The following is a 72,089-nucleotide window of genomic DNA, read 5'->3' as shown; positions in this document are numbered from 1 at the left end:
TCACTGCTGCTTCTCTGGCTGGAGAGAGCGAGGGAGTGGAGAGGAAAGATAAATTATCAATTCCACAGCTATTGTGTATTAGCATGGTGGGAGGCAGCATAGCGCTTTGGCTAGGTCATCACCGTTTCTCTAGGGTGAGATCTTATGTTTGGACTGCTTGCATGGTCGCTTATATGGACAATTTCAGTGTAACCGTCTGTGCCAATGTTTGAACGTGGTATAAACTTGCAAGTGAAGTGTATCGTCATATCATATTGGAGATACATCATAAAAAGTAATGAGATTAAGAACGGGTTTCTTACACAAACATAGATAATATAGAAAAGCTCTTACTGCAAGAACTGTCCACCCAAGTCATGAGTTTAACAATAATCCAGAAGCTTTTCCTTGAGTGAGAGAAGCTCTTAAAGCAGAGAGGACATTTCAGCTGAAAGCTGTGCCAAACCTATAAAACTGTAAACATCTGGATTCAATGGATTCATATAGATTCATATCATCATGCTAGATAACTGTGGGGCAACAAATCAATCATAGGTTTGGTCATTTTGACGCGAATTATTCCAATCAATCAAGATAATTTTGTTTAAATAAATAATCAAAATGCGCATGAAAAATTGAGCATTTTAATTATTTTCAAAACAAAATCCAAAGGAAGTTGCAATATTTATGGTATGCTTTGTAATATACTGTATAAGCAATAGATTGTCGGTTTTCTAATTATACACTATTTGAGTAACTGCAACATTTAATTTCATTGCAATTAACAAAGACAAATAAATGAAGTACTTGTCTAGAGTATATTGGGTGTTGCTCATTTGAATATAAAGACAACAGATTGAAAGACAGCTCATCTTTCATTAGGAGTAGAGATTTTTCAACATCTTTATGGGTTGTTTTGGTTGATGAATAATGCTAATTATCTGTCAAGGGCTCTAGTATGCTGGTTAAATATTGTCTCCATTACATCAATAAGACTGCATTCATATAGCACATCAGGGAAAAGGTATTCTTACTGCTCACAAAAAGATTAATTAAGCTTCAATCTCTAATTAGAATACACATTAAAGCCTGTCTCTCTTATGGGTGCTATTGGCTTTCGTTCTGCAGAACTGCTGCTGTCTTTTTTACCGGTACATTAATCATCTCCTGAAGCTATGACTGCTGGCCAATTCAGCAGATATTTACAGTATTTGTGAACTAAAAAAAGGGGTGGGAAAACAAGCCAATTCTGGAAAAATAAAAATATGGATGATGGTGCTGAGCCATGTGATTTGGAATTGACACATCATTGCTTATGGTTGAAAATTAGCTATAAATGTTAATTTAAAGAACCACAGAGAATGATGCATGTGAATATCAGCTCATATTATCACACACAACATTACAATGCTAAGTGATCTGTTTCCAAATTATACTCCAGAATAAATAGAGGGAAGTCTCCTCATAACAGGAAGTGGCCACGTCACACAGCAGAGGCTGAGCACAGAAGAGAATGTCCTTCTAGGGGCGGAGTCAGCGTAACCATGGATATAGCCTCCGGAACATGGCATATCACTCTCTATCAAACTCATAAATAATTGATCATAGACCTGGAGTAGTATGAAGACTGGTCTATACTGGTATATTATAGGCTATATACGATGAGGGCAATCTGTGTGATATCTCTGACGTTCCTGTCCACTTGTAGCTTTCTGACCTCCCACTGTGGAAGGAAATCTGTTACCAGGTTTAGGAAGATAGGTTTATCTGTGAGCACACTACACATTCACTCAGTACTAACTATTCTTAAGGGATGCTCTTAGTCTACGAGCTCAGAAAGGACCATTAGCTCATGTTACTGTATAAGGGATTCATAATAGGCTTTCTTTTTTATGTGAATCATACTACTCAGTGTTAAGATGGTAGACCTACATTTGCACAGAAGACCTCTAGAATTCAACGCCAGGTAGTGCAGTCATACTGCAGGCTATCTTCCTCCACTTCTCCTCGTTTCCGGAGCTCAGGAGATGAAGTAACACATAGGTACTTGTCAGCCCGTACACACTGTTCCTCCTCGGGTACCCCTGTAAACAACATCTACCGCAGGCCCCGTAACAAGAGAGCTCACTTTCCACCTCGCAGCACCACACGTTGTTCCTGTTAGAGATGCATTCTCTCGCCACGCAGGTTTGCCTTCTAATCGGGGGTGTCAAAAAAATGAGGTGGGGGAAAACGCGTCTCACTGGGCACGCCTGCACACCGCGCGTTCCTGGCTTTAACTCTTTGAGCAGCCAAGTGTCGCGGAGAAGAGCTAGCTGTCAATCAAGAGGCACCAGCCTGTGGAGAGGGAAGGCTCACGTGGTAGGCTGGCGAGAGGAGAAGACAATGTGCTCGCGCATCATTTACACACTCGAGAGGGAGAGAGAGTCGTACGTCTGCAGCTGGAACAGATTGTTAAATGTGTGTTTTGAAGGGTGGGAATTATTCGCCGTACGAATATATATCTGTTATTTACTCTGCCATTGCAGTTAGCAGCAGGGCTGCAGACTTGGTTCTTGAACCAGTTCGTAGGGTCATGACATCCAGCCATGGTGTAACACAGTGGATGACTGCAGTTATTATGGCTCTATATTGTCAAACCTCCATATTATCAGGCTTCCAGGATTACAGGACAAAGTCAGGTTTATCCTAATATAAATTGCATCATCATTGCAGACTCTGTATTGACAGTCATTTTTGTCTCAGACAAGGCTCAATCTGTGTCAAAGCAAAGTAGGGTGCATAGGGCGCAGGGCATAGAGAAATGGAGGTTTAGTGGAAGCAATTAGCTAGCTTGGAAGTAAAAAGAAAAAAAAGAAGCAAATACCAACAACATTTATGAATGTTAAAGTACAAATAGACACCACAAACACGATTTCAACCCTCAGTCCTATTAAACAAAAGCCAGATCCATTTTATGCATTTTGTTACCATTATATTCAAATATGTATACAAATTTGTCGCTAGCCATTTTGAATAAATCATTGAATATCAGGCCTTAGTCTTTAGGCACCCTCTTTGGTGTCATTCAATTAGCCTAGTTCCTTTCAGGTTCACTAAAGTGACATCTGAAGAGGGTTGTATGACTGGTGTTCAGAGTCGGTTCATATTTGACACAAAACATCAATGCCTTATGAATAATCAACCGTAGTGTGAGCAACCCTACGTTCTATATGATCAGTCAGAAAATGTACCTTTAGCTACAGATCAAACACAGAGATCTGCTCACATCCAAACTTATCTCCAGCAGATGATTGACGGGTCGAGCTTTATTTCCCTAGAGACCTGCCTCCCAGCCCCTATCATCCTCCAATTGGCTGATCTCCCATCTTGCTCTCATTAGCTGCCTTATCTCCATGCCCCTGCTTATGAGGTTTATCTTTTTAATTATGTCAGCGCTAGCCTGTTGAAGGAGCTCCGTGGCTAGGTCTCGGGTGTTGGAGACCCCTCTGTCTGGCCACACTCTCCCGGTCCCCTGCCGACTCTGCTCCCCTCACATACAAAGCAGCACCTTTGTGTTAGAGGTCTATTGACAGCAGATAACCCTTCCCTGCATAAGCTCCATTACACAGATGCTCCATCTCCGGTCGCACCTCCATAATTGTCTCTTTCCACAAGTGTTCCCTATGCAAGGTTCTACTGCTTGTGGATCAGTGTCAATCTGTTGTCTTGAGATACCTCAGATGTATGTCCGCAAGTTATGACCAGCGTGGCACCCGGTTGGCGCAGAGGGATCTAGAACGGGCGCCCTGGTCCTGTAGTCACAGCATCAAGGGGGATTAGACTGCTGACTCGGACAGCGTGATGTCTGTCCATCCAGGGACCTCCCACACACACCGCACATACGTCGCCATAACAAACACGCATACCAACAAATTCTAGGAAACGGTACCTATTTTGGCCCCTGTGATAATTTCCTCCTTTTGTCATTGATTTGTGGGAACTGTAGTAGGTGTTCAGGCGCGGAGTGAAAGTTGTGGCTCAATGTTTAAATCCTACACTCAGTGGCTCAAATGTTTTATTGCCATTTGAGTCTTCTCCTTGAAATACTCACACCACTCAGGACTGGATGACATCACCCTTGAATCGCTGGTCCCAGGACAGCCAGGGTCAAGTGCCATAGCAACTACGGAACACTTAAACCCTCACCGCCCCCGGCCAAGAGCTGCCAATCTCTACCGCGTCCACCGGCACCACTGGGGTTAGAAAACACGGTGACAGCAGGGGATCCCAGCTAAACACAAATCATTACTACAGCCATACTGTCGAATTCAGTCTCTCACTGCTGAGTCCTGATAAGCAATATAAATCAAATCAAATCAAACTTTATTTATATAGCACATTTCATACACAGAGGCAACACAATGCACTTTACAGAGAACAAGGGAGGGTGGGCATACGTCCCACCCCTACATATTCCAGAGGGAAGAAAAAAAACAGTTTCACCCAGGGGCCAGAAAAGTGAGCTGTAAAAAATAAATGTAATATATAAAACCCTTACATTTACATGACAGTGAATTTGGGTGAGACACCCTGGCGTGGATATTTATATCTTTTAAAAGGTATAATCAATCTATTAAAATCCTCAGCATGTACCAACCCACGTTTCTTTTCCGTCTTTTTAGCTTTACCCTATATGTTGTTGACAATACAGTGTGCAGGCTGGCAAAATATCAGGGCTGAATGTGGAATAATAATTGATTTCACTTTGGAGGCAGAGGATCCTCGTGAGGTTTGAACCTGAACAGCGGAGTCGCAGCCGCCAAGTGTGTAATCACTGGGTCTCTGTGACGCCACAGACAATAACCTCTCTTAATAAGGCTAATCTCTATCATCAGGATAGGGGAGAGGGCTGAGGTAGGGAGGTGAGGGATAGGCGACTCTTTTATGGGAGCTAAATTGGTTTTTCTGGAAGTTTATTGGGGATTAAGCACAGTGTTAAATCCTTTAAGGGCTCCTGAATACCTTGATATTCATGAATGCTGGACACATATCAGCACTTATATGGGACATGCACACGCCTGCACACATGATGTGTCACACATAGATTGTGTTGAGCAAAGAAATGAATCGACAGAAAATGTGCCCAGGGTAAAGCCCTGGCTGAAATGTTCAGGACAATAAAAAAGGGATACGAATGTTACCAATTGTTTGGAGAGCTAATATCAATCCATCTCAATGTCAAACCCTCCCCTCCATAGTGGGAGTGTATGTTATTAGAGGGTAATAATTTCTTACACTGATAATATACCAATAGCCACTGTAGCTAACATATGATATACAGTACTGTATATCATTATACTTTTTTCTAGTCCATTCTAACCGTACATTAAGTATTAATCGTTTATTAGTCTTTCAAATGGTCTGGCAAATTTTTTTTGCTAAAAGGTGAATAAAGGTGAATGACAGTGACCTCAAATACACATTTCGTACACAATAGCTCACCCACTACAGCGGACACTGACTGCTGTGGCTTAGCTTCCAATGACCTACAGCCCATGTAAGGCTGCTTTAGCCCTGCTGTATACGCTATGATATGTCGGACCACACACACAGTTTCGCACACACAGCTAAGTGGATTACACACTGATGATTTGTGTTTGACCGAAAGTATTTAGTCATGGAGTGCACAGCAATTCAAACCCAGGATTAGGACTCTAGCATGTCATCTGTTTGGTCAGCAAGCATGGCTAATGGCGTGGGTGATTTAGCATGTCATATATGTCTGTCAGCATATAAACTAACAGGATGGGATCGAGACTGTGGACTGTGTGAGGAAACGGGCTGAGTCCGAGGGCGGTTAGGCTTAGGTTTGTCTCCAGTTCACATTGACACCAGATGTTGCAATAAGCCATGTCAAGGCCTGAAAGGAAGACTTCTATACAGACTAATATACAGTACAAAGGTCCTTATAGTATTTCTAGATCAATAGTAATTCAGAGGAGCTGACATGACAAGGGCTGATATGAAATATGGATGCATGATTGATGTATGAGGCGTACACATATCTCAAGGAAATACTAACCAATGCAAAGTCAACAATAAAAAAGGAGGCTACACAAATGTGTTCATAAAATACTTATATCTGTCTGCTGTAGAAAATCAGCAAGGGAATCATATTTAACAATGGTTTCCCCAGTCTGGATACCCATTCATTATGTGGTTGTTGAGTGTATGCAAATCAAAAGTCCTCTGTTCATGTCAATGTTTTAGTTTAAAGTAAAGAAAAAAAAAAAACTTTCAACCGCTACACCACATGCTCCCCACACTCCCTACAATGGCAAGCTTTATTTTTGTTTGAAATTTAGTTTTATACTTTCCCGAGGGACACGTTGAATCACCATGGTGACCGTGACAGTGCTTTGAATCTTCAGACTTTCTCTGAGAAAATTCAGTTTGACCCCCATGACCGAATCAGAGGAGAGTTTGTGTCAGGGCAGGAAATCACTGTATGATGACAATGCCATATGTGATTAGAGACAAACCGACTTTCTCTCTGAGCAAAATACAATCTTTGTCTCTAGACAGTTGCACTGCTGACTGACTGTTTTCAGGGCTGGTGTAATGGGCCCCTAGATAAACAGCTTCACTGTTCTTCAGATGCTTTTGGAAATGATGGATTTATTTTTACCTGGTTGAGCTTTGTCAGGCAATTTGGTTTACCGATTTTTGGGGTTTATAAGTTATTCCTCGTGTTGGTTTAGAACCAGTATATGACATACAGTATAACATTTATAATTAATTATTTTGTGCCAGACGTGTGCCAGAGTTTTCCTTGACGGTTAGCATTGGTCATGACTCTTCTCTGTGTCCTTGCCTGTAAGTTGCCCCGTTGTTCAGGTTTCTGTGGAGGTTCAGGGCCTCTCGCATAGTACATCCACCACAATACACAGCTACTCATGTGTGACTCCTCTATTTCTCCTAACACAATGTCCTCTTTGATGTACGATGCTCACAGCTCGCGCCCGTCTCTAAACCTTACACTCCGTTATAATCTGAGAACACTTCCCCCTCCCCCCGAGGGGAACCAACGCTCAACACAATATATTTGAACTTCTTTTTTAAAAGTGTAAATATCACGTTTATGTTGTGTTATATGATGGCATGTTTATTACATTCAAATCAATTTAACTGGTTGGAATTAATAGATGCATCTACTAAACACTATACATCTACCAAGGTACAACATACAGTAAACAGACATTATGGAGTTAGACAAACTTTGAATGGCTTCTGATTAGTCTCAGCTAAAGGGTTACTCTCGGTACTCTCGGTCACTCTCGGTATTAGCTCATATGCTATCCATTTGCTATGAGAACATGCTGCCAGATGCAGAAAAACCTTTGATTGACACACATGCTTCCTGCTGACGGTGTGAAGAGAACTAAACAATACGCTGCAAGAAGGAAGTCAGCCATTAGTCTGGTGAGTCTTTAACATCTCCTTGATCCCTCTTGGGATGCAGCATGCATATGTGTGTGTGTGTGTGCGCATGTGTGTGTGTGTGTGTGTGTGGGAGGGGGGGCTTCTACCCTTCAAAGAGGATCAGTTAATTGATGAAGAAAAGAAGGGATTAAATCAATTTGTTAATTTTATAATTCAATTCAAATAAATTAAATGTTTATTTTATTTTTGTTGAGTGGATCATCATTATCTGCATTGACTAAATTGAGACTAATACTTTCAGAGACAAGGGAAAGAAAAAAAATCTTTGTTCATTAGAACATAAAATATAATTGTAGAATTAGAACATAAAATATTATTTTGTTGTAACCCTTAAGTCAAAAGCAAACATTTAGTGTAGAACAGTCCCATTTCCCACAGACTTAAGAGGTTGGTTGAGGCGACCTGTAGTGTTGTGCCCCCTTCTGGAAATCTAGACACCCACAACTTGAAGGCCAATGATAAAACCACGAAAAACACATAAAACATACTCATTTACTATTTCTGTTTATATTGGCAAACACATACTTATTTTCATATATTTGTCCTTAATCAGTTGCCTTTGCCAGGGTTGTAATGAAAAGGCAATCAGGATCTTTTGGCACTAAATGTCCCACAACCTGACACTGAACCAGTTTCCATTATACTGTAACCCTACCCTGGTCCAAGGTTTACAGTACAAGCCTCCTACTGCTTTCCCTGGTCTTCTTTTTTCTTTCTTTCTTTTCTTCCCTTATTAAAGAGCTGCTGACATGGCAGAGTAGTTCTATTCCTTAGCTGTAAATATGATCCTGGGATGTGCTAAACTACAGAACTATATTATTAGCTCTGCTGGGGCTCTCTCACAGGGCTGGAGGAGAGAGCCCAGACACTGGTGGAATAGGTGTCTGATTGTGATTGATGGCTTCCCATTAGCCACTGTGTTATCGCTCCGCTTGGGGGGAACGGGCACTGAGTTGTAACACAACACATTACCTGAGCCTCCAGTCTCTCCGCGCCAGCGACGTAAAAATAAAATATAGACCCTCTCTCCAAGATCCTCATTCCCTGCTCAAGGCACTTTGAACGCTGACACGTCAACCATGATTTGCTCAGCATCCCCACTCAATAAACACATCTTTGTATTCATATTAACAAGTAGTTAAGACACCAGCGGTAGCTCTTTCATCTACATAGTTCAGGATAAAACCCTGACTGTGAATGTACCTGATGTAAAACCAACCAGGTCAGATATTCTTTCTTTTTTCCTTTTTGGTGCCTCCTGTCAGAATGATTGATTGGACCTAGTGCACTGAGTGTCCTGCATTACCCAACAAATGATCTGGTCCGCCATGGCAGACCTTGGCCAGAGAGAAATCAATATTTCACCATTAAAATCTATCAGAGGAGAGTTAGGGCAGTGGCTGTCAAAGGCGACACTATCACGCCGCCACAACATTAAACCTGACACTTGCAGTACATGAGTAATCAATATATAGCGGCTCACAGATCATTTGTGGTCGACTTTGTAGCCATGATGGATGCTTCAGGAGATACTGATTCATGTTGTGACACCGTTTAACAGGATTCTGCTCCAGTTCAGATGGTCATCCCTCAGAGGAAAACGGGGTATAGGGTGGTGTAGCACCCATTTCATTGTATGCAGCCCCCACCACCCCTCCCGTTATTATGGAGACTTTATGGGTTCTCTGCCCTGCCGTGTGTGAAAAGGCCTCAGCAAGCAAGGTCAAACTCGCTTCCACAGTTTCCACATGAGAAAATGTGGCGACCATACAGTGGATAACCCTGAAACCTTTCTCTAAGAGTGTTTGCCATACATGTACATGCTACACTAAGAAGTAGGATTGTCAAACGCAAGTCACATACTTCATTATATCATCAGGCTTTTCACACCATTTTGCCAACCTGAACCATACTATGCTGGCATATTTTCTTAGCACACTGTGACAAGATAAGGTGGATAACTGAGGTGTAGATCGTCCACCATTTCCTCTTCAAATGATGCACCTGGGCCAGCTGGTCTTACGTGGTCAAACGCTTCACGTCTAACAAGGTGACTCCAATCAGTGGGTATTTCTCTGGCAACCCGTCAGGTTCCTCTGTTCTAGACACCTTACAAACCTTACAGCTACTTAGCACGGCCTAAAATGAATGAGACCCTCTTCACAGATAGGGCTAGGCCTCAATCCAATGATGATGAAACCAGAGACAATATCAGACTTGAGTTCCACATTAGACAAAGGAAATTCCACGCAGTCCATCTCCACACCTGGAACTAACATGCGGGCGGCTGTATAGCTCAGGAGGTAGAGTGGGTCGTCCAATGATCGTAGGGTCGGTGTTTCGAATCCCAGCTCCTCCTGACTACCTGTCGAAGTGTCCTTGGGCAAGACACTGAACCCCAAATTTCTCCCAATGAGCAGGCCAGCACCTTGCATGGCAGCTGCCGCCATTGGTGTGTGAATGTGTGTGTGAATGGGTGAATGAGAGGCCTTCATTGTAAAGCGCTTTGGATGAAAGCGCTATATAAGTGCAGTCCATTTACCATAACATGTGTCAGCGGTTGCTGAAGTGTCAGACAAACACAAAATACCCAGCGAAATAAAGGACTCCGCCTCCCCAGTGTCTCTCAGTATCCTCACAGGGTGCTTAACAGCACCGCTCTGCAGAGACATGGCGACACCATCAGAAACACAATGGTTCATACAAACGTGATCTGTAATCTTGTTTAGGAGTTCCTAACCAGAGGCTTACGGCTCCCATAGACATTTTTTATCTCCTTTTTCCACACTAAAAGACAATATGGCCTTTCTGAGTTACTAGTTCTGATACCCTTTGGAGCAATCCGTAATTGGCCATTTAGTCAATTATAGGCCCGTCTCCCCCCAAAACATAGCAGACATGTTGTGTTTGGCAAGTCCAGTCTGAAAGATAGCATGGTTTGACTATTGTTTGCAAGCTTTGTGTGTTTGTATCAGGGCAGCCTCACTAATCTTGGGCAAAGCTGCAGCTCCTTGCAGCTGATGAGCAGGCAAGATAATTCTATAGGCAGCTGGAATGCTGGGGGCGGCTATTCGGAGCAGTATTTCTATTGGCTGGTGTATTTTATGTTAAAATTAGAGACAACGTAAATTAATTAAAAATCCAGCGTGGTCATGGTCTGACCGGGACCCCTGCAGATACCTGTGCCAAATATGAATGCTGTAAGGCCGCCTGTGTCCGAGGAAAGTCTGGACAGAGGGACAGACAGGCCGAGGTTAGCTCATTACCTCCGCTCCAGCGACAGCGCAAGGGGAAAGGTAATGTTTTCAGTGGTGTCCGTCCATATATCCGTGTGTCCGTACGTCTATTAGCAGGATTACGCAAAAACTACCGGTTTTCATGAAACTCAGTGGAAGGGCGTAGCATGAGTCAAACTAGAACCCATTAAACTTTGGAGCGGATCTGAATCCCCGGGCGGGTTGACAAGCCGTTTCTTGGCTTATTTGTTTGTTTGTTAGCAGGATTAGGCAAAAACTACTAGACTGATTTTCATGAAACTCGTTGGAAGGGTGTAGCATGGGTCACCTAACAACCCATTCAATTCTGGAGTGGATCCGAATCACAGGGCAGGTCCATGAGCCGCCCAAACACGGCCAGACCGGCCATTCACCACCATTCATTTTTTTTAACTAGGGTTACACAAAAACTACCAGACTGCTTTTCATGAAACTTGGTAGAGGGGTGTAGCATCGGTCAATTTAGAACCCATTCAATTTTGGCGTACACAGAGCAACAAAATGCATTCAGGGGCGGAGGTCTGTGCTCTCTGAGCACCATTTCTAGTTTCTACTGCCCACAGTTGCACATCCACAGAACTCACACTGCCAGCCGTGGCATCCTCTTCTTCCTGTTTGGGTTCAGGTCTCTCAGGGAAGGATTTCCCTCTCCGAAGCAGCGTGGAGCAACTCTGCAATTTGTAGATGTCACACTGATGTAATAGAATCCAAAAATAGTTTGGTAATCCAAAGTACGACTCGTCCTTGTTGCAAATCTCGATTCAACTTCAGATTTCAAGTAAAACTAGCTGTGTTACCACAGCCACTCTACTGGTTTTCTTGACAGAGCCATGTCTATAGTTTGCCATTACTGAGTCACATGTTACCCCTATGTGATGTCATGAGAAGGAACAACATTAGTTATCATACAGTAGCTATGCTCTACACTTGACTACAGATTATTGACCATTTGACAGTATGTATTGCAAACATAAATGTGTGGATTTCACAGGACTTCCTCCAGTTAAACCAGGACAGAACTGAAATATTACTCATTGGTGAAAAAGGTGAAAGAGAAAGACTATCGGTGCACTTACAAACAGTCACTGAAATGCGAAATGGCAGGCAAGAAACTTAGGTGTTGTGCTGGACTCTGATCTTAGCTTTGATGTCCATATAAAGAATGTGACAAGGACCTCATTTTATCACCTAAAAAACATTGCCAAGGTGAAACCTTTCCTCTCCCAGTCTGATACTGAAAGATTAATGCATGCTTTTATTACTAGAAGGCTGGACTACTGTAATGCTCTCCTGTCTGGCCTACCAAAAAATTGGATTAGTCAACTCCAACTGATTCAAAATGCTGCAGCACGTGTTCTTACAAAGACCAGGAGGGCTCACATCACACGAGTTTTAAAATCACTGCACTGGTTACCTGTCCGTTTAAGAATAGATATTATGATTATTTTATTAGTCTATGAGTCATTACATAATCAAGCACATAAATACCTATCAGGTATACTTTTAAAATATACACCTAGTAGGTCCCTCAGGTCCTCTGGTACTGAGATTTTAATGGCCCCTAGAGCCAGGACTAAGAGGCATGGGGAGGCAGCTTTTAGTTCATATGCCCAAAGCCTTTGGAACACCCTGCCAGAGGACCTGAGAATATCTGAGACCGTGGTAATTTATAAGCAAGACCTTAAAACATAACTTTTTAACATTGCTTTTACCACATAGTTTTCCTTATTTTAATATCTTAGTTCTTAATTTGCATTCTATTTTTATAGTTTTTATTCTATTTTACACAATCTTAATTTTTTATGCTTTTACTTTTATAGTTTATTTTAAATCTGTTCTCACTGTGTTTGTATGATTAATGTTTTTATCCTCCTCCTTTTATATAAAGCACTATGTGCTACATTGGTTTGTATGAATGGTGCTATATAAATAAAATGACATTGACATGGACACACAGCAAACAAACCTAAGGAATGTGCGCAGAGTAGTCTGGCTGTGTTTATTAAGTCAAGTACCATTTAAAAGTAATTGTTGCACCTAATCTGCTTAGAAACAGTTGATGTTGATCAATGTTTGATTTCAAAGTAAATCTAGATAAATATCAGATAAAGCTGGCAATGCTGTCAAACTCTACTAGTGCAAACATGCTACAGAGCCCGGTGGATGGAAAGTTATCTTGAGGTATTTCCGCATTTATCTGAGGGTTCTTGACCTTGCATCCCGACCCTCATTCTCTGTGAGGAGATAATTGCTTGTCAGGAATAAATAGAGAGATTAATGAATTCATTAGTAGTGGGGAGTTTAGCTCTTTGGAACAACACTTAATGCTATGACACATCACGCCTATTGTTTTAGTAGCTAGTTAGCCTCGAACAATAACATTCACAGACTAAATTGCCTCATACAGTAATGTAAACCAAAGACTAAATGTGTCCTTATCCTGGAATTTAGCAACCCTGTGAACAAAGGAGCTTTAAATCCAGATTATTCATCTTAATTACTTTTGTCTATAGAAGCTTGCATCTGAGTGCCTGTTGAAGACAGGGCACATTAATCCACATTAGTGCAGAACACAGTACCAGTTGATTGGGCAATCCTTGGGATGCAGCTAAATTGGTGTACAGTAGGCATTCTCGGTTACTCGTGCCAATGTACCCTTACCAAGTCATCAGCTATGCTTGATAAAAGCTTTCATAGCAAAAAATACCTACATTGGAGAATCACATTTTAAAAAAGAATGCAATTTATGTGGGAGGCAATTAAATATAGGAAGGAGATAATTTCATCAAAAGGCATGTTCTTTATTTAACCAAATAAATTGCACATGTTCAAGTTCCAGAGGTTAGTGAGGCCATTGAATAGTCCCAGTAGAACCAGCACACTAGTTAAACCCTCCATGTCCTGAGTGAATCAGGAAATACACCTAGTTCTAGAAAGTAACAACTACAATGCTGACATCATTTCATTATATTATGCAAATTACTTCCGTTTTCTCTGATGATTTTTATGGTCATAGAAAATGTCCCTCTGCACAAGACTTCAGCCCAGCTAAATTCAGTCAATAATCTTTACAAAAACACTGTTTGAAAAGTTTACATTTCTAAATACATTTGAAAGTCTTGTCAAATCCATCAACAAATGTGATTTATATTTAATTTAAAGGAAGAAAAAATAAACATTCCCTCATTTTGCTGAATTTCATCCCTCTTTGTAAAATATGAATTACATCCTTTGTGTTTTGTCTATATCTGAACCTGACCATATCCAATGCATACCACAGAAAGTGTGGTTACACATTTCTAGAACAATTAATCAAATCTAACTGCATATGGAAATGCACAAGAGAAAAGTTCAGAACAGGGGTGATTCAACATGCATTTAACACTTTATTTGAATAATATTATGCTTAAGTATCCATGGCCTTAATAGATCTAGATATCACTATTAAAAATATTTTATGATGTACCTGTAGCTGTTTCCCAACCAAAAACCCACTGATAAATTAGTCAGTTTGTCTAGACTAAAATGAAACCATGGATACCTGTCTGTATCTGGATGTTAGCCGATATGTTGATGTGGTGGGTCGGTCGGGACCCATAATGGCAATATGCAGTGGGCAGGTAAGGCTGCAGCAATACCCGCTGGACCCACAGTAGCACACTTACTGCCTCAAGTTAACACAGGGATGGCACCACAACGTTCAACACTTAACACTGCACCCCTTCTCATCACAGCCAGGAATATACATGTATACATGCCCCTAAAATGAAAAACCACAAGATGTGTACAAGATGATAAAAAGCTATGAATATATAACTTCCTTGTGGGCTATATTGTATTACAATGTGTTGGAGAGAATTAATTAAGTAAAGAAGATAGTTACGATTGATCTCCTGTAAATGTGTTTGGCACAATGGAGCCAAAGGATCCAAACCAGTGGTGCTGAGGTGATCTGAACATATAACCTTGTTCCTTTCAAGTTGCAATCACAGATTGCGACATAGAGACTGCACTATAGAACTCATAAGTGCAGATCATGTTATTCACCACAATTGCATGTTTATAATGTACTGCAGTCGGTGTCTCCATATGCTCTGACCAATCAAAACACTGTCTTGCCCACTGAAAGGCATAATGCAGCGAATCAGAAACACATTATTCCTCGGCTGTGCACGACTGCTCCGACTCGGCCAGGGTTGACCAATCCCCTTCAAAACTGCATACAGATGTCCTTTTGTATCTTCCTTTTGGCTGCTTCAAAAATGTCATTTTGAGCAAAGGTTTGATGTAGCCAGCTGATACGTCAGTCCTGATGAGTCTTTTCTTGAACAACTTTGCATTCATACTGCGAAAAAAATAACCCAAGAGGGGAACAAATGTCAGACATCTTGGAGCAAAGTGTTGGAGGACAGTAATTCTACCCAAAGACAAAATGGCTTGGTAAAATTGGAATAATTTTACATTTTTATCATCTTTAAAACAGTGAAACTTTCTCACAATTTTTGGCTTACAGTAATATAGTGTTGACCCCAAGTTAAGCCAACCTGGTCATAAAAGATGTCGCACAAAATATACATAAAGTGTTTCTTACCAATGATATCAAAAAAGATGTAGCACAAAATATGGACGTACAATGTTTCTTACCAATGATATCATAAAAGATGTAGCACAAAATATGCATGAAGAGTGTTTCTCACCAATGCTAGCTGCCGTCCTATGTTTCCCATGGTTATCACACCAGCAAAGAAAATGCAGGGCAACCAGGAGCGAATGTAGAGGAAGTCGGGAGATGTATACCTGACAGAGAAGAGGAGGTTTGGTCTTGTAGCAATAGGTTATTCAAACCAAAGTGCAATTGTCTTTTTTACAAAGATACTCAAACAATTATCAATAAATATTTAACTAACTATTCACTAACCCTAACACGTTGTTACATATTAACATAACTGCAATTGATATTTACTATCAGCAAACTAGTTGTCTGTTGACTATCAATTGTTGTCCGTAGACTATCGATTGGGCCCATTGATAATAAAGTGTGCCCACTTTTGTCTTATCACCAAAGATGTTACGATGATATTGTGAAACCATAAAAGAGATTACGGTAATCCCACTCTGCAGGGAACTCTACTTCAGAAAGTGATTACCACCGGCCCTTTTGGCTCTGGCTTCAAGTGACAATTCAGCTTCTAGAGCAACCGCACTCGGGGCGATAAAGCAAGCTGCCTGTATTTAACTAATTTCAAATTCGCTATCGTATTATACCAAAACTGTACAGATATTACGAACAGGTCCTGATATGGTCACAAGCTCTTGTTAGGTATTTTGGGGACCATTTAAGAATGCTTGTTTGGCTCTGCCATGAAGTTACCTTCAAGATATTAAACCACAAGAGAACATTCCACATGTCCGGGTTTGATACCACTACAAAGTCACATTTAGGTATTTTGTGGACTATTACAGAACGTCAGAAACAGGTCATGGTTTGTTAATAGCAGGAAGTTATCTGCAGGACTTTGAGATATTACAGGAGGATGTTACGGTTCTGATTTGCCACCATCAGAATGTACACTCCCCCCCACTCCACTACAGCCATTGGGCATCCGGCATTGTCATCAGGGAATTGGATGAAATGGACACAAGACATTTGGACAAGTCTACATGACCTTGGGTGAGGAACTTTTTGGGGGCATCTCAACCCCTGTGTGGGCCTTAAGAAAAACCTTCTTAACCTCAACCTTCCTTTTTTCCAACACAAAAATACACAGATGTCTCACAGATGTCTTCTCTCACAGGTCAGTGAAAGGAAGCCTAAAAGAAAAGCTACAGTACCTGAAGAGTGATGAATCAATGACAACATGCCCTCATCAAATCTGCATCACTGTGTGTTAGGAATCATGCTGTTGGGAGTCAGATCAGTGTATGGGCAAGTTGGAGTTAGATCTGTGTACCAAGTTGGGAGTCAAAGCTGTGTGTTTTATGTGGCGTATGTGTGTGGCATGTGTGTGGCATATGTGTGGCATGTGTGTGGCGTGTGTGTGGCGTGTGTGTGGCGTGTGTGTGTGTGGTGCATATGAGCATGTGGGTGGCCTGCATGTGGTGTGTGTGTGTTTACTCACTGAAACACGCCATTATAGACCAGGAGCTGGGTGGCCAGGGTGGCCAGCAGGGCAATGCCCACGCCGAGGCCGAAGCCACTGCGGGAGCGGTCGAACGTCCACCACAGACCGATGGACAGGGCTGCCAAGGTCAGGGACAGCTGCACGTTGTTGGCAAAGTCCACTTTCTTAGGGAGGCGGGGTTAAGGAACTTACATTGAGAAATCTAGTGTACAAATTCATGTAAAGATGCCAGTTTTAGACGTTCTCATCATAAATCTTTCCATAAGACTTGCTGATTGGATCTCAGCACATGTGCGTGCTTTGAAGCAGTTGTGGCCACGCCTCTATGGGAGGAAGCACCCTCAGAGCCAAGCTTATTTTTTATTGCTCTGGCGTCTGCCCAACACCAAATTATAAATAATTTAAAGGGAAAATGCATGTTTAGCCCTGTTTTAAGGTTACTTATGATCATATACAATGGTTCAGATCAAAACGTTGACAAAAATAGCACTTTTGAGAAAGTCTGATAATTGCTCTACCACCGTTTTGGTGATACAATGGATGTGGGTGGGCATCTTGAAAAATCTTTCAAAAACATGTTAAACTCTCGATTTCAAAGACAAGAAACTCACCAAGGTATTAGTTGGCGTTCTGACATATAATTCGCCATAAAGTAAGACTTTAGTTCATCTGGAAAGGCTTTTTTAAATATTTAGCATAGAACTATTTAGTCGCAGCACATACGTGTGGTAAACTTCCGCAAACTAGGTAGCCTATAAACAATAACAATAGGTACCGTAAGTAGTTCTGCTTCCTTTTCTGCATCCCCTCTGCGGATTGATCTACACATCTACAACGGTCGTGTCAATACAAGTCAATGGATTTCATAAAATGATCAATAAAACCCTACAGGATTCATACTTTGCGGCGAATTTGATGTCAGAACACCAACGGACACCAATTACCCCCTCGGTGAGCTTCTTGTCTTTGAAATCGAGAGTTTAACATGTTTTTGAAAGATTTTTCAAGGTGCCCACCCACATCCATTGTATGACCAAAACGGTGGTAGAGCAATTATCAGACTTTCTCAAAAGTGCTAGTTTTGTCAACGTTTTGATCTGAACCATTGTATATGATTATAAGTAACCTTAAAACAGGGCTAAATATGCATTTTCCCTTTACTACTCCTTTAAATATTATAATTGATTGATTTATTGTACAGGGGTCCCACTCATTTCTAGAGATCATTTTCCAGGACTTTTCCAGGACATCCTTCATGCACTTGCAAAAAATGTGCGCGAAGATTTGCGTGAGTATCATCGCAAAGGCAGAATAGTCACTGCCTTTTTTGTGAGACTAAATTTACATTTGCTATTCAAAATACTCTCGTCCATAAACTATTTCAATGTTGCTGAATATATCCTAATATATGTTGGTCACATCTTTTCCAGGTTTTCCAGAACATGTGGGAACCCTGATTATAACAATATTTAAATGATTAAAAAAACATATGAAAATCGTATATACTGCGGCCGGAGCTAAGCTAACAAGCAGCCTAAACCGTGATTTGTTTTGTACACAATTGGTCTGTGTGTGAGTGTGCTGTCCCCTCTTCCCTGGGCAGAAATTAGGTTTGAAGATGGACTACATAGAAAGGAAACATGAAATAACAGTCAAACAAAAGGTTTTGCCTTCATTGAAAACAAAGTAGGCTATCAGTTAATGGTTTCTAATTTAGCATATATACTCTTTCATTTTGAGCTTGAATTATTGTTTAGCAATACAAATGTATTCATTGCACACCCTCAAACGAGCCGACTGTTGGCATGAAGGATACAGCGCTGGCGTGGTTGATACCCACAAACACTGCCACACAGCGCATCACACTAGACCACTCCCGCTTGAACTTGTGGGGCTCACCCAGACGACTGTCTATGCAGGGGTACAGCAACCCAATCATCGCTGAGGGACAAAGAGGGAGAGAGAGAGAGAGAGAGAGAGAGAGAGGCCAGCAAAAGGGAGAGAAACAATCAGCTGTATAGCTGCAACAGCATGGTCCAACATACCAGCATGTATGCATTGTTGTGGAGAGAAAGCCTTTCACATACAGTAGCATTGTTACTACTCTGATGACATACTGTAAAGAGCGTTCCTGTTGAGATTGGTTCCCCTTTGGCAGTACTAAATGTCCCCACACAAATTATACTACATTTTATTAAAAAAACAGGAACCAACTTCTCATTAAAAAAAACTATAGACTATATTAAGTTCAAACTAGTTTTCTACAAATGTAATTGCAGATATGCTACCTAATATGGCACCACAATAGGTATATTAAAAAGCACTTTGTTTCAACAAGTGGAAATGGCAAACACCAGGAGGAAGAGCACTACAGTCTCAGGGGAGTATGTGCCTGGAGCTGTTGCACTTCTCTATTAAGCCACTTGGGACCAACTGCTGCTGTGTTGCATTACATTCACATCCACTGCTGGAGACCCAGGGGAGACCAATTCAATGACTGTAGTAACAATAGTGTGCAGGTGTGTGTCTCCATATAAGAAGAATATTTGAGTTTTTTTTTTTTTTTTTTTAATGGGGGCATGTCAGCATGGCAGTTTTGAAATACTTATTGGAAGGCTGTAGTGTGCATTATTTATTTTTTATTTAACCTTTATTGATTTAACCTTTATTTAACCAGGTAAGTCAATTGAGGACAAATTCACATTTACAATGAGGACCTGGCCAAGAGGCAGAGGCAATAAGAATCAGTACAAAAAATAAACACATATACATGCATGCGTGCATACTTGGTGTGTCTTACCTGAGGCAGTTCCACAGCAAGGAGGCACCCACCACGCTGAAGAAAAGATACTACTGATGACATCGGGGGGGAAGAGAGTGACATTCCTCTGGACCTGCAGCAGGTTGAGCACCAAGGCCAGGAACACGCCTACAGAGAACAGCATGGCCCCACGGAGAACCAGGTTGGTGGTTCTATTGGTGATGACCCCAATGTACGGTCCTCGAGAGGGGGTCACTGGGTTAGACCCCGACCGCAGTTGATCGCTGACCACTGTAGTGGCGTCGGCCATGGCTGCCAGGGTCAAGGCCTCCGTAGTAGGCAGGGGGTAATGTGAAAATGGGATCTGCTCTTATCTATTCTCCGGTGATCTCACTGCCCACTGACATCCCAAAAACATCCCTGTAAAGCAAAAGCAATCAGTTCAGGTGTGATTGAGCTCACATAATTCGGACTAGTGACTAAAAAACTATTTATTTATGTTATTTGGTGAGAATTATTTCATAAAAGTTGAGTATTCGTGGGACGTCACGTACAATTCTTGGCACTGAAGGTCTCTATGAAGTGAAACTGCTGACAACAGTGGCTAGCTAGAAACTTCATATACTATTCACTGCTAGTGTTACCCAAGTTCATTCAAACAAGCCACATCATCATGACTAGCTATTTCGCTACATTCCTCTGCACGCATGTTTATAACAATTTTCCCATGGGGATCAATAAAGTATCCATCTATCTATCCATCATCTAGATGTGTAATGAAAAAACACAAAGTCTAATGTTACCTAAGCTGACGGTTAATTATTATATAACTGATCTATCCATCTACACCGCTCGTCTATCTAATTCCTTCTGACACACAACGTTGCAAATAAATATCTACCATAGTTAACTAGCTAGAAAAATAAATCAATTGTAGCTAAGGAAATACCTAGCTAGCAATTAAAAGCTAAGCAGTTCGTGTTAGCGTAGCTAGCTAGCACGAACACACAGGAGTATGTTAGCCCAGATAGCTAGTTGGCGATGGTAGTGCTAGCTAGATATTATGAATATTTGACTAACGTTAGCTGTTATTTAGCTATGGTAATGTTAGCTGTAGCTAGCTAACGTTTTACAGATATTGCCAATGTCGCTAAAGTTAACAAAGTAATGTGGCTAGTTAGCTAGTGCTAGCTCATGTTAACTACACGACAGCTAGGCTAGCTTTATCAATAGCTATCCAAAAACAATGTGCCGGAAATTACCAAGAAATATTACCTTCAAGGTTGCGAAAGCCTCATACTAAGAGCTAGCTAGCTACATTTCACGCTGTGTGTCGAGTTGTAAAATGGTGACCAGTTAGTTAGCTAATAGAAGGCTACTAGTAGTAGCTAATATACATGTATCTATTATAGCTAGCTAAGCTACATTGATGTACACAAACTTACTCGATAGCTACCTAGCTGGCTTTGCCATCCCCGGTCTGTTTCCTAAATCATGACGTAACCTCTGTACGCAACCCAAGGAGGACGTAACCGGGAGAGTTCAGCCCCGAAAAAATGTTGCAAAACGTTTATTGAAACGGAAACCGTGCTGCGTTGAACGCCCACTGTGGTGCACAAGTGTTGCACCTATGGCAGCTAGGAGAGCCTGGTAAGCCTGGTCTGACTGGTTCCATTAATACATCCATGGCCTGGTCACGCGAGGCTAATGGCAGCTGAAAAGATATAGCGGGCAGTCTGGTAATTCAGGTTTCGCTAAGCCACGCCCCCGAAACGCAGACTGGCCAGTCACAGCGCAGCACAGGACAGGTTCCAACAGGGGCCCGACACTCGTGGCTGCGCTCCTTTGACTTCAATGTAAAAGTTTCAAATTTTCTTAATTTTTTTGTGGACTTTTAGCTCGCTATGGTTAAAGAAGTAGTAAAGGGAAAATGCATGTTTATCCCATTTTTAAGGTTACTTATGATCATATACAATGGTTCAGATCAAAATGTTGACAAAACTAGCACTTTTGAGAAAGTCTGATAATTGCTCTACCACTGTTTTGGTCATACAATGGATGTGGGTGGGCACCTTGAAAAATTATTCAAAAAACATGGTAAACTCTCAATTTCAAAGACAAGAAACTCACAGAGGTGTTAGTTGGCGTTCTGACATATAATTCGCCATAAAGTAAGATTCTAGTTAATCTGGAAAGGCTTTTTTAAATATTTAGCATAGAACTATTTAGTCGCAGCACATACGTGTGTAAACGTCCGCAAACTAGGTAGCCTAGCAACATAAACAATAACAATAGCTACCGTAAGTAGTTCCGCTTCCTGAATCCCCTCTGCGGACTGATCTACACAACTACAACGGTCGCTTCAATACAAGTCAATGGATTTCATAAAATGATCAATAAAACCCTACAGGATTCATACTTTGCGGCGAATTTGATGTCAGAACACCAACGGACACCAATTACCCCCTCGGTGAGCTTCTTTTCTTTGAAATCGAGAGTAATTTTTTTTTTTTAATGATTTTTCAAGGTGCCCGCCCACATCCATTGTATGACCTAAACAGTGGTAGAGCAATTATCAGACTTTCTCAAAAGTGCTAGTTTTGTCAACGTTTTGATCTGAACCATTGTATATGATCATAAGTAACCTTAAAAATGGGCTAAACATGCATTTTCCCTTTACTACTCCTTTAAACATTGTGCCTGGGGCACTTGTAATAGTGACACTCATTGCCCGGAGAGGTTGGAAGGAGGTATACATTTTTTTCCCTTTCCAAAACAAAAAACCAACCCTGAAAAGTGTAGGCTGTGGATAAAGCTATGTGAACATCCTCAAATCCAGTTGAGATCAACAGGCACAGCCTTTTGTTCTCTAAGGTAATTAATTAATTTTAACTGTAAAATAATGTTATGCTGTTTTTAGCAGATGTTAGCTTGTTAACCTAAATTAGCTTAAGGTACGCTACTACATAGGGTAAAATAGAGTGTGCACACAGGCAGAGAGGACAGTACAATAATTATTGTTATTAACGTTTCAATTTTACTCGATCTTCGTCATAATTTTTATTTTTAATGCTACTACATAGGCTAGTTCATTACCGTGATTTTGTTGCTGAGTCAGTTTGACATCCTGAATATATCCTTCAAATGCATAGGCTATGGTAGAGCCTTCTGTCCCCTCTGAAAGCTTGTCGGACTTAGGAACAGTAACTAAGGGGGGCGGGCCTTAGTGAAGGGTGAATTGGGTAACACCTCTGACACACCCACCAAACGAGAGAAAACCTACCTCAAGCCTGTTGCACACCGTTTTGAGGAAACATATCTATAATCTGGAAACATATCGCTCAATCCAGAAACCGAATCAAAACGGCGCACAACGTTTTCAGATTGAACTCACCCTGGGCTACTATTTCTGTACATCTGAGGAATGGGGAAAATTGAAGTTACTGTAGCTACAGTACCATTCGTTTTTAATCTGATTGAGTTAAGTTATTTGATTTCAGCACTTTGAGATTGTTTCACAATGAAAAGTGCTTTATAAATCAAATAAAATATTTTTTCTTAAAAAAAAACTTATGGGGAATTAAATTACTGCAGTAAACTATTCAATAAATAATGAAACAAGAAATAATTTGTATAACCTTAATTTAGCCCGATGATGCCTTAGTGTCATTGACCACCTCTATGACCTTGACAAAAATGGGAGACCAGATATGTTTGCAAGCAGGAACTAATATTTATTTACAAAAAGGAATATAATGATAAAGAATTTGGTAACACTTTACAATAAGGGTACATTAATAAGCATTAGTTAATGCATTATTAAGCATTAAGTAACAGTTAACTAATGTCTCTATTAAAAATAAAATCTTGGTCACACTTTACAATAAGGGTCACAAAAAACATTAGTTTTAACTGTTAACAACCCTATGTAATGGGCTTTATGTTTTGCTGACGACCTGGGAGGCTGACAGCTGAAAGATCACATGAGAGAGAAAGGAATTGCCTTGCCAGGGGGGCAGCTCAACAGAGGTAGTATTGATTCTTTTATCTGCAGTGCTAACATAACATGTAATATACACATAATGCTTATTTAGGGTTAGGTTAGGTTACTAATGTTAATTAATACCTTAGTTAAGGTTAGGGTTAGGTGAGTTAACCTTAATTAACATAAATAACATTATTAATGGTTAATGCATTGCAGTAGTCAGTAGTGTAAACATGTATGGATGTGTGAATAACCATAACCAAAAATAACGTCTGCGCCTGCCAATAGAGGCGAGAGAGTCCGTGATGCAGAATGGGAAGCTTTATAGGCCAGGAACCATGCCGGGCCCAGCCAGGTGTGGCTCATGAAGCCGATGACGACCCGGAACCTGCAACACACAGAACACAAGGACACAGGCCACCTAGTGGAGTGGAGGGGCCATCACACTAGATTACTTATCTTTTTGTGGGAGACCTAACATGGAGTCTGACCTATGAGAGGTTCTACAGTATCCATAAACTGACAAGAACAGGGCCCTAAATATTGAAACCCTAGTGTAAATCGGACTGAAGGGGATAATCAATGACTCATCACCTACTTATCATTTAACAACCCTATGTAATGGGCTTCATGTTTTGCTGACCGACCTGGGAGGCTGACATGACTGAAAGATGACATGAGAGAGAAAGGAATTGCCTTGCCAGGGGGGCAGCTCAACAGAGGTAGTATTTATTATTTTATCTGCAGTGCTAACATAACATGTAATATACACATAATGGACCTATACGTAACAACCTCTTTGTGCACCCGTATCCTATTGAAGAGTCTACAATGATAACATTTTTTCCATGTGACCTACAGTATATAGGCCTAATATTATTACAGGAAGGAGAGGAATAGGAGGAGAGGAAGGACATTCCTAATTATTTAATTTTACGTCATCATCATGGATTTTCTCAACTGAACAGAGTAACTGCAAATCTTGCCTGCTGCACTACCCACCACCCCCTGGGAGAGGCTCTTAATAAATAAATAAACAGAATGATAAAGGGAGGTCTGGTACAGTAGGTAAAGGGAGAGTGACTTGGAGTAAGGAAGAGTCCCCCCTGACACAGACACACAGAGAAAAGAAGCTGGGATCCAATTCATCATCCTGCCTGGCAGAATGTTAAATGTTAAGAGCCTTTTCATTTTCAGCGTAGTGTATCCCAGTGTTTTTCGGTATACTGTAAATGTTGTGGGATGGATAGGATAGGGGGTGGGGTTCTTGTTAAAGTCATCTCCATTGGCCCATTACAGCTCTCAGCTCCCAAATAATCGACCTCCTGACATTTCAGTTGTCTTTAATTAACCTCTTGGTGATGACACTAAAGATGGGTTCACAGTGCTACTGATATCTCTCTCACAGTTGGAGCAGTATGGGATGGCAACCATGGAGTGCAACAAAAAAATGGCTGTATGTTGGTACCCATCTTATGTGGGGATACATGTTTTGGGGAGTGAGTGATGGCCTGCAATCATACTTAGTTTTTTGTGTTGTTTTTTAGTAATACAACTTCCTTAAAGATTAAAAAATTCTGTAATAAAAAAATAAAAAGGGAAACCATGAATGTGAAATATATTATTTTAGGCCCCCTCTCCAGGCGCAATTTCTTTTGTGATAAAGGTTGTCTTTTGAATATTCACATTGCCACATTGTCCCTCATCCACAGGGCAAATTAGGTAAATCATTCAGTAATTCATATTCTCTATTTCTGTGCTCAACATGCTGTGAATGTGGATGAACATCTGTAGCCGTGCCACATACACAGTAGAAGGGGGCTGGCCAAGCAGAAGAGACAAGTCAGGAATAAATGGCGCCTCCCTCAGAAGCCCCACAGAAGGCATTTACAAACAATGAAATAGAAAAAACAACCTCAAGGTACATAGATGATCTGTAATTGCACACACATCAGTTACACACACACAGAGACACACACACACACTCTCTCTCTCTCTCTCTCTCTCTCTCTCTCTCTCACACACACACACACACACACACACACACACACATACTGTGTTCTTTTATTATCACAATTCTTTCATTCACAGCGCTCTCATTCCAATTTAACAGCAATATGGGAGACGATACATCTCTTAGCACTGGGAACAGAGGATAATAATTTGTGGCTCCAAGTCAACCAGTTCATCATTGTCTATGAAAATGTGTGGGACTATGAGGAAAAATGCAAATGTTATATAGCTGGCAACATGCAGCAACACCAGCATGTGTGTGGCATACTGAATGATAATGACAAAGCTGGCTGTATCCCCTGTGAGCGAGTCTGCGGAACGATGATTACAGATTGGCCAGTGTATCCTTACACCCACAAGGGACCATAATTCTAATGCTAATCACATTTGGCGCCGATTGAAATAGGCTATATCTGTACTTGCAAGCCAAAAGGAGAGGCAGGAGGATATATAATGGAATAAACGAGTTTAGCTGTAAATGTGCATTGAACCCAGTTTATTTTGTCATTTTAGCCAACAGGAATTTCCTGTCTACCTTAACCTATTGCTCCATCTGCCGGCCCTATGACAGTGCAAACACACTTTTGCAACAGATCCCATTGTTCATGGTACATTAGGTATTTAATCTCACACATGCTCTGTACAACCTATTATTTGTAGCCTGCAGAAAAGAGGTAGAGAAGCTATGTGCTCCCTTCACCTCACTCTACTGATACCATCTATCAGCGCAGTCCCAGTCTAAAATCCCCAACAAGGGGATCCATCAATCATGCATTCACTGGCAAATATCAGTCATCCTCCCAGCGCTTTATTTTCATACTGAGGAGGGGAACAAGAAGGAGCACAGCCCAGTGATGCTCAGCTGCACGCGCAATGTAGGTTAATCGAAGAGAGGGAGACTCGGCTGTTCTGATTGGCTGGCTGGGCGCGGGCTCTCCGCAGTACAAACTGTCAGTGTTAATCAGCGGCCATCTCTTAACAGCAGCCAGGGCTATCAGCTAGGTGAGCCCATCGCTATTCCCGACTAAACAGATGATAAATCATTTGTACATAATTAGTACTCAGCAAGGTTACAACTGACACGTATTTTCATCTTAATTAAGAGGGAAATTTGTTCCATTAATTTAATTTGGTGCGCATGAGTGGGCTTAATCTGTCCTGTCCGGGTGGGTATGGGGTTGGGGTCTTAGACTAAGACTATGAGGAAATGAATCTTTTATCAGGTTGTTTCATGTGTAGGCTAGGGCAGTGTGGCAAGGGAGACGAGTGAGAAGAGTAGGATCCTCTAGTAGTTCACCTATCTGACTGCTTGAATGGGCTCTCAGCTGAAATATAGGACTATATATATAAGCCCTACAAATGCACTGGCCATGTAACCACACGGATATCTACACTCATGTTTCATGAGCTTGCGATGTAAGAATGGTTAACCAGGCTACAAATGAAGTAAAGGACAAACTTGTTCTATCACAGACCATTGTAGGCTACTTCATACCTCATGCTCAGTTATTTATTGATGGACGATCATCCCTTTTTTGAATGATAATCACTGTCCATGCAGTCCAATGGGCAGTAAGACCTCGGTCCCTTTTCATTGTTGTAGTGTATGAATGAAGCTGTAGTAACTGCCTGAGATGGAGAGTGGGAGAGAGAGAGAGGGAGGGGGGGTATGACTGATATAGAAACTGGGTTTCTAATGGCCTTCTCTTCTGCCTCTTGGGTGCTCAAGCAGACAACCATTACCTGCACTGATGCATAGTCTATAATAGCCAGGGACCGAATCCCCACTATAATAGAGTAGGCTAAGCTATCATTTTAAATACAGATATGTCAGGTGCAGTATGTATTTTCTCACCCATGTGTTAAGGTCTTTTTGACAGTGCTACAGTGTAGACTTACAAATAAGCTATTTTAAGTGTATTGTCACACAGAAGGCTTCTAAAAGGCAGTAGTCTAGCCGATACGCTCCGACTCTCACACATACACGCCCCCCTTGACGTGCCTGTTGAAATTAGTAAAATGAAAACAACCCAGAAGCACCACAGCCGTTTTATAATAACTCTGGCAAGACGTCGTCTGCCACGAAGAGTAGGGTTACGTCTCCCTCCACTGGACATATGTGGAATTGCAATGTGTTTAATTGCTACAGTTTCAAACGTTTCTTACTTGGTGGGTTGTAATTATTTTATATATTCAAAAAACTCTTCCAAAAATATCCATGAGGGTAAAATGCAGATGTTGGCTTCACCACCCTGTCGGCCTTCGCCGATGGGGGCACACCTCTTGTCATATGCTTCTAATAATTCTTATCATGTGACATCACAACATCAGTCCAATATGGCGACTACATCCGTATTTCAGAGGGTGAGGACAGGGTCCAAAATAGGAGCTCAATATGACCAAGAAGGCAATCTTATCCAGGTAAAAGCGTTCTCTTGTATTTAAATATTGAAGCCCGTCGTTTTCTAAACATTGTGCAATTGATGTCATCATATTACAGCATTTGCAAGATAAACATTGCTTGGTGGGTGTCTCAAGTTAGCTCGTTAGCTAACGTTAGCTAGGTAGTGATAGGGAAGGGTAAATCTTAGTTGTAGATTATGCTTGTCTTTACACAAAATAGATACTAGCTCGTTTTTTATACATCCAACTTCTTGTCATTCAGTTATTCATCTCAGCAGCTAGCTAACTAACTAGCCGTTAGTCATTCAGAACTGCATCAGCTAGCTATCAGCTGGTCTGACTGTACCACTTGGAACTGCTGGTAAGAGATACTGAACTGTGGCTTGCAGGTTGAGACAAGAGAGGACGAGGAGCAAAGTGTCAAGCTTGCAGAAATCCTGGAGCTTCTGCTTGCTGCTGGATACTTTAGAGCCCGAATCAAAGGACTGTCCCCTTTTGACAAGGTAAAGTAGAGCTTGCCTTCAAAATACACAAGTGTCCCGGCCACTTGACATTTGCCCTTTAGATGAGAAACTAAACTCAATGCAATGTCTGACTGCAATGTCTGTCTTTAGGTGGTGGGTGGGATGACATGGTGCATTACAACATGCAACTTTGACATCGACGTGGACCTACTGTTCCAAGAGAATTCAACTATTGGCCAGAAAATGTAAGAAGGTCTCAGTTAAATGTCATGTCTCTTTGTTGTTAGAGCTCCAGAAATGGGGTGTGACACAGTATGTGTCTCTTTACAGAGCGCTGACAGAGAAAATTGTGTCCGTTCTGCCCAAAATGAAGTGCCCCCATCGTCTGGAGCCCCACCAGATCCAGGGGTTGGATTTTATCCATATATTTCCAGTAATCCAGGTACACATAGCATGGGAGTAGCCATTGGTCTTTGTACACAAAAACACATACAGAATCTATTTTTCACGCACACATACAACACACCAACACTATTTTTCTGTGTTTCTTCTCTCTCTCACACACACGCACGCAGGTAAAAAGTGAAAATGTGTCCTCTTTTTCTATCAGTGGCTGGTGAAGAGGGCCATAGAGACCAGAGAGGAGATGGGGGACTACGTGCGCGCCTACTCCATCTCTCAGTTCCAGAAGACCCACAGCTTCCCTGAGGTAAATATTGTCATTTAGAAACAGAATTGCATCGCGAGACCGGTATCATTTTTAAAACATTATTCTACTTCCACTTTAGGATGAAGATTTCTTACAGCGGAAGGACAAAGCTGTGAAAGCAGTTTTGGATGTATCTGTGAGTAATTCCATGACATGAATATGAAAATAATGTTTTTATAACTCCTCCAGCTTCTGGTTTTGGAATCTGTTTGTCTGTAGCCATGTTTTTAAGATGATTTCCTCTACATTTACAGGAAGTGTACAAACCTCAGCGGAAGTACAAGAGGCAAGCAGATGCAGGAGAGTTGTTGGATGAGGAGTCCAGGGTTCACTCCACTCTACTAGAGTATGGGAGGTATGCCACCAGTTTTAGTCTGTATTTCTCTCTCGCTCTCTGTCTCTTCAAGATCCGTACACTGTGCTCTCTGTCTTCCATTTACCAATCTTTCGTCACTGTCCATTGCCTGTCTTTTTCTCAGACGACCAAATAGATTCTACACTTTAATGGGCATTGGACAGTTGATCTAGTTCATCATACCAAATTTTATGTTCAGACATTTTAAAGTCATCAACCTCCTGTCATACTATCTTTCCTTTACTCCATCTCTGTGTTAGAATGTCAGATTACCTCCTGTAAGTATGTGTTTGTGGACAGGTTTGTTACAAGGAGTGCCATTCATATGAATGTGTAGGGCTGTTTGAGGTTGAAAATGTGAGATGTGAGGAAAAACCGCTGAAATATGCATGGCAGGTTGAGAAATGCATGAGAACCGACTGTTTTGCTGCACAATTTGTGTTTTTTTTGTGCTTCTTCCCCTTGGCTGTTGTTGCCCAGAGAGACTATTTTGAATCTCCCTATTATGCAGTGTTTTCTTGTGATTTAAATGTGTAATAATCATTGTACCGCTGTGCATGTTTATTGTTAATGTATGTTATTTATATAAAGATGACTGCAGGTGTGGTGGAATACGGATTATCTTTGTCAAAGAACGCCCCTCACTGTCTATTATGGGTTACAAATAAAATGTCCATTCCTTCCAGACGCTATGGATTCAGTAAGCAGTCAAAACAAGACAAGGTGAGTGCCACTGAAGTAGCATCAGGTTATGAAGATGTCCTCTCATCACATTTGGTTGTGAAGTTAATTACAGTGTCAATTATGGATGTAGTCACTAACTACATCCTCGAACACTTAAATACAGGTTAAAAAGAACATTTTGTAGTCTTTCATCCACTATTATAGGGATTTGTAAAATCCTTGTAGTTAAATAGAACAACATATGTGTATGGCTTAATAAGTACCTGTGCCTTTGGCCTGTTAGCTGTTACATTTGCTTGTTTTGGAAAGGAAGTAACTGGACTATTGGGATGTGCCCATGTCTGCTCTTTAAGACAGATGAGCAGAAAGCCTCATTGGCTGAGGGCTCTCAGGCCACGCCTCCGGGGATGACAGAGGTGTCAGAGGAGGAGGACCTGCAGGCGGCAGAGGAGGTGGGGTCAGGTGACACCTGTCTTTGTACTACTATGAAACAAACTATCCAACCTAATGTCAAGTTTTTAACCAATTAGGTTTACACACTATTGCTATACAGCCGTTCAGCCGACACTTTTTTGGCTTGTGAGCTACTTTCAAAATGACCAGCTCAGCAAGATCTACTCCCACCCACCCCACACATACGGTTTTCAAGAGTTTATGGATGTACGCCTATTTGAAAGGGAAAGTAAATTCATGTTGCATTGTTACTACAGTCCCTATACCAGCCTAAACATGATGAAATCAGCTCACACAAACAAAATACTCAAGCTAGCTAGCTAAGCACAAAACAATCACACTATACAAAGTAGCAGGAGGCTGTTGCTCATTTGGACAAGGGGGGTGACATGACTGTGTACTATGCAATTTGCCTCCAAACACACCAACTTCAATGCACGTCAAGTCTCCTTTTTTTTTTATGGCTTTTTTTGAATGGCTTGAGATCTACCAACATTGCCTCTGCAATCTACTGCTACTGGTCGATGGCGATTGATGTATTGGGCACCCCTGCTGTACAGCCTTGTGATGATGGATTGTCTGGTTACTGTAGTTTTGAAGCCACTGATAGTGGTCCTGCTCTCTCCTAGCTGCGCATCAAAACCCTGATGATCAGCATGGCTGCCATGGCAACAGAGGAGGTAGGCAATACATTTTGTATACTTGGATAGTTTTACTAGTGGCTGAGATGGGTGTGATTGGGAAGGTTGTTAATGTGTTTTTTCCTACAGGGGAGGCTAACGGCAAGCACAGTGGGACAGATAGTGGGGCTGCAATCCAAGGAGATCAAACAGATAGCATCGGAGTACGCTGAGAAGGTGAGTACACAGAGTATGCAAGTATACATGTACAGTGTGTCACACCAATTAATTTGTCACACCAGTTTAATGTTCAATAAAAAAATAAAAAAATTAATTCCACTTAAGACACTTTGAAAGTGACAAAGTGTCTGAAGTGATAACGACTAAGTCAGAAATCTCCTAAATGAAGAGTTTCCATGTCCCTTCCCAGCAGTCGGAGCTGTGGGTGGAGGAGCGTTCGGAGCGCTACGGACCGCTCCAACACCACCGCCGCATGGTGACCTCCCTCAACAAACACATCCAGCAGAAGAGCAAACAACTGGAAGAGGTGAGAACCAAACTGATGAAAGAAGAACATTTCTCTGACAAGTTATTCCAGTTTATAGGGTGGGGGGGGGGGGGGGGCGTGTTGCTTATCACCATATCAGACAGGCAGCCCAGCAGTCGGAGATACTGCGGCCCGCCAGTGAGGTAGTCTGGGCCTGAAGGACTCAGCCCTGTGATCCTTCTCATTCCGTCCCACGCTTCCTTGGTGCTGTCCAGCTGAAGTTCACCCTCCATCCTCTCTCTCTAGCTTTTTTTTTGGCCTTTCGCAACTCCCTCTTCAGCTCCTTCTGGACTGACCTGGCCTCCTCTCTGTCCTTATCCATGAAGGCCCTCTTCGACTTTAATGTCCTTTCAACATGATCACCCCCATCGTGTCTAACGTTAGTTAGACGTACAGGTGTCTCACTAGCTAACTGTTGGCTTGCAACACAGTTTACATAGTTTTACGCCGACCAAACAGTTGTTGCTGCTATATACAGGTAGGTAGAATAGCTAACAGTTACTAGCCAGCAAACGAATTAGCCAGCTCACATCTCCGGCTTTGTAGTTCGAAAACATGTAAGTTGGTGATGAAGCGTTTCCCACTTTCGACTTGCCACCTCTGACCATAAATGAATGCAGCGTTATACAAGACATCCAAGTCTTTATGTGTCTCTGTGTTTTAGCTTCAAGCCAAGCATTTGGAGGTGAAAGTTGGATGTGAAGAGGCCAAGAGCAAGCTGATGGAGGTGAGATGTTTCAGCTGCCCATTCAGGCTGAACTACATTTCCCAAACATGTCTGCGCCACATTCTACAATTAGTTGGTCTCTATAGAAATAGGACGTCAATTGGAGACCATTTCAACTGCCTTATTCTGCCTATTTTATTGTAGCTTTTGACATTCCAAGTTCATTTGCAACGTGCAGATGCATGTGGTTCATACAGGTGTCACTGTAGCAGGTCAACAGTTGTAATAAGGTGGTTGAGTGTATTATATAATTTTCTTTGTGTGTTCACAGGCTACAGAGCAGAACGAGAGACTGGAGAAAGAACTGAGTGCTCTAGAAGAGGTGGAAGCTCAGGCTGACACTGGGTGAGTTGTCCACTGAAAGGGCGAAAATATGTCTCGTAGATATTGTCAAACTCTTAAAGATACATTATTATTAAAGCCTAGCTATGGTAATACCTGTCAACGTTGAATGTGTCTCAATGGGACATTTTTCTTCTGTGTGGCTCCAGTCTGTTGGAGAAGTTGAGAGCACTTGTTGCCATGAACGAGAACCTGAAGCACCAGGAGCAAGAGTTCCGCACACACTGTAGGGTGAGTATGCATCATCTACCTGTACACACTACCCTCACACTGTAGGGTGAGTATGCATCATCTACCTGTACACACTACCCTCACACTGTAGGGTGAGTATGCATCATCTACCTGTACACACTACCCTCACACTGTAGGGTGAGTATGCATCATCTACCTGTACACATTACCCTCACACTGTAGGGTGAGTATGCATCTTGTAGATATACATTACATTACAGTAATTGTTGTTAGTCGCTTTTATCCAAAGCGACTAACAATAATTGCATTTAACGTAGGAAAAGCCAAGTACTACTACTTGCCAGAACTCACAAGTGCATCTTCTTTCTAAAACAAGTGACTAAGATCATAATCTAGTGCTGAAGGCAGTGCAAGAATAGCAATCTAAAATACAATAGGTGCTTATATACTGTATATACTGTACCTGTACACATTACCCTCACACTGTAGTGTGAGTGCAGACTTCAACCCAATGCCACTGCACAGTAGATCCAAGGACCTTTTAGTCTTCACAATTTTAAATTAACCTATAACCTTGCGTGTCCAGGAGGAGATGGTTCGTCTACAGCAGAACATCGAGGACCTGAAGATGGAGTCTGGAGACGATACGGAGGAGGAGAAGGTAGCCAGAATACCTGAGACTTTCCTCCAGTGTCCAGCATATGCCTTCATACGTATGTCCGTTTGTTAAACAATGACTCGACATTCTCTCTTTCTTTCTGTCTCTCTCTTTCTCCATCCTTTCCATCCTTTTTCTTTCTTTCTGTCTCTCTCTTTCTCCATCCTTTCCATCCCTTTTCTTAACTGTCAGGAGAGGAGTCAGCTGATAGACAAGCAGTACAACACAGACAGAGAGAAGCTACAGAAGATCCGCTTGTTGATGGTAAAGCCTGTTTGCATTGAGTCTTGAGCTTTTAATTTATTTCTGTAATGTTGTGTATGTGTGTTTTTTTTGTACTGGTTCTTATTGTTTATTTATGTATGTCTTTTCATTTGTTTAGGATTTTATTTGCTCCGACCTGTTTAACCTCTGTCTCTTGGCCAGGTCCTCATTGTAAATGAGAATTTCTTCTCAATTGACTTACCAGATTAAATAAAGGTTAAATAAAAAGTCTCATCATATTAATTGATACTGAGCAGCATGTGCAGTACAGACCATAGGAGGTGATCTAATGACATGTTTGTTGCTTGTTTTGTTTTTTTCCACAGGCGCGGAGGAACCGCGAGATTGCCATCCTACAGAGGAAGATGGACGAGGTGCCCAGCCGGGCGGAGCTGACCCAGTATCAGAAGAGATTCATCGAGCTCTACGGCCAAGGTGGGAACTTCAGCTTCAACACCCGATCTCACTTCCATAAATTACTTCTATTCAAAGTCCCTGAAATAAGACCGGTTGTTGATTTGGTCACCATAGTGTAGTACTGTAGGTGAAGGTCATGATTTTGCTTTTCCTTTGTAGTTTCAGCAACACATAAAGAGACCAAGCAGTTCTTCACCCTGTACAACACACTCGATGACAAGAAGGTGTACCTCGAGAAGGAGGTGAGAGAAGACAGAAGATGGAAATGGATTTCGATTCATTTCAGATGATCAAGGGGGGGGGGGCGGGGTGTTCCAATATTGATTCTTGCGTCTTTATTTTACAATAGGTGAATTTGCTGAACTCCATCCATGACAACTTCCAACAGTGAGTATTGCTCAAATATCTCATACAACTTCTTTGAATTATGGGAAGTGTAGTCCAGCCGGTGTATTTCCTGTATGAACTTTAGTTTCCTGTCTTGCTCAGGGCCATGGCCTCTTCAGGCGCCAAAGAGCAGTTCCTCAGACAGATGGAGCAGATAGTGGAGGGGATCAAACAAAGCCGTATCAAGGTATGCAAGCATCAACCATTCTGTCTACTTTGCACAAGTAGAACCTTCATGCATGTGATGCCAAGTGCTTACCTACGAGGGTTTAGTCCGAATTAACAGTTAAACACTTATAGGTTTAGTGTGATCTTACATCAAAAAGGGGGGAAAAGATGTTTAGGGACTGCAGAAACGGATACATACACACACACACACACACACACACACACACACACACACGTGCATGCATGAGTGGCTTTGGCTCTCAGTCTGGATGGCAGCATTTCATTCTTGAAATGTGTGTATTTATCTGTTTCTGCAGTTCCTAAACATCTTTTTCCCGCTTTTTTATGTAACCTGCTACAATGACACCTGTATGAACCACATGCATCTGCATGTACACACACACACACACAGTACACATAGCAGACATTGATGATGTCATGCTCTGGCATCCCTGTCCACAGATGGAGAAGAAGAAGCAGGAGAACAAGATGAGGAGAGACCAGCTGAACGACGAGTACCTGGAGCTCCTGGACAAGCAGAGGCTGTACTTCAAAACCGTCAAGGACTTCAAAGAGGTGAGGCCTCATGGTGGCTGTTTTATGAGTGTGTGGTAAAGACAAGACTACATTTAACTTAATTAATAATAATAATAATATGATAAAATAATATGAAAAAATCTTCTTCTCTATAGGAGTGTCGGAAGAATGAGATGCTGCTATCCAAGCTGAGAGCCAAGGGCGCCTCTTAGCCCAAACTCGCACAAACACTGCCTCCAAACCCACTTCATACGCGGATACTACAGAAAGCTCCTCAACTTTGCATTAAAACTGAATCAAGGATTCTCTGTAGAAATAAGACGTCAATTGGAGACCATTTCAACTGCCTTATTCTGCCTATTTTATTGTAGCTTTTGACATTCCAAGTAAATTTCCAACGTGCAGTGGTTCATACAGGTGTCATTGTAGCAGGTCATACTGTATATAGCCATGTACTGTATACTGACTCCCTGAACATACATCTGAAATGTTGTTTACTAATGTGCCATTCACCTGTGCCCTGTCCTAGAGGCCTGAGCTGTCAATGTAGCACTTAGGTACTCCATTAATTTCCACATGTGCAAGCCTCTAAACACTTTATCGTCTTTGTTACTGGTATTTACTTACTGCTGGCTCTCATTAAATAGCCTGCTGCACCGAATGTGGAAAGTGTGTATGTATGCTTCTTCGGCCCAATCCAATACACCCCTTGCCCCTGTCACTTAGCCATATCCCTGTGCGTTCACGTGTAGAGATATAGGAGTAGGACTACATGGCCCTCCAAACAGGTACTGTAGGCAGACAGACCTACCCCAGACCAGGATGCGCTACCACCACAGATGGAGGAGAGGGAGACACTGCCAGGCTGTATAGGTAGTGTCCCTCTACCAGCAGCCAGCTATACTGTAGTTGGCCATGATGCAGCAGTTGCATAACATCATAGCAGTCTTACAGCTGACCAGAGGGGGGCGACAGAACAGACACAGATTGACTAGTGACACGGGAATAATCACATTTGAAGGAATGATGCCAGAAAATAGGTTTCCTCTGGAATTTAACCATTAATTACAGCTGCTGCACAGCTTTCAGTCGGGGCTTTTTGAGGATGAAGAAGAAGTAGGAAGTACAACTATGAGAAATGATAAGTAAAACTACTGGGCTATGGCGTGCATTTAAGTGTGCATAAAGGCTAATAGTTCAGCTAAATGAACCTACAGTATGGGGAAGTGTTCGGTAAGGGCATTTTGAGCAGCACGAGGAAGGTGAAGATGAGGAAGAAGAGGGAATCAATCATAATTATAGCTGCTGCGCAACACTAAGTTGGGGCCAGGCATTTTGAGGAGGAAGGAAGAGGAAGAAAAATAAGAATTACAGCTGCTATATCTATCTACACTATATGGACAAAAGTATTGGGACACCTGCACATTACTAATGTGACATAGGAGGAGGAATAATGGTCTGGGGTTGTTTTTCTGGGGTTGGCCTAGGCCCCTTAGTTCCAGTGAAGGGAAATGTTAATGCTTTAGCTTACCAAGACATTTTGGACAATTCTATGCTTCCAACTTTGTGGGAACAGTTGGGGGAAGGCCCTTTTCTGTTCCAGCATGACTGCCCCAGTGCACAAAGCAAGGTCCATAAAGGCATGGTTGGGTGAGGTTGGTGTGGAAGAACTTGACTGCCGTGGTGTTTGCTTTTTACACCTGTTACATTGGTTGTAGATGAGATGGTGATGTAGCCTACATTAACCAGTTGCAGTGTATTTCAAATGCATAATCTTCATGTGGAACAGAACTTCAAGGAGGCAAAAACCGTCAAATCAACTATTTATTGAGCATGCCTAACACAGGGGCCGAATCTCTAGGCAATACTGAATTCACACAGAAGGGCCGCAGCTTTTAAACTGGCTTCAAGCCAGGAATCACATGACAAACAAATTTGCATACAAATAATGATCATTTAACACAAATATGGTCATAAACAGTCAACTAGTCTTCTGAGTGGTCTTTGCATCAGCTGAGCTCTGCCCCCTGGACCCTAGGAGCTTCCTGTGTCCTCCTAGGATCATGTTACAAGACTGGACTCCATGAACTTTAGGTCATGCTGACTCAGAGACAAAAGACAAATGCCCTCTGTTGAGCCTTGAATTAACACAGTTCAAACTAACGTGAAGTTTATTAATTATTCTAATAAAAATGATTACTACATGAGAGTAATACAGATGTGATTGATGTAATACAGTATAAAAAATATACTACACAGTGTTAGTGCGCCAGTGTTGAACACAGAATACCACGCAGGTTCCAAGGCCTCTATGGCTAGATGATATCTCAACAACATCATAAATGCTTTGACAAAGAATTTGGACAGGAGTGTTGCCTTTCGTGTGGGTTGTCAAGACTCACGGTCAGTCTTTCTGCTGTAATTTGAGTAGATCTTGACACAAACATCCCATAAATGGTTCCCGATGTGGGAGGGATGGTGTGTGTGTGTGTGTGTGTGTGTGTGTGTGTGTGTGTGTGTGTGTGTGTGTGTGTGTGTGTGTGTGTGTGCAGGTTCAGGTGAATGTTGTGCGCAGTTACGCACCAGTCCTTCCAATAATTCAGGGCTGCTTCCAGCGACTGCGGTATCAACCCTGGGGGTCCTACTAATCACCCCAAAATACCCCAAAGAACGCTAAAGTATATCCCAAAGTACTCCAAAGTACCCCAAAGTGTACCCCAAAGTAGCTGAAAGTATACATCTAAATACCCCAAATTACACCAAACTACCCCAAAGTATACTCCCAAACACCCCAAAGTACCCTGTGGTTGTCTTCAGTGTCTGCACGATTTCTGGTTGGAAGCTTTGGGAAAGTCTTCCTCACAGAATATTGATTCACAGTTGTCCTCATCATCTTGACCATGTTGTTACCTTTGGGTACTTTGGGGTATTTTAGAGCACTTTTAGTATACTGTGGGATTCTTTGGGGTACTTTGGAGCACTTTGGAGTAGGTAGTTTGGGCTGATTAGTAGAACCCCTACAGGGCACCATCTGTGTCTCACAGGATCCAGATGAAGCCAGACTGGTCATGCTCATGTGGAGCAAGCCAAGCAGAACCATCACATGAGCCGCCAACATGAGACCCAGCAAGCACATCGCCGACAGAGCAGTGAAAAAAAGCTAAAGGGAAAAGCCAACCATGGAGTGCTCTTCTTTCAGCTGATAGCAAAACCCAGGCTGTTGAGATGACTCACCAGAGAGGCAGTGTGCGTCAACACTAACATTGGTGAAGGGGCCGGAACCAGAAGGTCATCCAAGTACGCCAGTACTCTGATGCCCTAATGACACAGCTGTTCCAACGCTGTCTCCACGCATTTAGAGAAGGTCCTGGGGTCTAGTGCAAATCCGAATGGTAGTCTGCAGTACTCGTAGGCCACACCTAAGAAGGCAAAACACAGCTACTTTCAGTGACATGATACTATCGGCACATGGAAGTACGCATCCTTCAGGTCTAGGCTCGGGTGAAAGTCACCTGGCTGGAACGCTTCCAGCAGGTGCCTTACCATGAGCAAGCGGAAAGCCCGTCTTCTTGGGCACAAGGAAGTAATGGGAATAAAACTCTTCTTCCATCAGCCTCGGTGGGACCACTGTCACCGTTCCCTTCGACACAAGCGCCGTAATCTGCCATCAGAGTCGTGGCTTGGTTGGGGGACAACATCACCATCATCTCCAACAATCCTTGGAATAGCTGAGGATGACAATGCAACTGTATCGAGTACCCTTCCCTCAGTATGTGTGCCAGCCACTTGGATATTCTACATTTTTCTTGCCAAGCAGCATAGCTGTCTGAGAGCGGGGGTGTGGACAGCTGAGCCATGTGCGCCAGGAACCAACCGTACTCTCATTTGGCCCTGACCACCACCGGACAGCAGAGAGATTCCAGTGTCGCTGTCCCAGTTCAAGGCAGGCCCCCCTCAAAAGGGGCTTGAGGGAACGCCTCCTTCTGAATGCAGAGGATTCACCAGTGAGGGGATAAATGGAGCCGCTGCTGGGATAAATGGAGCTGAGTGTCCAGCTGGAGAGCACCTAACTCGGGGTGCGCAGGGGCAGCGCGGTCAGTGGTTACTTCTGTTGTAACCCTAGCCTCGGTATGCCTCTGCGCCCACCGACTGGTAGGATCCCCAGCCAGTGTAAGATCACGGTCAGCCTTCGCCCTCACCGTTGAGGGCATAGTAGGCGGCACCACTCTTTAGGTCCCATAACACAAGTCTTCGTAATGGGACTGGCAAAGTTTTTCCATACACTCTGTAACACCTAGCTAAACTTGAGGCTAGTGAGCGGCAAGCCGCAGACATAGCAACGTCTTGAGATGCAGATGGTTTGGCAAGAAATGAAGACCTGTGACTACCGACGCGCAAAAGAGGGACTTTATTCAAAACTTCCCTAGAACAAGCGCCTGAGCCGTCACTCCTAACTGAGTGTGTTGGGCTAACAGCAACTTGGAAAACAAAGGAACAGTCTGACATCTCAGTGTACTGTCATTGCATGCACCTCTTATTTCCCCACTCCAGTGCAGCTCCAGACAGTCTGGCACGGTACACTGGATTTGGCTGGGTGCCGGGATGGTATCTGGGCTGAGGCGGAGGCTGGTACTCTGGATGCGGGGCAGGCTGGTATGCTGGCTGGAAACTGGGGTATCTGTAGGTCAGCTGGGGAGCCAGTCGAGGAGCCGATGTCGTGGCCAGAGGAGGGACTGAGATGGTCATAGGCTTGGTTCTTTGAGCTCGCCGGTGTGGTGACGAGGTGGTTGGAGACTGCAGGGGATGGTGACGTGCCGCTGGTCCCTGTGCCACCGGTGTCAAGAGGTGCCTTGCCAACAGCTGCTGGTCTTGTTCCAAGTGCCAACAACGCTCCAGCATTACGGACACTGCTGATCCAAATAGCCCCGTCCTGCAGAGTGGGGAGTTGAGGAGGATGTTCACACTCCTTCAACCCCGTCAAGGAGAGCCAGAGATGGCATTGCTGGAGAATCGAATTTGCCATCACTCTCCCAGTGCAGATGGCTCCAGTTGCTTCGTACACCTCCGCCATCTGTTCAGCTGTCAATGGTCCCTGTTCCACCGTTATCTGGGCAATAGCCAAATATAATAGTGATGACAGCACCAATGAGTCCCCAGCACATAGTTCTTCTCAGAGAGAACAACCGTGCCCCTGTCCTTGACCGAGGAAAATCTTGGCAGAAGGATCGCATAGGGCCGCCCTAAACCAAACCGCAGACTTTGACCGTCATGGGGGCTTCCTCTGTCTGCAGAACCATCGGAATCCTCATGGTCGAAGTCAGGAGAGGAGGCCTGAGGGGCAGCCCTGAGGGGCTGCTGTTCGCAGGCAACGCTGTTCTCTTCTTCTTCCTCCCCGTCAAACTCCCGGGCCTCCAAATCAGAGGCATGGATCGAGAGAGTCGACTGGTGGTGGAGTAGCGAAAAAGTAGCGGCTCATTCTCTCTCCCGGCAGCAGGAGAGAGCACACATGGCACAACGGGACGGTGGCATGCGGCGGACAAGTTGTGCTGGTCCACTGCTTTGGCACCACAGCAGCATCGCTCCCGAAGTTGAGACTTCGGTGGGGGTGGATGGCCCGTGAGCGCCAATGCAGGGCTGAAGTTGCTCATCTTCATTACCTCTTGACTTCTTCTGGTCCCCGTCGAAGTTGAACGTTTTTGTGAGACGATTGCCGGGCTTAACACCCTTATATAGTGGCACCTATGCTCTGATTGGCTGCAAGTGCATGCATTTTCTCTTCTTCAGTGACTTTTGGCTGGCAACGTAGGGTAAATCACTAGGAGCGAAGCGTCCTGTAGGGCAGAGCTCCATGAAATAGAACCAAAGATAAAACGATAAAACCAAGGTAGCCTACACTCTCAACAAGTGGACAACAAAAGAAAAAGCTGGGAAGACAAATGTACAAGATGGCACAGAAAACAGCACAGTGACAGCAAATAACGAGCAGACAAAGAACTAAAGGGCTGGTGAACATTGAAATATTATTGGATTTCTGACTGATTAATTAATGAGGTTTGATAATGCCCACTTGGTAGACGTCACAGTGAAAGTAATGCTCTGAGGAGAGTGCATCCCTGATGAAGATGAAAGCTGCTCTGAGGACGAAAGATAATTGGATGTGGAGTTACGTGTAGGCTACAGTGAAGTCTCCTAAGAACCTGACAGGAGACAGTTGCAACAGTCGGTATTGATTATTGCTGTCTGCTAAATGTCTGCTAAATTATGAATCTAAAAATGTACTATGCTTTAAAACCTATGAAATATCAATAGTACAAACTCTCTGAACTCACTTAAATAAACAAAGCCTATGCCGACGACTAGAGATTGAGAGAGTAGCCGATAGAGTGACCCTTACGTACAGGGAATACCCTTGGGATGCCCATGGTACAGTAGGGCTACTAATATTACTCTTTGGCTTTAGCACTAGATTATGCTCTCAGTCACTTGTTAGAATTGATATGCACTTGTGAGTTCTGGTGAGTAGTAGGCTAGTAGACTTTATTTCAATATATAGGCCTATACAACACAAAGCTGATACATAGAATTTAGCTGTTAGGGAAATGACACCTAGACAAAACAGATGATGTAATGGACATTTGAAGAAGCATGACCAGCAGGAGGCAATAATGCAACGAGGAGGATGCAAACTGCCGTTAAACCCAAGAAAGAAGAATAAAGTAGGTTAAGGGGCGTGCATCCATGGGGGCTGACGCCCAGTAGCCTAAATGAGGAAGTTGGCAGATTTTCTCAAACCCAGTTGTCGTCTGAAACCTGTTTAGCTATACTTTTGCTGATGGAAATGTTAAAAATTAAGTTAAAGATCTTGTCCCTCGTTGATTCCATCAAATGAAGGATAACTTTATTTTTTGAAGCTTGGGAGGATTCTCTAGTCAACCTGAACAGGTAGGTGCTGAATAGGCTGGAATCTGTTTTAATTTGCACTGTAGCCTAGCGGTGACAGTGGATAGAGTTTCAAAATAGCTTGGCTGTGTCAACCCATTCCTTCCATACTAAATCGTTCTGCCCACCTCCACCTCGGTTGATTTATGGAGTGCGTCGAAATCAATCCACATCAGCATAAAGTTGTGTTGTGTGTGTGTGTGTGTGTGTGTGTGTGTGTGTGTGTGTGTGTGTGTGTGTGTGTGTGTGTGTGTGTGTGTGTGTGTGTGTGTGTGTGTGTGTGTGTGTGTGTGTGTGTGTGCGCGCGTGTGTATGTGTATGTGTGTGTGTGTGTGTGTGTGTGTGTGTGTGTGTGTATGTTAATATTGTGATTCTTAATTCTGTATTAATTGTGGTCCGGAATTCCTTTCAGGTTATGGCTCTGTTTGAGAACTACGTTGTGCTTTTGGAACTGAAGCATTTACATATTAAGGAGAAGAAGAGGCTGAAGTTGCAGATAACAGATAATGGGGGCAACATTTCCTATGTGGTCAATGAGAAGGTCAGGTGCATTTTCTTTTGCTTAATTGTGTATGAATCCAATTCTGTAACAATTACTAATTGGAACAATTATTACATTGTACTATGTTATGCTCCCCCTCCATGATAGGGACTAGGGAGAGGGGCTGATGTAACACATTTAATGCACACCGGTGTCTGGGAAATGAGGATGGCGGGTGCAAAGAGAAAGACATACCCAACTACAAATGCGATAAAACCCAAAATAGGTTATTTATTATCTTTAACAGAAAGATTACTTGAAAATGATCAATAATAACAGTAATAATAATGAACTAGAAATGGTGCTCAGAGAGCACAGACTTCCGCCCCTGACTGCATTTTGCATGCTCGTGGACCCACCCCAATTCAGATCCACTCCAGAATTTAGGTCAACGGCTAACAACAACAACAAACCAAGAAACGGCTCATGGACCCACCCTGTGATTCGGATCTGCTCCAAAATTGAATGGGTTCTAAATTGGCCCATGCTACATCCTTCCATCGAGTTTGATGAAAATCAGTGCAGTCGTTTTTTGCGTAATCCTGCTGACGGATGGACGCACGGCACCAAAAACATTACCTCTCGCCCTGCGCTGTCGCTGGGGCGGAGGTAACTACTTCTAGGTGCAAAACACCAACCTAAATTGCTACACAGAAAGGTGCAACACCCACTCGCCCTGACCTAATGTATAACAATGGGCTACCTATGTGATGAGGTGTACAGTATACGGTTTCTTACCTCGCCCTTCTCCACAATGACTGCTGGAACTGGAGGGGATCACGGGACAAAGCAAAAGCAAAAAAACAAACACCAAACACAACAAAAGTAGGCCTACAAACAAAACAACCCTTACCTGCTTTGCACAGGAGACAGAATAGGTGACAGATCATCTTCTGGTTGGACGATTAGTTGGTGGACTGAACACAACGACAAACAACTGGGGAAGACAGACCAGAACAGAAAAATACTGTAGGAGGCCTAACATGCTAAATTATTAATGCTTTCTTCAAGATTGGTTTATGTTTGCCTTCTTGTGAATCTCCCCACAGTGTACTCTCATAGTGACAACTAGCTTATCTAGCCTGAGCTCCAAACGGTTGCAGACGGCACAGAAGTACAACACACCGGTGGTGGGCGTGGAGTATGTGCCCCGCTGCCTGGACAAGGGGATACTTCTGCCTTTAGAGGAATTCATCCTGGCTCCCTCTCTCTCTTCCACTCATTCTCTCTCCACACCCGCGCCTGTCCCTTCCTCTCAACAAGGTATTGGACTACTACTCTGTGCTCTTTGACCCTTACAATTCACAAACCCAATAGTTTGATTTGCGTTTTCAGAGACAGGTCAATGCGGGCTCAATATCTCAACATTATTTATCACAATGAATGCAATTTCCCAGGTTTACTGAACTTTGGACATTGTGCTGTACACAAACACATGACACACAATACAGAACAGAGACATACAAACACCCTTTTGTCGATGGACTTTAACTTTGTGAAACCTGTTAACATTACAGTTTGTAATGTCAACATTACATTACTGTTATGCTTTTGCATTCTCCTACAAAGTAAATTGTGGAGTGCAGCGAAAGTTGGCACAAAGTGTGCGTGTGCGTGTGTGTGTGTGTGTTTTAATGGTCATTGCTGAGTCTACAGCATGATTATGATTTCTGGCGACTAGTAGTTCTCTTGACTACCTACTGTACGTTGAATGCACTTACTGTAAGTCGCTTTGGATAAAAGTGTCTGCTAAATGACTGTAATGTAAATGAAGTGTAATGTTAACTGCAAGGGTCTTTACTGACAGGGTGTGTGACATAGTTCATGACAATCAATGGTCTCTTGACAAGGGTGTGTGACACATACAGTATGGACATTCTAAAACTGACACGACAGAGGGTGTGTGTGTGTGTGTGTGTGTGTGTGTGTGTGTGTGTGTGTATTAGTTTTGAAGGTGATAAAGAAGCCATTGTCAGAGCCTCTGAATGCTGTCAATCAGAGCAAGGGGGTAGGGAATCCCCAGAAGACTGGAATCTACCTGGGCAAGTTTAGGTGTGTACAGCTAAGCTATCAATCATCTTTAGACATCATGACCTTAAAGTCGCACTGAAATGAAAAAAGCATTCTGTCCCATTTTGGTTCACATAATTGGTCATAGTGTTCACCTATTCAACGATGTATGTATGTATTTTGTTGTAATCTTATATCAAAGTATATAATTTCTTACTTCCTGGAAAACGGTAGGTCACGTGCAATGACGACAACTGGTACCTTAGATTAGATTAGGCCAATAATCTCACGACATCCACCCGTCAATCAGACAACAGGTACCTTAGAAGATTAGATTAGGCCACGACATCCACCTGTCAATCAACGCTATCCTTCTATTGAATCTGTCTAAAGTTCTTAAAACCCGTCAACTTGTGAATGTTCCAATCAAATTCCTCTAAACATATGTCCCACCCTCATAGCTTGTTTGCATCAGAAATACGTCAAACTAGGGAAGTTAGATGATCTCAAACATCTGTTTCAGTGCGACTTTAAATGTTGTGTTTATTTTGAGGGCAGCAACTCTGAGAATCTACAGTATATGGTATGGCAACATAATCCTGTCATGACATCTCATTGTAAATGTTATTAGGGTGTACACGGAAAATGACTGTGATCTTCCAACCTATCCATCAAATTTCCAAGTGGCCAAGTATGCCATTTTTGAAAAGGTAAGGCTTGATTCCACTTTGTTTGGAGAGTAGTTTCCTTCATCAATGTGTCATTTCCTTTATCAATCATGGGTAGTGTGAGTTATGTTCTGCATTATACTGTGTGTTTATAATTATAAATATTGAAGCAATAACTCATGAGAGGCTGTGGTATATGGCCTATATACCATGGCGTGTGCTGCGGTCATAGACACGAGGCGCAGACGAGTGCCGTTGACCAGTACAACCCATGGTATATTGGCCATATACCACCACCCTTGAGTGAGTTATTGCTTTTAAACAACAGTAACATCATCGGGAAACATTTATGGGATAAATACCTACTATTTTCAATGTCTTAATATTGATTTTAGCGAATTCCGCCAAGAAGGGTAGTTCATAAAACTATCACGTTGCTATGGAGTTTCAAAGCGACAAACAATCAGCCCTAGCAACCAAACTAATGCTTCTGACCAACCTAGCTAGCCATGAGCGGAGTGTAGCCTACCTTCGCTGCGCAACTGCACGTTGCAAAAGTGGTGATGATAAAACAGAGTGGTAGGCTACAGGACAGATAGAACAACTCAGAATTGACATTGAATGTTTCCATTTTTCTTGAGGAGAAACCGTAATGTAACCAACAGACCGTTAGGCAATGAAACGTTTTTACAGGCAGTAATTGGCATAGTAATATTTCACATAGAACAATAAAGAGGCTTTGCCCGTGGTATATCGTGGCATATACAACGGCTCTTAACCAATCAGATTGCGAGGTCGGAACTACCCGTTGTATAATGTATGATAATACATCGTCCTTACACTTCTTTCTAGACTAACAGCTTTACTTGGTCAGTGTTGGAGCTGCAGAGTTACAGAGGAGCGAGCGAACAGCAGTACCGTGTGGTACGATCCTGGATAGACGACTTTGGCGCTAAGGTGAGGGGTCATCGCCAAAGGTGATGGGGTCACAGACATGACAACCACCTGGATATCCTCTGTGCTATAACATACAGTCTAGATTACATATGCTGATGAAAATCTTAGCGGGTTGTACGATTCCTATTGCTTCATACACTTTATTAATATAAGTAAATTATACACAGGTACTTGGGTGAACTATCTCTTTAATATGAGTGAAGTGTAAGTTCTCGAACCTCTGTTCTGTTTTACCAGTCAGCTGCAGTGAGGGATAAGCTGGTCTTCTGTTACACCTCAGAGGAGGCCATGGATGTCTATCAGACCCTCTGGAAGGAACTGGGTTTCAAAGGGCTCAACCTGAGGACCTCTCTCCCCCCAGAAGCCCCGGATCTGGGCTCCGCCAGTCTGCAGCAGGTTAGACACAGTTGGAGGAAAACAATAATAATTCCAATAAAATTTTAATAGTCTGGTGTGAATATTGTCAGCTGATGGCGGAGCCGGAGAGGTCGGACTCTCTGGCTGATTCGGTATATTGAATCGGCGTCAGCCATCGGTCCATTCGCACTACTGTACTCTCGCACATGCTCAGAACAAACTGTGCAGATGACGTGTGAATGACGTAGACACACCCATGAATATACAGACAAATGGTGTGCTACTGATACACATATTAACGCACAAACACACTTGACTTAATTATATTTATGCACAAATATGCACTCGGCTGTGTGCAGAGACACACCTCCAGGTGCAGAAACATTCTTACTAGTACAATTGTACACATAATGGATATCTGCATATTAATATGCAGACTATAGGGAAGGCGGGCTGTTTTTGACGTGTGCTGCGTGTTTGACAGCTGCTGTTGGAGGAGAAGCTCAACTGCTCAGCGCTCTCACAGGAAGTGGGCACGTTCGTCGAGCTGCTCTGGACAGAGGCGCTCGGTTGCCTGGGCAACATCCTCAAGATTCCAATAACCAGTATCAGTCTCAATGATGTAAGATTGTGATTGGCTCTCAGTCTAGGAAGAAAGTGTGGAATAAATGTGCCTCTAAGAAAGGCTGAGCTGTGTGTGCGTGCGTGCGTGCGTGTGCGCGTGTGCGTGCGTCTGTGCGTGTGTGTGTGTGCGCGCATGCTCAGTGTGCGTGTGTGTCTTATTTGTTTGTACTCGTACTCATGTTGTTCAGTGTTTGCCATTATCCAAAGCGCTGTGCTGTTTTGTCCCAGGTGAGCCGGGGGGAGGGGCTTCTGCTGCAGGTGCAGAGGATGCTGAAGGAGGGGGCTGGCGCTGAGGGGGTCTCTCTGGGCGCTGAGGTGGTCTCTCTGATGGAGGAGGTCTATACCCTGCTGCCTCACAGGCAGCCCTGCCCTCCCATCAATGCCAGGCTCATCTCCCAGAAACTTGACCTCTGTCAGGTACATGTGTACACACACACACACGCTCCACCTTCTCCTAACCTGTAAAGCCTGTACACCTACATGTAGATATCCCTGTTTGATACAACTAGTAGGCTTAAACAGAAAACACTACCTGGTTAAATGCTGTTTACATGGTCTCTATCCTAGTTAATGAGAGATGTGCTGAACGTGAGTGAGGTCACACTGGGAAACCCCACCCCTTCCTCTTTGGGGAAGTACCGTGCCCTGAGGTGCAGCATTGAAAGAGTTCCCCCGGACAGCCCTGAGTTTGCATGTGTTCGCAGTCTTCTACAGGACAGGTACTACTTGTTTTTGAAATTGTGTGTTTCCGTGCGTGTGTGCGCGTGTGTGTGCGCGCGTGTGTGTGCTCGCGCACATGTGTGCGGAGCTCAGCATTTCTATTTCCCTCTTTCAGAGAGGTGCAGATCCTCCAGGTGCTCCGTGTTGTCAGAGGGGCGGAGCTACAGATATTTAGGGAGGAGCTTGGGAACGTGAAGCCCCTCCTCCACGCCTCCAGCCCCAGCAGCTTCGTTGGGATCCTCTCTCGGTGAGTGAAACACACACACACACACACACTAGATGAAAACATTGGTCTGATGTAGTTAGATGATATGTTTGCCCTTTGTGTGGCTGACCTAGTTATCCCTCTGTCCAGTGGTCTGTTGCTGCCCAGGGTTGGAGTGGAGCATCATGGGATTGAGCGAACAGACATTGGGAACTTGGGAAGTGGAATCTACTTCAGCGATGCAATGAGGTTAGGTTACAATAAATTAGATTTGTCTGCTCTACTATACTCTGTAAACGTCATACAGAATACTGGAAGGTAAGGACACAAACAGAAATTGTATGAAGCAATAGTACTATTACTCACTGTGTGAATCGTACCAGTGTGTTAACCAGGCTGAAAACCAAGGGGGACAGAGCCTTTGAATGTGTAGCCCCCAATCTCTGGAATGCGCTCCTCCAGGACTTAAGAATCTCTCCCTCTGTGGACATTTTTAAGGGACTTCTTAAGACCCACCTGTTCAAGCAGGCTTTTGGACAGCCGTAACTGACTTGCCTATGTTGTGTTTTTCTTTGTATTTTACTGTCTTTTTTGTGTAGTTTTACTCATTGTTTTCCGACTGTCTTTTTTTACCTGTGAAGCACTTTGTGACCCTGTGCTGTGAAAAGTGCTATATAAATAAAGTTTTACTTACTTACTTACTTACCTCTCTGTGTATTTGAATAGTACCAGTGCGAGGTACTCTAAGCCCAGCGTGACGGACGGCTCTCGGCTGCTGCTGGTGTGTGATGTGGCGCTGGGGCGCTGCAGACACCTGCAGAAGAAGAACACCGGTCTGAGTCGCGTCCCGGAGGGCTACAACAGCGTGCACGGGGTCCGACACACCCCAAGAACCCCCTCCCAATTCGTGGTGCGTGTGTGTGCACTTGCTTTACTGCCTCTAATGTGTATGTACACGCATAATGCGTGTGTGTGTGTGTGTGTGTTCTACTAACAGGCATGTGTGTGTTCCAGGACGATGAGTATGTGGTGTACAGCCCAGAGCAGGTGAGGCTGAAGTACGTGATCCAGTTCAGTCTGGAGAAGGACCTGGTGAAGGACTTCCAGCCCTCCGTAGACACCACCTCCTCTGAGCTGCCCCCGCCCCCCTCCACCTCTGACCTCTGTAGGTTCACACCACACTAGACCACACCCACCTGAGACACACTCACTCTTTCATATTAACCAAGTCAGACCTAGTGGTCTTATAAGATCTTGCAACTGTCTCTGTCCTGTCTTGAAACTAGATCCAACTACATCAATATAATGTAGCCCCCCCCCTCCCCCTTATTCTTTAAATTTTTTTTTTACTTTATTTTTGTAACTTTATTTAATTCAGTATTTTATGATTATGTTTGATGCTTATTTTGTTCAATTTTGTTACGGAGATGAGTACCTCTGTGGTTGTCATGTGTGTGTTTATTATTGTGCAAAATCAATAAAAAATACTTTGAATAATATTAACCAAGTCAGGGATTGAGCCCTGCACTACGGGGTTTTGGCTACAGTATGTGATACTACCTGTTACTTGAACTTAAAGAACTTGAAAGTAGTAGTGCTATATGTACAGTATGTAATGTGCTATGTACTGTATGGATATATGAATTTTTTAAACATGCCTGTGTCTCTTTGCAGGGTCCATCTGTGAGGAGGAAGTTGTAGGCATCTGTAAGAACCCCCTGGATGATGTCACAGCAGGGCTTCTGGACAGCACCGGACAAGCACTCCCCCTAGAGGCCGTCCACGTCAAGTGCAAGCTGATGGATTTGCTCTCTCAGGTATTGTAACTTTGAGCTTCTTTATCTAGGGCCATGCTCCCGATATTAAACACACGGTAACAGGAAAGTGAACCCAAACAGTGTGTTGCCATTTAGCCATATTATGCGGTGGACGGTTAGTGACTTTTAGAAAACAACATAGTGGATTAATTTGATATTGATGGTACTATTTACAGATTAGATGAATATGGTGTAAACCTGGTGTAAACTTACTCTAAAAGTATGTATTCAGCTATTTCAGAGGAGTTGTTGAATCCTAACTTGCACATGATGAGAACATGTGAAGAACAGCAGTTTAGATCAGCAGAGCTATACTACTAAATAATGTGTCATAGCTGAGTATGCTGGAGTTGTGGTGCTCATTGGATTAAATTGGGACTTAAACTTAAAGTTTGACTATTTGTCATAATGTCATAATTAAAATGCAGAAACAGCCTCTCTGTCCAACATGGTTTGATGATAATAGAATGAACTGTAAAGTAAACATTATGCCAGTTTTCCAACCCTGCTGTATATCTTTCCTATTGGCTACCAGGTCATCGTCTTCCAGAGGTACACCAATAAGAGCACAGTGCCAATTGAGGCCAAGTACGTCTTCCCATTGGATGATTCTGCTGCTGTGTGTGGGTTTGAAGCATTCATCAATGGGAAACATGTTGTAGGGCAGGTAAAACAGTCTCTCTATATATGCTTCCTCTTTATGTTCACCTTGAATAATCTTTTCTCTGTTTTCACTAGATAATTATCAGTTTTACAGGAATATGTATTTTAATAACCTTGCTTTAAATGTAGCCAACAGAAACTAGTTTTAATAGTTTTTTTTCTGTATGTGTGCTTAGCATCACTGTAGAACTTTATTGTCTATCCTAGGTGAAGGAGAAGGAGCAGGCAAGGAAGGAGTATAAGCAGGCCATAGAGAAAGGCCACGGAGCCTACCTGATGGACCAGGATGCACCTGTACGTCCTGCTGTCCGTCTCCCCTCTGGCCTGTGTTTCCCAACACACATAAACACACACGCACATAAACACACACTCACAGACATTTTTTTGTGTCAAACAAGATTTCCTCACGGCCTATGTCTTCACTAGAAGTTGGTTCCTTGAGCACTGTCTGTTCATCCTTTAGTAAATGTGTGATAACGATGATGTCATCATTCTGCGCCCTCAGGATGTGTTCACTATCAGTGTGGGTAACCTGCCTCCAGGTGCCACCGTCCTGATCAAAGTCACTTTCGTCACCGAGCTGGTCGTCAGAGATGGCTCTGTCATGTTCTCATTGCCGGGGAGCGTGTCTCCATGGCAGCAGAGTGCAGCTCTCAACCAGACGACTCAGGTAGGCGGACCCTAAGCCCCATTGTGAGTGTCAAAACGTAACTGTTTATCATTCATTCAGTGCCATGTAAATCAAGTTTTGAATAGAATAGAATGTCTTTATTGTCATTGTGCCAAGGTACAACAAAATTAAATAAGCCTCAACTTGAGTGCACTGGACAACATACTGTACAACATCACAGTGTGCGGACAACATCACAATATACAGACAACATCACACAATAAGAATATAACATCACACAATAAGAATATAAATACAAATATTGCACTGGGATAAAAATATAAAATATAGAATATTGCACAGGATGAAATATTGCACAGTAGTTACTTATTGCACAGTGTGTGTGTGTGTGTGTGTGTTCGGGGGGGGGGGGGGGGGGGGGGGGGTAGTGCATGTTGGCATTCAGGGTGATCACGGCTTTGGGGAAAACGTGTAATAGTTTGGTTTTGAGGATGGGAACGGCGTGTAAGGTTGACTAAGTGTTCCTGTGTGTCCATCTCTGTCCAACTACAGGGGACTGTGGAGAAGGTGTGTGTGACGGACATGGAGACACAGGGGTGAGCTGCTGATTGAAGGACGTTTACCGTTCCTCTATCCTCGCCTTGAACCTTGACCCGCCATACCACTCATATCTATTGTTTTTGACTGTATTGTATAGTATGATAATGGTCTCACTTCTCTCAGGGAGTTCACTCTGGACATGTCCATCCAGATGCCAAACGAGATCATCGACCTGCACTGCATCACACATCGAGTGAAGATCAAGGTGAACGATGCCTGAAGTTAGATCTTAGCGCTGTGGCTGTGTCTTGTCGTGCATGTATCTGTGTCAGCGCGTTCATGCGTGTGACATCGACGTGTGACATCGACGTGACCCCAGGGTGTGTTGTGTTGACCGCAGAGGACCGACTGCCGAGCGGTGCTGAGCACCCTGCCTGGAGAGAGCCTGGGCTCGGACGGCTTCCTGCTGTCCCTCGGTATCGCTCAGATCCACTCGCCCCGCATGTGGGTGGAGCAGCACCCCAACAGAGACAGCCAGGTCAGCGGATCCCTCCGCCTCCCCGACGCGTTCAATCGCTCCTTCCCCCTCATCTCCGCTGGGTTTTAATCTGTCATTTTGCCTGTCTTCCCTCCCACCACCTCCTATCTGCTCTAATGTATCCACCCCTCCTCACTGTCTGTCTGTCTGTCTGTCTGTCTGTCTGTCTGTCTGTCTGTCTGTCTGTCTGTCTGTCTGTCTGTCTCTCTCTCAGGTACTCTCACTATTTGAAATGCAGAGTAAATCCCACTGCCTCTCAATCTCTCACACTTACTAACTTTAAAGTTGTTTACTTCCTAAATGTATTTTCTCTGGCTGGAGCAGTAATATTATTCTATCTCTCTCTCTCTGTGTCTCTCTCTCTCTCTTTCCCTCTCCCTCCCTCCCTTCCTCCCTCTCCCTCCAGGCCTGTATGCTGGTGTTCTACCCAGACTTTGACTCCAGCTCCAGCTCCAGCTCTGACGAGGTGGTCGTCCTCTTGGACACGTCTGAGTCCATGAGAGGAGAGGCGCTGCAGAACGCCAGGAGAATCGGCCTGCAGGTCCTCAGAAGCCTGGACCGCAGCCTCAAGGTCAACATCATCGCCTTCGGCACAGGTAACATACTCCACTAAGGCAGTGACCCACTAAGGCTGAGGCGGGGCAGCTAAAACAGCGTTGTCGGGGCTTCAAAGCGCTGTGCATCCTCCCTCTTAAGCACCTATTGTATTCTATTCTTGCACTTTGCCTTCAGCACTAGATTATGCTCTTAGTCACTTGTTTTAGAAAGGAGATGCACTTGTGAGTTCTGGGAAGTAGTAGTACTTGGCTTTTCCTACGTTAAATGCAATTATTGTTAGTCGCTTTGGATAAAAGTGTCTGCTAAATGACTAATGTAATGTAATGCTGCGCTCGAACGCTCTCAGCAATAGACTGAGATCTTGAGATCTGAAAACACACAAAGATGTCACTGATTGTACAGTTTTCTGTTCCTAAGTTTGTGTGAAAATGTTCTTGGTATGTTTGTCTTTCAGACCAGAAGGAGGCGTTCCTCTCTGCCCAGCCCCTAGCGGAGGCCCTGCATCCAGCCAAGCAGTTCCTCATGGTGAGAGCCAGACAGGCCCAGGAGCCTTCAGGAAGGAAAGCACAACAAGATTAGATGCTATTTTTATAGCAATCTCTATTATTTTATCATTATTATTTATGCAGATTAAGATTGCAGCACTTAGAATAGTAAATAGAGTAAATTCTCTAAACAGCTGCTGAGTGTTGTTGAAAAGATCCTCAAATTGTTGCAATTGGAATAGTCTCTCTGTTCTGTTCTGCCTTCCTCATCCTCTGGTCTAGAATGCTATTTTTGACATTTTTTCTCTCAGCCAAAGGGTAGCATAATAGGCTATACTGTATGCACAACTCCAGTACTTCCTGAAATTAGACATGCTTCTCTATTTCCTGTCCTACACTATTGGATGAAGTGATTAATCAGGTGTGTCTGACTGCAGCACAATGATCAGGCACACCTGAATAATAATTTCATCCAATAGTGTAAGACAGGAAGTAGAGAATGTCTAATTTCAGGAAGTACTGGAGCTGTGCATATAGCCCATTCACACAAGAATAAAAGGCAGGGAGTCTAAGGTAACAATCTCCCCAGGCAGACAAGCAATGCAGCAATACAGCAACACAATGCAAAGCCATAATGGCAACACAGCAATACAGTAACATTAAGGGGTGGTGGTGGGCCACAAATCAACCAGCATGGTAAACACCATAGCCTGCGTGCGTGCGTGCTCGCGTGTGTGCGTGCTTAAATAGGTGCCATAGTGGAAAGTAGCCTATGAGATTTGACATGACACATGAGTTGAATTATGTGCATCAGGACGCACACTGCACACACACTGCTGCCTGTTTCCTGATAGAATCAGCTCTGCTTTGCTGCACTCCATTAAAACTAGGCTACTTAAATAGTCTGATGTCCTGTGATCATACGTCACAATTATGAGAACAAGATGTGGTCAGAACCATATATTATATTATATGGCTCTAATATATCTTCTAGTATACATCTCTAAATATAAGTTATGGTCAGTTTTGGTTATCAGAAAACTCACCAGAAGGACAATATGCTTTTGAAATAATATTAGCCAGTGTGTTGTTAACCTTTTAACTGTATTACTGGATCAAATTTAATGGTTCTCTTCCACAACAAAATGGCTGCTGACTGCACTGTGGTGGGTTGAGACAAACCTGGCCTCCGTCCACATTTCATCTTTCTCTTCCTTCCTTTTATTTCCCTTCATCTTCATCTCCTCACTTTCTGAATAACTGCAATTATCAATGAAAGATAATTAAATACAATTGTTTCAATTTGGGCACTCTAGCGTGAAATATATTATTGTGTTAGATTCCGTCAAGAAGAAGGCAGTGCTTAACTAACAGCGAGAAGAGCTGCAATCATTTTTCTCCTGGATCAGATTTTACTGTACAAACAATAAAACTTTTAAATGTCCTTATGTTTCCATAACAATCTGGAAATAGGTAAATATTCCATACACCGCAGTCAGAGTTTGTTGATATTGTGACTGTACTAGTCCTTATTCCACAAAATCTTTAATAACAGTACAGCATTGGCTCATATTCTGCCTCATTTTCTTTTTCCCCCCCTGCTGTTAGTCCTCCCCACCAGTAGGGGGCAGCACTGACCTGTGGAGGCCCCTGCGCAGCCTCAGTCTGCTGCCTCGGTCCCAGGGTGTTCGGAACCTGCTGCTGCTCTCCGACGGCCATGTGCAGAACCCGACTCTGACCCTGCAGCTGCTCAGAGAACATGGCCATCAGCACAGCCGCCTCTTCACTTGCGGCCTCAGGTCAGGGGGCAAAGGGCGAGGCAGGATTAGATAGATAAGGAGCGTAACGTTTCTTCTACCCTACTTCATAAGAAATGGCCTCATTCTCACTTTCTCATGGATTTAAAAGCACTGGATTGGTGTAAGCCAGGCATTCCCAAACTATGAGGCGGGCCTCCCCTGGGGGGCCCCAAAGAAATTCAGGGGAGGCGCGGAGGGATGGTCAGAAAAAAAAGAAGGAAAAAAATGTTTTTTATTTTTAAAATGTCTGTTTTTTTATGAATGAAATGTGATTATAAAGGTCAGAAGATCTAAATAAGTAATGGGAGAGATGTGTACTAAATGTGTGGATAGTGCAGAGAGCCTCACCCCGCAGGCATGAATGTATTGTGCAAAAACGTTAACTAGCAACAGGTGCCACCGAGTTAACTTCGCTGTGTAACGTTATGGGCTAGCTAACGCTGCCTTGCATAATGGACAAATTTGGGGGGTTGGGGGGGCGCGGGTGTATCACTGTTTTTAGAGGGGAGGCCCACATTGATGGAGTTTGGGAACCCATGGTGTAAGCATACGCTAGAGGGAATGTTTTTTTTTTTTTTTTTATTACACTACTCCATTTCAATTAAATTCATGAGAGTGAGTGGATGGATTCTCAGTTTTCAGAGAGGTTAAGAAAAAATTAACTTGCAATTTCAGAATCTATAGATGTTTCCACCCTCTATTGACACATAAAGTCACTGTGCAATGTGGATGTAGGAATTTTAATTGTGGGAGTTTGACGTCTGTGTTTGTCCCCTCAGCTCGACAGCCAATCGGCACATGTTGAGAGCCCTGGCCCATGCAGGGGGCGGAGCCTATGAGTATTTTGACACCAAGACAAAACATAACTGGACAGAAAAGGTGAGACTGAGAACCAATGAGAGCTGCCGTATCGCCTTCAGTCATCATTGGCGATAACCTGGTTCCACAGTTTGGTTTACGAAAAAAGATTCTGCTTTTAGTGTTGGTGCAGGACAAAAAAGTAGCAGTTACAGAATAAGAAGGTCTGTATAACAGCTACTGCTCCACCTTTTGATTCAAATTGATTCATATAATTTGGTTTGACAGACACTAGAACCACAGAGATCTGGTCAACCGAACGGGTGTCAAAACCGTCAAATTGAACATTTTACTGTAACGTGACAAAATGACTAGCAAAAAACTTTAGCATACTTGGTCATTTGATTGCAATTCCAATGCCTTTCTGATTGTTTTAGAGTGTGTTTATTGGTTTATTCTGAGTGTTAACAAAATAAATATTCAAAATATAAATATTTTGTCAAATTAGTGTTGACGTCACTTTCAGAGTTCCGAACATTTCAAAGATCCGAACAACCCTCACTCCCGATGGGTTCGGATCTGAGGTTCTACTGTACTACTGTACTTGGAACTCTTTACAATGGCTTGCATTAACTGATGCTAATGCTAAGAGAAAGTGAACTAGTGTGAATTTGCTTAAACTATTCCTTTAAATACCTGTTTCTCTGCATTCCAGGTGGCGTCTCAGGTGAAGCGCATGGCATCTGCAGGCTGCAGCTCTGTGTCTGTTAAGTGGCAGCAGTTCAACCCAACAGCGCCCCCTCCTGTTCAGGCCCCCACTCAGCTGCACGCTCTCTTCAGTGACTGTCACACCCTCGTCTATGGCTTTGTGCCACACTGCACCCAGGTATACTGGGATGGGCAGGGGCGTGTGTGTGTGCGTGCGTGCGTGCGTGCGTGCGTGCGTGTGTGCGTGTGTGCGTGAGTGAGTGCGTGCGTGTGCGCGCGTGTGTGTGTGTCCGTCCATCCATCCGTCCATCCGTCCATCTGTCCGTCATTTGTCTTTATCTGTGTTGCGGTAGGCCACTCTTCTCGGTGACCTGAGTGGGCAGGAGATAAAGACCATGGTGTCCACCTCTGAGCTACAGAAGACCAGGGGCACGGTAAGACCAGGAACCACACACACTGCCTAGACATTATCAGCTCTCAGCCGCAATACAGAATATGCTGTATGATCACGGTGTGCGTGCATGTCTGTGCGTGTCTGTGTGTGTGTCTGTGTGTGTGCGCGTGCAGTTCCTTCACAAGCTTACAGCAAGGGCAGTCATCAGGGACTATGAGGATGGCAGTCTGCACACCAACGAAGCTGAACATGAGGTGTGTTCCTGGACCCTCTGACAAGCAGTCTTATCTGGTCTTACATAAACCAGACAGACAGGACAACAAAAAGGCACAGTCAGGACTAATGAAGTGTTCTTGGGTCTTTCTAATGCTGTATTCTGATTTTTTTTTGTGTTTTTGTGTGTGTGCACCCAGGGGAAAAAAGCTGAGCTGAAGTCCTTCATCATTGAGCTGAGCAAAGATTTCTCTATTCTGTCCCAGTTCACCAGCTTTGTGGCCATCGAAGAGAGGGTATTGTCTATCAATCACACACACACACACACGCATAAACACTGACTAATACTGTTTATTATTTATTACTATTTATTAACCGTTATTAATACCTTATTAAATAGCAGTTCTATTGGTGGATCAAGAAGAGGAAGAAATTGGAAACAGTTAATCTTCAAATAGTCATTTTTTCACATTGAACAACGCTATCATACTGTATGTTCAGAAAATCCATTGATGCGATCACCTCCCTCCATTTCCCAGGATTCAGAACAGCCAGAGGAGTACTTCACAGACATCCCAAAGCTAATAGCAGAGGAGGACGTTGACTTCCTGCCTTACCTCAGCTGGGAACAGAGGGAAGAGCTGGAGGACATTGACCACCTACCTCACCTCAGCTTAGAAGATGGGGAAGAACAATTAATGTCATCATCATCACAATTAATGTTGCAAAGTTATATGATGGATGGCCTCACGATGGAGTGGATGGACCATATGGCGGAGGAGGAAGAAGAAGTAGGTCACAGTGCTCAGTACAGTTCCATCTCATACGCCCATCCCTCTCCAAGTGAGATAATGGATGATGAGAGCGACTCCTTGGTTGATGGTCTCTGTGGAGGCAGAAGTATGTTAAGCGGAAGACGTAAAGCGAGAAAATTGTCGAAGAAGGCCGGGGAACCTGTCAGTGTAGGGCAACGCTGGTACAGCAAGCTGAAGAGTCCAGTTGCCCTGAGTTACTCAGAGGGTGTTGGTCGAGAGCGTGAATCCACTTCACTAATTTCTTCATTATCTGCCTCGTCATTCAACTACCCTCAACCTGCTCTTTCTGCCCCTCCCCCTCCTCCGCCCCCTCCTGCCCCTCGTCTTCCTCTTTCTGCCCCTCCCTCTCCTCCTCCTCCTCCTGCCTCTCGTCTTCGTCATTATGACCATTTTCTGCCTCCTCCTGCCCCTCATCTTCCTCTTTCTGCCCCTCCCCCTCCTCCTGCCCCTCATCATCTTCTTTCTGCCCCTCCACCTCCTCCTGCCCCTTGTCTTCTTCTTTCTGCCCCTCCTCCGCCCCCTCCTGCCCCTCATCTTCCTCTTTCTGCCCCTCCACCTCCTCCTGCCCCTCATCTTCCTCTTTCTGCCCCTCCACCTACTCCTGCCCCTCGTCGTCGTTCCTCTCGTTGTGGGAGACTCTTGGGAGACTTGGGAGACCATCCCCTAATGATGGCAATGGATTCTGCTTTTCCCCTTCCTCCTCCTCCTCCTTCTGCCTCTTGTCGTCGTCGTTCCCCTCGTTGTGTTATTTCTGCCCCTCTTTCTTCTCCTCTTCCTGGCTCTTGTCCTCCTCAACAGATCTTGGAAGAACTTGGCTTTGGAGACTTGGGAGACCATCCCCTAATGATGGCAATGGAATCTGCTATTCCTCCTCCTCCTCCTCCTCCTCCTCCCGCCTCTCGTCCTCTTCATCCATTTTCCTCTCTACCTCCTCCTACCTCTCATCCCTCCTACTATCACGGACGTTCCTTTAAAAGGCTCCTCCTCCCTTCTCCCTCCTCCTCTCTTTCATCTTTACAAAGAGACAACAGCGCAGGTGTCTCTGCATCTCTGCATCCTTTTTCCCTTTCTCCTCGTCGTCCTGCTCCTTCTATACAACATGTTACCGAAGCCCGTGTCAAACACAACTTAAGCCGTCCATTCCATCTTGCTGCTTTGATAGAACTTGACAGGGCAGCTTTAAACTCAGCGGTTGCACCCACACCCATTCCTACCGAAGCCCACTCTACGTTCTCACCTACCGGTTCCTCCGCCTTGGTTCTCCGTTCTACTGAAGATGAAGTCCGCAGATCGTCCGGTTCTCTGTTTGGGCCCAGAGCCGTTTCATCACCCTTAATCCAAACTGGTGGTTTATTTGACCAAATATCACGCAGGGGCCCTTCAAATATTTTTTACCCTTTCCCTCCCGTCTTGGGCTCAATGTCGACCCGTCTTCCGAATGTGCTCGACCCAGCAACAGGGTTCAGTTTTGGGTCAGTACATTGTGTCCCTCAGAGAGTCTCTGCCAGTGTTCTGATCGCACCCTCTGTTCAGAAAGCCCGGGCCGTCAGGCCATTTGAGACAGAGAACACTGCTGTCCTGATGGGTTCCAAAAGTTCATTTCCTCGGGGGAACCTCGGAGCTCCTGCAGTAGAGATTCGACAGCAAATGGCACCGCCATGTCTACAGCCCCTCCCATCTCTACAGCCCCTCCCATCTTTGGGGTGAGCATCATTCAAATGTTCCCTCTTTGAATCTCTCTTTGGTTTCACTGGAATTTTTCTAGGACATTTGTCATGTTTGTTTGAGGTGTGGTATTCAGTGTCTTTATAATGGTATACTGTAGTGATATTGTACTGGTCTTGGTTTTGAATTCAGGAAGGGCATTAAAATGGTGAAATGGCCGGAGATCTTCATCAACCAGCACCCAGTAAGCACCAAAGCCATTTATTTTTCTATAAACCACTTATGCTATTAAACACATGGTCTGTTTTCCATTCTCATTTACTAGAAAGGTTGCCATTTGAACTGTAGATTATACAGTACTTTTTAAATTACAAAGAGGATGAACTCTTTCATTTTGCTTCAACGCCCACATGGGTAAAGCTCCTGTTTGTTTGTTTGTTTGTTTGTCTCAGGGTGGTTATTGGGAGTGCTCCACCATGCTTGGTGCCCTCCTAGGTGTGGATGTGGATTTCTTCGCCAACGTCTTCCTGAAGAACAAGGGCATCTGCTCTCTAGGTACAGCAGAGAATAGGGGCCTGCAGGGCTGTGTGGTTAGGATAGAGGCTAGGCTAGGATAGAGCCAAGGCTAGGTTAGAGGCTAGGCTAGGTTAGAGGCTAGAATAGAGGCTAGGTTAGAGGCTAGGATAGAGGCTAGGTTAGAGGCTAGGATAGAGGCTAGGATAGAGCCAAGGCTAGGTTAGAGGCTAGGCTAGGTTAGAGGCTAGAATAGAGGCTAGGCTAGGTTAGAGGCTAGGATAGAGGCTAGGTTAGAGGCTAGGCTAGAGGCTAGCATAGGGGCTGGCCTAGGTTAGAGGCTAAGCTAGGATAGAGGCTAGGTAAGAGGCTAGGATAGAGGCTAGGCTAGGTTAGAGGCAAGGCTAGGATAGAGGCTAGGCTAGGTTAGAGGCAAGGCTAGGATATAGGCTGGGCTGGGATAGAGGCTAGGTTAGAGGCTAGGCTAGGATAGAGGCTGGGCTAGGATAGAGGCTGGGCTAGGTTAGAGGCTGGGCTAGGTTAGAGGCTAGGATAGAGGCTAGGATAGAGGCCAGGTTAGAGGCTAGGCTAGGATAGAGGCTGGGCTAGGATAGAGGCTGGGCTCAGTGAGGACAAAGGAAGGAAGAATGTGCTCCACTCTCAGTTAAGAGGTCCTGTTGTCCTGGGTCAGCGCCTCTGCTTCAGTATGTGTGTAATTTGTGGGTTCGTGTATTTGTTGCAATTATGGTAGATGTTGTTGATATGAGGTGGTCTGTGGTGGCCTGATGCGTGTGTGTGTGTGTGTGTGTGTGTGTGTGTGTGTGTGTGTGTGTGTGTGTGTGTGTGTGTGTGCGCGCGCTCCCCCCCCCCTGATCAGGAGTGAGGGCTCATGCTGACATCCTGAGGATGGTGGCCACTCTGCTGGTGCTGCAGCTGATGAGGGTCAGGAGACTGAAGGAGGGGATGCTGCTCCTCAGCCTGTTCCGCCTGGAGGACCCTCCCAAACCCCGGTACCGTACCTACGGTCATGTGTGAGAGATCTGTGTGACCGTGCGTTTGTGTGTGTGAGTGTGTGACTGTTAGCATATGCTTCTGAGGCCAGGATTACATTCATGTGTATTTGAACCGCAAAAACGATCCACAATTACACGGGCAACTACAACGACACGACTACAACGCAGCTCTGGATTTCTAGCCCAGGGCGTATTCCAAGGCCTCTGGATTTGAGGGTCATTTTTGGCCAGGGTAGTGTAATAGCTTGGCGCAAACGGAGGGAAATGTATCCTTTTTTGGGTGAATGCGCATTAGTGTACTCCAGGCCTGAGGGTGTGTTTATTTGTGTATATAGGTTTGTCTGTGTGTGCACATGCATGTTGCTTATATTCATGTACTTTCTCCATTCAGCAATTCCGTTGAATAAGTGCGTGTGCACCCCTTAGGTCTGAGCACTGGCAGGCAGTGAGGAAGGCGGTGGATTGGGTGTGCTGGGCAGACAGGCAGTACCCGTGTGTGTGCAGCAGGCTGGAGTTTGGCAGGGACTGGGAGTCCTCCACACGCCGCCTCCTCGGCATCGACCCCCCACAGCCCCCCTCCCCCTTCACCATCCATCCCCACACCCCCCCTCTCCCTTCACCTTCCTGAGCGGGTGGAAGGTTCCGTTGACCCTGTGATGACCTCCTCCATGGATCTCTTAAACAAGAATACACCATTATTCTATAAGTGTATAAGATTAAAGATCACTTTTACCTAACACCTGCAATTATATATTTATATATATATATATATATATATATATATATATATATATATATATATATTATATATACAGTGTATATATGCGTGTGTGTGTATATATATATATATGTGTATGTGTGTGTATATGTATATGTATATATATATATATATATATATATATATATATTTTTTTTTCTTTTTTTTTTTACCAGGGGAGCCCATTGAGACCAAGGTCTCATTCATTTTTAATGGTGCCCTGGCTACAGAATAAAGCATACAATATATAAAACAACAACATCAATACAAAATAAATACAAAAATATCATACTACATTTACACATTAAAACTGATCAAACTAAACTGAAAAATTAAAAACATACGCAGACTTCAACCTCAGCCTCATTTAACATTTTTAAACCTGCCGAAGGGGACTAAAACATCCAATTTAAAGGTTTCTTGAAACTCATTCCAAGCTCTAGGGGCACAATAATTAAAAGCAGTTTTTCCTAGTTGGGTTCTGACTGGAGGAACCTCTAGGAGTACCCAATCCTGGTACGTTGTTTGGTGATGACTAAATGCTAATCATACGTAATTCACTCATGCATTCAATGTCATATGCTAGAGGGTAATTTGTAATTGTATCAAATCAAACTTTATTTGTATAGCGCATTTCATACACAGAGGCGACACAATGCGCTTTACAGAGAGCAGTGGGGGGATGGATATAGGTCCCACCCCTACATATTCCAGAGGGAAGCAAAAAAAACAGTTCATCCAGGGGTCAGAAAAGTGAGCTGTAAAAATTATTTCCTGACATCTCTCAATGAAACGATCGAGAAAGCTCCTGGAAAATGTTGGTCTATTGGCTAAGAACATATACAGAGCAATAAGCATGGACTAAATACTTCATAGGAGAGACATGATTATCAGTAGAGTATATAAATTGTGACAGATGTTGCCTATATGGTACTGTAGGCCAGTATGTGTTAAATATCCTATTATAGACTACAGGGATAGCTAAGTGAATCATATAACAAAGCACAATATGCAATTAGCAGACGGCTCAGAAAGAATGTAGACTACAGTAGGTCTAGCGGCTAAGCAGAGGTGGGGAGACAAAAAGCAGACAGCCAAGAGTATCGTACAGCACATATCAAACACAGTGGGCCCGAACATAGTGGTGCTCTTGTACAAATGGTTTAGGTAAATGCTATTGGCTACAAGTTACAATGGTCAAAGTTTGGTATTTCACTCACACAAGGTGTTGAAGTCAGGATTTTGCTGCTACATAGACCTACATACAGTAAAACAAATGAGCTTTGTGGCCAAGACCATGGAAAATTTAAATGTATACAATCACAAATCCACATGTTGTGACAGATACTGTACAATATACAGTACACATTATGGTATTCATTATATTTTGATTTATTTTGTTTAGGGATGTTAACAGTTAATCGACTATTGATTTATTGCCGATAAGAATTTACTCATAAGATTTGGTTACTTGATTAATTGCTTGTTAATGTTTATTTTTTTAGAGAACATCCTTGTTTTGTTTTTTGAGAGAACATTACAGTCATAGTCATAGTCAATTTATTTTTTACACGCATACTAATTACAACTGTTTAGGTTGCCCAAAGCGTGGGTTCCAAGGAGGGGAAAACATTGAAACATTGATCTCTGGTCACCTGATCTCAGGGTCCTTGATGTTGAGGTGTATTGTATGAGTTCTGTGATGTAATCTGGAGCAAGACCATTGAGTGCTTTATGTACAAACATGAGGGTTTTGAACTGTACTCTCTGTTTATCAACGGGAGTTGCGTGAGATGATTTAAGGTCTGACTGCACATGAGGGCGCCACGCCATGTAGTGAAGGCTAACTGAGATGCCAGGAAATTTAAACAACAGTGGAAGAAGACACAAAAATTAAGCGAGCAAAGCGCAGTCCAGCGCGGGACGCTCTTATCAATTAATCCTCTATTGTTTGTTAAGGTTAACAGTTACCAATTAATGAAATTCCTTGACATTTGTAACCCTAATTTGGTTAGCCTATTCAGAATTAAAATATTCAGGTGGAGAATGAGTACAGAAGAACACTGTCTCATAAGTATGTCTTATCTTCACGTCATGATGTTGTCTTTTGCTTATTATGTACTTTACACATACAGGACTGTTGAAGTGACAGAATAATTTTTATTTGCGTGTTCACATAAAGTCAGATATCTCAGTGTTTAAACCAAATCAATGACCCCAAATTATTTTCTTATAGATATATTCTCTATATCACTGTTTTGCTTTCAACTGTATCCACTATTGATCACCACAACATTTTTAAGTAAATAAAGTATTTGGGAAAGGTTACAAATGGGTATTTTCCATTTCATTGTTTCATTGTTTATTCTTCGAGTCCCTCGCATTATACTGTATATGATTTTTCAGAGTTTGTAGAGACTACTTATGGTATGTTAGCCTCTTAAAACCACCCTGAACTTAAGGTGCTGAGCAGCTACTAAAATTTTGTATTTGTTGTTTATTGTTGTTTGTTTTGTATCTGATGTTTGCTGACACTCACGCCTGAGGGTGAGGGTTGCAGACCTATACACAACTTCAGCACATTTGCTAATTGCCGATGAAACATTCTTGATTCACGCTCTAAATGACATTGAGTTCCTCCCAGAGAGGAGCTCTTCAACCACCATACTAGCTCTGTTGTCTGAGGTGGTTCAGTCTCTGATGTGCTTTCCTCACCACAGTGTCTATGTGTGTTGATCTTGACAGGTCCTTGTGATCTGGACACCAAGGTATTTGAAACTACTCTCTCTACAGAGGTCCCGTTGAGGATTTTCCATTTTCCAGAGGAATTACATTAGGCACTTATAGCCAATTACAGTAAACTTTGCTACAGTATAATGCTAGCAATTTCACTCATTTACGGCTCCTCAAACGGCTAATGAATGTGGATTCTTCTATGTTGAACTAAATGACTTGTTTGACTAAAAACTTTGTCACATTACACTGATATGGTTCATCTCCTGGGTGGATTCTTCTATGGCTAACCAAACTATACTAAAACCGTTTGCCACATTCCTGGCACTGATATGGTTTCTCTCCTGTGTGGATTATTCTATTCTTCATTAAATTAATATTAAGACTAAAAGATCTCACATTCCTCACACTGATGTGGTCTCTCTTCTGTGTAGATTATTCTATGGCTAACTCAATTACACTAAAAGCTTTGCCACATTCCTGGCACTGATATGGTTTCTCTCCTGTGTGGATTCTTCCATGACCAACTAAATAATTCTTGTCTAAACGCTTTGCATGGATTCTTTAACTCATTCGGATTTAGGTACTTTGGGATACATGTTCACAAGTTTGTGCTATATGGAGTATGGAAAGAAAACCACTTTACATTATATTACATATTTACATTGCAATACAGAGGAACTGAAAGTATTTCTGCCAACTTATGAAAGTGCAATGCAGCAGGCTGTTTACCAAGACTGCCACAAGTGGCATAGTGTCTGTGTAGCTACTGGATTTCAATTAGCATAAACCGTGCGCACACATGACAGCCCATTTCAGTCAATGCAGGCAAAATGTAGATGGGTACCAAATGCATAAATAGCAAATGGAGCAAAGAGTAAAAATAATAAATACAAAAATAAAAAAAGGCTAAAAAATACTCAAATAAAAAGGAAATGTGCAGTTCTTCCGCACTGACCTCATTTGCTGACCTCACATTATGGACCAGCCCTATGATCAGCCTTACTCTCACTGCATGAGTATGGTTTTATTTTGTTTTTCCTAAAATTAGGAAATTACATTTTTACTGTCTTCGCAAGTTTTTGTTTGTCCCCATGTTTCATCTGACCTTGTAGACTGTCTCTGCAGGTGCACAAGTCGTTCAATGACATTAAAGCCAATAATAGGGCATTGTTGTTTGCACTAGCTAGCATGTGTATCAGCAAGTCAAATCCATAACAGTATGTTTAAAGGACACTTCGAGCCACCCAACGATGGCATTTCTGTCCCATTGGCTGCTCTGTATTTACTGTATGAAGAACAAATGTAGACCACAAACTGTATAAACAACATGATAAATCCAGCCAGTCAGCAGGATTGATAATGATATAATTATAACAGAGGCCTCGCTACTTTTACTTCAGTTTGGAAAATAAAAGTTTGGTCAAGTGAAGCTGTTGATAGGGGCCCCCCCACACCAAGATGCAACCCAGCCATTGCAGTAAGATAACTGGTATGTTGCTGGAGATGAACAACTCAGGTCATCCACCTGCTGGAGTCTCTGGAATCTCTGTCCTTCAAGGTTCAAATCAAATCAAACTTTATTTAAATAGGTTGATGAAGCGGTGGCCGCGTTCCATGCCCACTGCTGCGCAGGCCTCCCAGACAACTGAGACCACCTCTACTAATTCTGCTTACTGTGCTTTGTTATATGATTCACTTAAATATCATATTAGAGAGTACAGGGATAGCTAACACATAATGGCCTACCATAACTTCTCTGTAACTATTTGTGCACTCTCCTGTTAGTCATGTCTCTCTTATGTTTACTGCTCTGTAAATGTTCTTAGCCAATAGACAAACATTTTCCAGGAGCTTGCTCGATCATCTCATTGAGAGAGGTCAGGGAAGTATTTTTACAGCTCACTTTTCTGGCCCCCGGGTGAAACTGTTTTTTTGCTTCCCTCTCGAATATGTAGGGGTGGGACCTATGCCCACCCTCCCATTGCTCTCTGTAAAGCGCATTGTGTTGCCTCTGTGTATGAAATGTGCTATACAAATAAAGTTTGATTTAATTACTAATGGATGTGTAGTTCCCCAGGACAAGAACACCACTGGAGTCTGCGTCCCCCACCATCCCATGGATGTCCAGCCTCAGGTTGCTATGCAACAGCTGCTTAGAAGATGGCTTTCACCTCTATTGCTGTAGTGCTCCTCATAGCCTAGTAGAGTAAACTGTGACTGTTTCCCTCTGTCCTCCTCCAGCCATCTGCTGTCTAATCACAGGGCCGGGAGGCTCTGACAGGTTCATTTTTCATAATAGATTATGTAATATACTATAGCATGTATTCAGAACTTACCTTTGGGTGATGTAATCTACTTTCCCAATGGGTCACTGTTTTGTGTAATTTTGGTTCAACAACTGGCATTAAGTTGGTTCTTTATAAACAAATATCTACTACACTTGGCTGCAGTCAGCTTCAGCTACAATCACTAATTTTATACCTGTCCGTGGTTTATAGAATAAGATAACGTAGTAGACTAAAGTCTGTGTCCAAAGCTGGCCACTAGGTGTCACCTGGACCCCAGGGGCCTCATTTATCAAAGAGCGTGTAAATTCAGGTGTAAAAGAGGGCGTACGACGAAAACGCGGAAAATGCACAATGTAGCGTACGACGAGAATATTTACACGCTTTTCGGATCTATCAAAAATGTCGTATGCCCTTTTCTGCACGGTAAATCCGAGACGGGCGGGGAAGGGAGCGTACGCGCACGCGCCCCGTGTTCCGCCCCCTCCACGCCCTAATCCAACCATATATGGTCACAACCATGAGTGGACAAACGTGGTTTCCCGGAAGGAACCGGCTTAAAAAGGTAGCGTGGAGCACCCAGGCGGGACAATGAAACATGGAACGAAGAGCAAAGAAGAGGAACTTTTCGGAGACGGAGGTGCATGTGCTAGTTGGTGAGGTCCACGTGAGGAAGGCAATACTCTTCGGAAGGTATAAATCGCCTACGTTTGTCTGTTTGCTCCTACAGCTTAGTAGCCTACTTTAGCTACGTGTTGTGCATCTAGGATTGGGCATACACGGACATACTGTAACATGTGGCTGCGAGTGAAGCAAACATTCTGTGGTAGGCTATGATTAAATTAGGACCAAAAACAGGGAACAATAACGCAGATGACCACTTCATAATGTTAGAACACATTAAACATTTTCCCCTCTGGGAAATTAAGACTCATCTAAATCACCCGGTAAATCACAGCATTTATTTGACTGCCAACAGAAAAACATATCAAATGAATATGGCTGCACAATGAAATGTTTAATGCATAATCAAGTTCACAGACAAACTCAAAGAAAATGATTGAAATTGTTTCTCCAGACTCTGACGTGGGGTGGGACTCAGAGGAGGGGGAGTCTGCAGTGGTCCTGGACCTGACGGTCGTGCCCCCGCGAGTTGCAGCCTCCACCTCCAGCGCGCCGACTTCCACCTTCTTATCAGCTTTGAATATATATCTTGGCAAACATAACACGGGATGATGTACAAGGAGGGGACAGATACCTAGTGAAAGTACTATTGGTTGCTAGTAAAAAGACAATAACGAGGGCTTGGTATAAGGTGGAACCCCCAACCAAGGTGCAGTGGCTGGGTGTTGTGGAGGAGATGTATGTTAGGGAGAGGTTCACGCATGCATTGAGGATGCATGAAGGAAAGTTTGAAGGGAGATGGGAAAAATGGATGGATTATAGAAGGAAGTGTGATGATACCACTAATATTAAAATTGTCATATTTGAGTAAGAAAAAAAAGCTGCATGGATGGAAGTACCCATAAGCTGTTATTGTAAGTTTTTATGTTTTATTGTATTGTCGTTGTATGGATGGAAAATGCTAATAAAGATTAAAGTAAATAAGACAAAGAATATGTATCTTGGCTATGCACACACCAATAAGCCAGCCGTCACGCGCAGCGCCTGCCTCCAGTCTAGCCCTACCCTGCTGTGCGCCAGGATGAATGAGTCATGCGTGGAGCCAGGCCACCGTGCCACTACACTTGTGATGAGCATGTCACATATGATTTGGGTATTTCTAGTGTGCACATTTTAGCGATTCACATAGACGTATTCATTCACTGATGGTGCCCTTATGTGGGTGCAGTCGCCATCGCCGTCACCTCTTTGGAGTTCTATCTCGGGCCAGTAGGCCGAGTAGCGCCGGATTCATTTAGGCTCGCATTACGCACAGGAGGACTGTCATTTATATGCTTACCAAAGAGCAAACAGGTCCACATGATCACATATTAATGACAATCTAATTGGTCAATTATTGCCGTTTGATGGAGTGCCTGCATTAGGTGTGTGACATATAGCGCGGAAAGGTTTGGGACAGCGCATAGGTTCCGTTTGGGGAACAAATCCATATCGGACCATGAATGAGCCGGTTAGAGGACACGTCTAATCTAGCATTGCGATATATATTGGTGCTGAATTGGGCTATTAGCCTACATGATTGTGCGTTCATGAACTGTCGCTCTTATTCTCTCCGTCAAACATAGTAATTCACCGACGCACCACCTGCGTCGCCAGTTCCCCCTGTGTTCAAGAAGGGCGTAGAACACCGTGTAAATCGGTACGCCAACTGGAGAGGTGTCCTACAAAAGCGCGGAGAAAGGCGACTAAATTTTCGCCCTTACGGCTTGATAAATCGCAATGTGGGGGGGGCAAATGGCGTACGCCTGAACTCGCGAAAAAGACCGTGTAAAAGAAGGCGTACCTCAATGATAAATGAGGCCCCTGGGGCCTCATTTATCAAAGAGCGTGTAAATTCTGGTGTAAAAGAGGGCGTACGACGAAAACGCGGAAAATGCACAATGTAGCGTACGACGAGAATATTTACACGCTTTTCGGATCTATCAAAAATGTCGTATGCCCTTTTCTGCACGGTAAATCCGAGACGGGCGGGGAAGGGAGCGTACGCGCACGCGCCCCGTGTTCCGCCCCCTCCACGCCCTAATCCAACCATATATGGTCACAACCGTGAGTGGACAAACGTGGTTTCCCGGAAGGAACCGGCTTAAAAAGGTAGCGTGGAGCACCCAGGCGGGACAATGAAACATGGAACGAAGAGCAAAGAAGAGGAACTTTTCGGAGACGGAGGTGCATGTGCTAGTTGGTGAGGTCCACGTGAGGAAGGCAATCCTCTTCGGAAGGTATAAATCGCCTACGTTTGTCTGTTTGCTCCTACAGCTTAGTAGCCTACTTTAGCTACGTGTTGTGCATCTAGGGTTGGGACATACTGTAACATGTGGCTGCGAGTGAAGCAAACATTCTGTGGTAGGCTATGATTAAATTAGGACCAAAAACAGGGAACAATAACGCAGATGACCACTTCATAATGTTAGAACACATTAAACATTTTCCCCTCTGGGAAATTAAGACTCATCTAAATCACCCGGTAAATCACAGCATTTATTTGACTGCCAACAGAAAAACATATCAAATGAATATGGCTGCACAATGAAATGTTTAATGCATAATCAAGTTCACAGACAAACTCAAAGAAAATGATTGAAATTGTTTCTCCAGACTCTGACGTGGGGTCGGACTCAGAGGAGGGGGAGTCTGCAGTGGTCCTGGACCTGACGGTCGTGCCCCCGCGAGTTGTAGCCTCCACCTCCAGCGCCACGACACTTATCAGCTTTGAATATATATCTTGGCAAACATAACACGGGATGATGTACAAGAAGGGGACAGATACCTAGTGAAAGTACTATTGGTTGCTAGTAAAAAGACAATAACGAGGGCTTGGTATAAGGTGGAACGCCCAACCAAGGAGCAGTGGCTGGGTGTTGTGGAGGAGATGTATGTTAGGGAGAGGTTCACGCATGCATTGAGGATGCAGGAAGGAAAGTTTGAAGGGAGATGGGAAAAATGGATGGATTATAGAAGGAAGTGTGATGATACCACTAATATTAAAATTGTCATATTTGAGTAAGAAAAAAAAGCTGCATGGATGGATGTACCCATAAGCTGTTATTGTAGGTTTTTATGTTTTATTGTATTGTCGTTGTATGGATGGAAAATGCTAATAAAGATTAAAAGTAAATAAGACAAAGAATATGTATCTTGGCTATGGACACACCAACAAGCCAGCCGTCACGCGCAGCGCCTGCCTCCAGTCTAGCCCTACCCTGCTGTGCGCCAGGGTGAATGAGTCATGCGTGGAGCCAGGCCACCGTGCCACTACACTTGTGATGAGCATGTCACATATGATTTGGGTATTTCTAGTGTGCACATTTTAGCGATTCACATAGACGTATTCACTTATGTGGGTGCAGTCGCCATCGCCGTCACCTCTTTGGAGTTCTATCTCGGGAGTAGATAGAACTCGAGTAGCGCCGGATTCATTTAGGCTCGCATTACGCACAGGAGGACTGTCATTTATATGCTTACCAAAGAGCAAACAGGTCCACATGATCACATATTAATGACAATCTAATTGGTCAATTATTGGCGTTTGATGGAGTGCCTGCATTACGTGTGTGACATATAGCGCGGAAGGGTTTGGGACAGCGCATAGGTACAGTTTGGGGAACAAATCCATATCGAACCATGAATGAGCCGGTTAGAGGACACGTCTAATCTTGCATTGCGATATATGTTTGTGCTGAATTGGCCTAGTAGCCTACATGATTGTGCGTTCATGAACTGTCGCTCTTATTCTCTCCGTCAAACATAGTAATTCACCGACGCACCACCGGCGTCGCCAGTTCCCCCTGTGTTCAAGAAGGGCGTAGAACACCGTGTAAATCGGTACGCCAACTGGAGAGGTGTCCTACAAAAGCGCGGAGAAAGGCGACTAAATTTTCGCCCTTACGGCTTGATAAATCGCAATGTGGG

At 43.4% G+C, this 72,089-nt stretch overlaps 3 protein-coding genes across 3 annotated transcripts; 2 read left to right on the top strand and 1 right to left on the bottom strand.

Moving 5' to 3' along the window:
- Positions 1-13,571: 13,571 nt before the first annotated feature.
- insig2 (insulin induced gene 2) lies at positions 13,572-21,085 on the bottom strand. Its single transcript, XM_084461577.1, has 6 exons — positions 20,898-21,085; positions 19,662-20,042; positions 18,678-18,802; positions 16,859-17,025; positions 15,437-15,536; positions 13,572-15,084 (listed from the first exon to the last, which is right to left on the bottom strand). The coding sequence occupies exons 2-6, from the start codon at positions 19,930-19,932 to the stop codon at positions 15,043-15,045; spliced, it is 705 nt and encodes a 234-aa protein (XP_084317703.1). The 5' UTR covers positions 19,933-20,042; positions 20,898-21,085; the 3' UTR covers positions 13,572-15,042.
- A 6,866-nt stretch (positions 21,086-27,951) lies between these two features.
- ccdc93 (CCC complex scaffolding subunit CCDC93) lies at positions 27,952-36,175 on the top strand. The gene is made up of 23 exons (XM_084451646.1): positions 27,952-28,041; positions 28,413-28,526; positions 28,638-28,732; positions 28,818-28,929; positions 29,098-29,196; positions 29,276-29,332; positions 29,451-29,551; positions 30,238-30,274; positions 30,589-30,687; positions 31,318-31,368; positions 31,459-31,545; positions 31,739-31,855; positions 32,520-32,582; positions 32,854-32,927; positions 33,074-33,155; positions 33,703-33,777; positions 33,967-34,038; positions 34,365-34,473; positions 34,615-34,697; positions 34,805-34,842; positions 34,945-35,029; positions 35,473-35,586; positions 35,703-36,175. The coding sequence occupies exons 1-23, from the start codon at positions 27,958-27,960 to the stop codon at positions 35,757-35,759; spliced, it is 1,905 nt and encodes a 634-aa protein (XP_084307772.1). The 5' UTR covers positions 27,952-27,957; the 3' UTR covers positions 35,760-36,175.
- Positions 36,176-42,901: 6,726 nt separating this feature from the next.
- On the top strand, positions 42,902-62,346 carry parp4 (poly (ADP-ribose) polymerase family, member 4; the record flags this gene model as incomplete). Its single annotated transcript, XM_084461438.1, has 34 exons — positions 42,902-43,027; positions 44,077-44,290; positions 44,974-45,079; positions 45,669-45,747; positions 46,558-46,662; positions 46,900-47,058; positions 47,504-47,641; positions 47,872-48,060; positions 48,211-48,362; positions 48,479-48,610; positions 48,719-48,817; positions 49,295-49,478; positions 49,583-49,733; positions 50,243-50,385; positions 50,921-51,052; positions 51,256-51,342; positions 51,554-51,718; positions 52,232-52,275; positions 52,403-52,484; positions 52,620-52,757; positions 53,164-53,353; positions 53,770-53,840; positions 55,409-55,599; positions 56,379-56,478; positions 57,113-57,283; positions 57,459-57,539; positions 57,673-57,753; positions 57,913-58,008; positions 58,252-58,503; positions 60,061-60,230; positions 60,385-60,436; positions 60,645-60,747; positions 61,583-61,715; positions 62,145-62,346. The coding sequence occupies 34 exons, from the start codon at positions 42,902-42,904 to the stop codon at positions 62,344-62,346; spliced, it is 4,518 nt and encodes a 1,505-aa protein (XP_084317564.1).
- Between the last annotated feature and the right edge of the window lie 9,743 nt (positions 62,347-72,089).

This window comes from Borostomias antarcticus (assembly GCF_949987555.1).
Source record: "Borostomias antarcticus genome assembly, chromosome: 2".
Classification (NCBI taxonomy): Eukaryota; Metazoa; Chordata; class Actinopteri; order Stomiiformes; family Stomiidae; genus Borostomias; species Borostomias antarcticus.
The sequence above is the reverse complement of the archived record's forward strand: the minus strand, read 5'-3'. Positions and strand labels throughout refer to the sequence as shown.

Bases quoted from the DNA above. Each gene is read 5' to 3' on its own strand.
- insig2 (XM_084461577.1), bottom strand. From the start codon at position 19,932: ATGGCCGACGCCACTACAGTGGTCAGCGATCAACTGCGGTCGGGGTCT. The intron at 18,803-19,661 runs GTAAGACACACC...TTTGTCCCTCAG, and splicing joins TTGCTGTGGAACTGCCTCAG to CGATGATTGGGTTGCTGTAC. The intron at 17,026-18,677 runs GTATCCTTCATG...CGCCTCCCTAAG, and splicing joins GTATCAACCACGCCAGCGCT to AAAGTGGACTTTGCCAACAA.
- ccdc93 (XM_084451646.1), top strand. From the start codon at position 27,958: ATGGCGACTACATCCGTATTTCAGAGGGTGAGGACAGGGTCCAAAATA. The intron at 28,527-28,637 runs GTAAAGTAGAGC...GTCTGTCTTTAG, and splicing joins GACTGTCCCCTTTTGACAAG to GTGGTGGGTGGGATGACATG. The intron at 33,778-33,966 runs GTAGCCAGAATA...CTTAACTGTCAG, and splicing joins ACGATACGGAGGAGGAGAAG to GAGAGGAGTCAGCTGATAGA.